Source organism: Cetorhinus maximus, unplaced genomic scaffold (genome assembly GCF_964194155.1).
Source record: "Cetorhinus maximus unplaced genomic scaffold, sCetMax3.hap1.1 HAP1_SCAFFOLD_1265, whole genome shotgun sequence".
In the NCBI taxonomy this organism is placed as follows: domain Eukaryota; kingdom Metazoa; phylum Chordata; class Chondrichthyes; order Lamniformes; family Cetorhinidae; genus Cetorhinus; species Cetorhinus maximus.
Window position 1 is genome coordinate 29,993 of NW_027597207.1, and position 64,398 is coordinate 94,390.

Consider the following 64,398-nt stretch of genomic DNA (forward strand, 5'->3'; position numbering starts at 1 on the left):
CTCTGTCTCCCTCTCTCTCAATCTCTCTCACCATCTCTCTCTCTGTCTCCCTCTCTCTCAATCTCTCTCACCATCTCTCTCTCTGTCTCCCTCTCTCACAATCTCTCTCACCATCTCTCTCTCTGTCTCCCTCTCTCAATCTCTCTCACCATCTCTCTCTCTCTCTCCCTCTCTCTCAATCTCTCTCACCATCTCTCTCTCTGTCTCCCTCTCTCAATCTCTCTCACCATCTCTCTCTCTCTCTCTCCCTCTCTCTCAATCTCTCTCACCATCTCTCTCTCTCTCTCCCTCTCAATCTCTCTCACCATCTCTCTCTCTGTCTCCCTTTCTCTCAATCTCTCTCACCATCTCTCTCTCTGTCTCTCTCTCTGTCAATCTCTCACCATCTCTCTCTCTGTCTCCCTCTCTCTCAATCTCTCTCACCATCTCTCTCTCTGTCTCCCTCTCTCTCAATCTCTCTCACCATCTCTCTCTCTGTCTTCCTCTCTCTCAATCTCTCTCACCATCTCTCTCTCTGTCTCCCTCTCTCTCAATCTCTCGCACCATCTCTCTCTCTGTCTCCCTCTCTCTCAATCTCTCTCACCATCTCTCTCTCTGTCTCTCTCAATCTCTCTCACCATCTCTCTCTCTGTCTCCCTCTCTCTCAATCTCTCTCACCATCTCTCTCTCTGTCTCCCTCTCTCTCAATCTCTCTCACCATCTCTCTCTCTGTCTCTCTCTCTCAATCTCTCACCATCTCTCTCTCTGTCTCCCTCTCTCTCAATCTCTCTCACCATCTCTCTCTCTGTCTCCCTCTCTCTCACCATCTCTCTCTCTGTCTCCCTCTCTCTCAATCTCTCTCACCATCTCTCTCTCTGTCTCCCTCTCTCTCAATCTCTCACACCATCTCTCTCTCTGTCTCCCTCTCTCTCAATCTCTCTCACCATCTCTCTCTCTGTCTCTCTCAATCTCTCTCACCATCTCTCTCTGTCTCCCTCTCTCTCAATCTCTCTCACCATCTCTCTCTCTGTCTCCCTCTCTCTCAATCTCTCTCACCATCTCTCTCTCTGTCTCTCTCTCTGTCAATCTCTCACCATCTCTCTCTCTGTCTCCCTCTCTCTCAATCTCTCTCACCATCTCTCTCTCTGTCTCCCTCTCTCTCAATCTCTCTCACCATCTCTCTCTCTGTCTCCCTCTCTCTCAATCTCTCTCACCATCTCTCTCTCTGTCTCCCTCTCTCTCAATCTCTCACACCATCTCTCTCTCTGTCTCCCTCTCTCTCAATCTCTCTCACCATCTCTCTCTCTGTCTCTCTCAATCTCTCTCACCATCTCTCTCTCTGTCTCCCTCTCTCTCAATCTCTCGCACCATCTCTCTCTCTGTCTCCCTCTCTCTCAATCTCTCTCACCATCTCTCTCTCTGTCTCCCTCTCTCTCAATCTCTCTCACCATCTCTCTCTCTGTCTCTCTCTCTCTCAATCTCTCTCACCATCTCTCTCTCTGTCTCTCTCTCAATCTCTCTCAATCTCTCTCACCATCTCTCTCTCTGTCTCTCAATCTCTCTCACCATCTCTCCCTCTGTCTCCCTCTCTCTCAATCTCTCTCACCATCTCTGTCTCTCTCACCGTCTCTCTCACCGTCTCTCTCTCTCACCATCTCTCTCTCTCACCGTCTCTCTCTCTCTCACCATGACTCCCACCGTCTCTCTGTCTCCCTCTCTCTCAATCATTCACACCAGCTCTCTCTCTGTCTGTCTCTCACAATCTCTCTCACCCTCTCTCCCTCTCTCTTAATCTCTCAATGTCTTTCTCACCATCTCTCTCACCATCTCTCCCTCTGTCTACCTCTCTCTCTGTCTGTCTCTCTCTCTCTCTCACTATCTCTCTCTCCGTCTCCCTCTCTCTCAATCTCTCTCACCATCTCTCTCTCTGTCTCCCTCTCTCAATCTCCCTCACCATCTCTCTCTGTCTCTCTCTCAATCTCACTGTCTCTCTCTCTCTCTATCAATATCTCACCATCTCTCTCTCTGTCTCCCTCTCTCAATCTCCCTCACCATCTCTCTCTGTCTCTCTCTCTCAATCTCACTGTCTCTCTATCAATATCTCACCATCTCTCTCTCGCTCTCTCTCTCTCCCTCTCTCTCTCTCTCCCTCTCTCATTTTCTCTCACCATCTTTCTCTCTCTCTCTCCCTCTCTCTCAATCTCTTTCAATCTCTTTCACCATCTCTCTCTCTCTCCCTCTCTCTCAATTTCTCTAACCATCTCTCTCTCTCTCTGTCTCTATGTCTCAATTTCTCTCTCTCGCTCTGCCTCTCTCTGTCTCTAGTTGAACACCTGACTGATGTCAGTGATACGCCATCATCTACATCATACATTGGCATATCCCACGTCTTAAACCATTTTACTACACTTCCCCCAATCAACTAACCCACTTTCAGTGACGACATGAACCTATGCCTTTAACTCTCAACATTGCGTTTCTGTGGCTCCCTTTTTACAGCCACAGGTTTGAGCCAAATCCAGCCCCTCCTGTACCCACACCACTCCCCCACCCCTCTCCCCCACAAGTCACAGCCCCAGGGGATTCAATCACCCACAGAATTCTGGGCCCTGAGGCACGGTGTCTCGGAGGCAGGTGTGGGTGTTCCTCCCACGTCTGGCAGGACATGATCCTTCGTGGAATGGGAGAGCACGTCAGCAGCCATTCCTGGAAGCAGAGTATAGCTCATGGGGTGTCCGAGCTGCAAGAGACTGGTGTAGGATCCCACCTCCGAGACCCAGGCTGTCTGTTGGCTGTCACTGGCTAATGAGCAATCGCAGAGGTTTAGATGTGCCTGAACAGTCACTGGTTATGAACGTCACTTCAGACAGACACACAAGGCAACAGGCTTTCCCCAGTCTAAGGCATGAGTTTCCCCTCCCCCACCCTTCACCAGGCGTATCTACCAATTAGGGGCAGGAGCAGGCCACTCAGCCCCTCCAGCCTGCTCCGCCATTCAATACAATCGTGGCTGACCCGACTGTGACCTCAGCCCCACATTCCCGCCCACCCCCCGATAACCTTTCACCACCCATTCTCCTCCCCTCCCTCTGAATCGGGCAACCCCTTATTTTTAAACAGTGACCCCAAATTCTAGATTCTCCCCCAAGAGGAAACATTCTCTCCACATCCACCCTCTCAAGACACCTCAGGACCTTATTTGTGTCAATCAAGTCACCTCTCACACTTCTAAACTCCAGTGGATATGAGTCCAACCTTTCCTCATAAGACAACCCACCTACTCCTGGTATTAGCCCAGTAAACATTCATGGAACTGCTCCCAATGCATTTACATCTTCCCTTAAATAAGCAGACCAATACCATACACAATACTCCAGATGTGGTCTCATCAGCGCCCTGTACAACTGAAGCATAACCTCCCTACTTTTGTATTCAATTCCCCCTCACAATAAACGATAATGTTCTATGAGCTTTCCTAATTACCTGCTGTACTTGCAGACTAACCTTTTGCAATTCATGGACTAGGACTCCCGGATCCCTCTGCATCTCAGAGCTCTTCAATCTCTCACCATTTATATAATGTGCTTCTCCTTTATACTTCCTGCCAAAATGGACAATTCCACACTTTCCCACATTATCCGTCATGTGCCTAGTCTTTGTCATGTGACTCTTACATCATCATGGGGTGGGCGGTACTGTCCCTCCCGTCCCACGTGTTAACCCTTTCAACCCCAAGCACCTTAACATGACAAAGACAATGAAGGCTCTGCAAGGGAAGACTCACCTCAGAGGGAAGACTGGAGAACATCGACCTTCGAGCGTGTGGTACTAGAAGGGGATGTGGTGGCGTAGTGCTATTTTCACCGGACTGTTAATCCAGCGACCCAGGATAATGCCCTGGAGACGCAGTTTCAAATCCCAACACGGCAGAGGGTGGAATTTGAATTCAATAAAAATCTGGAGATTAAGTGATCATGAAACTATTGGCGATTGTCCTAAGAAACCCATCTGGTTCACGAATGCCCTTGAGGGAAGGATATATGCCACCCTTACCTGGTCTGGCCTACACGTGACTCCAGACCCACAGCAATGGGGTTGACCCTTCAATGTCCTCTGAGCAAGGGCAATAAGGGATGGGCAATAAATGCTGACCAAGCCAGGGGTGTCCACAGCCCATGAACTAATAAATAAAATCTCATGGACACCGGCAAAGAGCTGTTATGGAAGTATAATCATTCCTCATAATATTATTGTGATTTATTGTAAAATTAAGTGTTTTCGTGGGGTTTGGATAGTTTCTCTGTGTTCAATTGGCTTGGAGACAGCTGGTCTGGAGGCTAAGATTCATGAAAAGAAGCTCGGTTTGAAATAGGTAAACATGGCTGAAGTTTTAGAATGTGCGGTGAGGAGAATTGGCATTTTTAGATCAATCAGAGTAGTTTGAATTTCAAAGAGACGGTGGGATGTTTACGCCTTGCCAGAGAAGCGAGGCCAAGCAGTGTGTTTATTTTTCCCAATGGTTACTGATAGTATTAGCACCATAAAGAGATTTATATTATGCGAAAGGTAAAGATCCAATGACTTATGGGAACAATGGGATTTACAATAAAAGGGAGAAACATGTATAAAGGAGAAGAAGCTGTGTGTCACAGAGAAAGGCATTGCAAGATCTCCCAGAAGTGTGAAAAGCCTCCAGCATTAAGCTGCTGTCTACAGAAACTGAAGCTGGGAAAAGCCACTTTGGATTCTACTGTCCAGCGTAATGTGGTGATTTGCCTGGATCTGTTTAAAATCAAATTGGTTTTTCCTGTTGCCTTAATGGGGGTGTAGCTGGAAGCTCGATTAATTAGGGGCTTTTTGGAGTTATTACAGTAGTAATTTGTCGACCTGTGTATGTGCTTGCAATCATTTCACTTGTTAATGAATGTTTAATTAAGGTTTGTAAAAAATCTTTCAAGTCTTGGTGAACTTATTGTTACTGAATTCAGGGCAGGCATCTCGAAATAAAATACAAATTGCAAAACAGTTGTGACCGCATGATCAGGATTCCCTCGTGGATTTGATCTGCCTGGCACACATCATCTGCTGTGTCATAACAGAGCGTCGGGAGAGGAATGGTTAAAGCAATAATGCGTAGGTTAGTGTATGAAGGAATTGAGAAGTTGGGAGCAGTATTGCAAAGTTGGAGATCTTGTACACGTGTCTGAGTTGGTAGGTTCCTCAGAACGAACTGTTCCGGACAGGAGAGAAACAGGCAAACTGTACTTCTGTCTCTCACCAACTGTCCGTACGCAGAAGGTGTTTTGAATTCTTTGTGAAGTGTGTTGTGGTGTGTTTTCCCAAACCCTCAGTGTGTCTGATCCACTTTACTAATCACTCACAGCAAACTCACATTATGATCAGCTCAGGTTAGTTTATTTACATTTAAAACCCGGGGAAGGAATGTTCACAACATCACACACACTCACGCAACTCACACCACATATATACACAACACATACACTCACACACACAGAGATACACACAAACACACACTCACACAAACAAATACTCACACAAAGAAACACACAAACATACACACACAAACACACACAACAAACACACAAAAAAAACATGCACCCACATGCACTCGCACACACACAGACGCACACATACACAGACACACATACGCACACACACATACACTCACACACAGACACAGTAATGGAGGATAGAAAAAGGAAACATTTACAACTATGGATAGTAACAGTACAAGAACCACGGAGATAAAAATGAGTTCACATGGTTTCCAGAGTCCGAGAAGAAAAAAGTCCAAAGGGTATTTCCGATGTGACCGAGTTTAATCCTGAGTCCAGTGGGAGCTTACTGCACGCAAATTGAATGCCTCGTTTCTGATATGACAACTATGGAAACACTGTAAGGAGTTGCTTCTTTGGCTGCAAAAGCAGGTTGGGGATCTCCTGAGTTAGTGAAAGTTGCTAGAGAAATGCAGGACATCTGTCCTGTTACATTTCGCTGGATTTATAATGGGGTTTTCCAATGTCAACTGTCATGCTGTCATTCCCGCCTCCCAACACTGGTGGCGCTGCAGTAGGCTCCTCCTGGGGGAGAAGGGGAACAGATGAACTTTCACCTTACGGACGTAGCCTCGGGCAGTCGGGGATTGTGGGGAAGGGAGGAGGGGCTGGGGATCTTTGGACAATCCTGAGACTCTCGTTCTGTGATAAAAACAAAAAACTACTGCGGATGCTGGAAATCCAAAACAAAAACAGAATTACCTGGAAAAACTCAGCAGGTCTGGCAGCATCGGTGGAGAAGAAAAGAGTTGACGTTTCGAGTCCACACGACCCTTCAACAGAACTGAAGGTTCTTTTGAAGGGTCATGTGGACTCTCGTTCTGTGTCCCAGTCTCTCTTCAGGAACAATATTTCTCAATATCAGCTGCCTCGACGCAGGGCAGTGCCCTTTCCTCACAGATGAAACGGAAGGGATTGGAACATCTGTAATCATTCCATCCACTGGTTCTGATAATGGCGCAGTTTTCATTACCATTCCAATTATTCGGTTCACCCTGACCCCATCGAGTAAGACTAGGAATTGGGGAAATAAAAAATACCGATTAAAAACCCGACACATTCCTGCACAGAATCAACAAGATGCCGAAAGCCCTGTACAAATCCCAAACTAATCCCACTGTCCCTGCTCTCTCCCCATAGCACTGTACAAATCCCCAACTAATCCCACTTTCCCTCTCTCTCCCCATAGCCCTGTACAAATCCCAAACTAATCCCACTGTCCCGCTCTCTCCCCATAGCCCTGTACAAATCCCAAACTAATCCCACTGCCCCGCTCTCTCCCCATAGCCCTGTATCAATCCCAAACTAATCCCACTGTCCCGCTCTTTCCCCATAGCCCTGTATCAATCCCCAACTAATCCCACTGCCCTGCTCTCTCCCTATAGCCCTGTATCAATCCCAAACTAATCCCACTGTCCTGCTCTCACCCCATAGCCCTGTATCAATCCCAAACTAATCCCACTGCCCCGCACTCTCCCCATAGCCCTGTATCAATCCCAAACTAATCCCACTATCCCGCTCTCTCCCCATAGCCCTGTACAAATCCCAAACTAATCCCACTGCCCCGCTCTCTCCCCATGTCCCTGTACAAATCACAAACTAATCCCACTTTCCCTGCTCTCTCCCCATAGCCCTGTACAAATCCCCAAACTAATCTCACTGTCCCGCTCTCTCCCCACTGCCCTGTATCAATCCCAAACTAATCCCACTGTCCCGCTCTCTCCCCATAGCCCTGTATCAATCCCCAACTAATCCCACTGTCCCGCTCTCTCCCCATAGCCCTGTATCAATCCCAAACTAATCCCACTGTCCCACTGTCTCCCCATAGCCCTGTACAAATCCCCAAACTAATCCCACTGTCCCGCTCTCTCCCCGTAGCCCTGTATCAATCCCAAACTAATCCCACTGTCCCGCTCTCTCCCCATAGCCCTGTATCAATCCCAAACTAATCCCACTGTCCCGCTGTCTCCCCATAACCCTGTATCAATCCCAAACTAATCCCACTGTCCCGCTCTCTCCCCATAGCCCTGTACAAATCCCAAACTAATCCCATTGCCCCGCTGTCTCCCCATAGCCCTGTATCAATCCCAAACTAATCCCACTGTCCCGCTCTCTCCCCATAGCCCTGTATCAATCCCAAACTAATTCCACTGTCCCGCTCTCTCCCCATAGCCCTGTACAAATCCCAAACTAATCCCATTGCCCCGCTGTCTCCCCATAGCCCTGTATCACTCCCAAACTAATCCCACTGTCCCGCTCTCTCCCCATAGCCCTGTACAAATCCCAAACTAATCCCACTGCCCCGCTCTCTCCCCATAGCCCTGTATCAATCCCCAAACTAATCCCACTGTCCCGCTCTCACCCCATAGTCCAGTACAAATCCCAAACTAATCCCACTGTCCTGCTCTCTCTCTCTCCATGCGACGCTGGGACTCACCTCACTGGGTTCCCATCCACCCATTTCCAGTATCCTTCAGTCTCTCGATCTGTTAGTCCGATCCAGTAAGTCTCAGGATTGATAGATTTCTTTATGACATTCTGTAGCACATATAATGATATAGTGTCACCAGTTAGTATTACTGCCTTAATTCACACACAGTCATTCATATCCTCACGGACACACACTCATATACACACACACACACACATATACACACACACAAACACGCTCACACACACAGAGACACAGACACTCACACACTTGCCCTCACACAGACACACTCTCTCTCACACACACTCTCTCACACACACGCACACCTGATACACAAAATGCCCCAAACCCTTTCTCAGGGAATTCTCCCTCATTCCCTCTGATTAAATATCGGGAAGACTGAAGCCGTTGTTTTCCGGCTCTGTTCCAAACTCCATCCCCGAGTTACTGACTCCATCCTGGGAACTCTCTGAGTTGTGTTTAATCTGGAGATGGGATTCCCACCTCATATCCACATCGTCACCAAGACGGCCTCTTCCCAGCTCCGTAACATCGCCCAGAACCACCCCGGGCTCAGCTCATCGACTGCTGAAACCCTCGTTCATGTAGTGTAGAGAGAGCTTTACTCTGTATCTAACCCCGTGCTGTACCTGTCCCCTGAGTGTTTGATGGGGACAGTGTAGAGGGAGCTTTACTCTGTATCTAACCCCGTGCTGTACCTGTCCTGGGAGTGTTTGATGGGGACAGTGTAGAGGGAGCTTTACTCTGTATCTAACCCTGTGCTATACCTGTCCCCTGAGTGTTTGATGGGGACAGTGTAGAGGGAGCTTTACTCTGTATCTAACCCCGTGCTGTACCTGTCCTGGGAGTGTTTGATGGGGACAGTGTAGAGGGAGCTTTACTCTGTATCTAACCCCATGCTGTCCCTGTCCTGGGAGAGTTTGATGGGGACGGTGTAGAGGGAGCTTTACTCTGTATCTAACCCCGTGCTGTACCTGTCCTGGGAGAGTTTGATGGGGACAGTGTTGAGGGAGCTTTACTCTGTATCTAACCCCGTACTGTACCTGTCCTGGGAGTGTTTGATGGGGACAGTGTTGAGGGAGCTTTACTCTGTATATATCCTCGTGCTGTACCTGTCCTGGGAGTGTTTGATGGGGACAGTGTAGAGGGAGCTTTACTCTGTATCTAACCCCGTGCTGTACCTGTCCTGGGAGTGTTTGATGGGGACAGTGTAGAGGGAGCTTTACTCTGTATCTAACCCCGTGCTGTACCTGTCCTGGGAGTGTTTGATTGGGACGGTGCAGAGGGATATTTTCTCTCTATCTCATTCTGACAGATGCGTCTGTCATTCTCATCTGTTCCTGTTCTGTATTTATGACGATGAGGTGTGAGTTTTTGGATTCACAATGTCGTTTTGCCGAGTCCCAGTTTACTTCATCTGTTGAGAATTTATAGCAAAACAAAAACAGAATTACCTGGAAAAACTCAGCAGGTCTGACAGCATCGGCGGAGAAGAAAAGAGTTGACGCTTTGAGTCCTCATGAGCCTTCAGCAGAACTTGAAGGGTCGTGAGGACTCGAAACGTCAACTCTTTTCTTCTGCGCCGATGCTGCCAGACCTGCTGAGTTTTTCCATGTAATTCTGTTTATGTTTTGGATTTCCAGCATCCGCAGTAGTTTTTTGTTTTTATCTATAGAATCTATAGCAATGTTGATTATGAAATTTCCAACCGCTCGGACAGGGAGACTCTGCAAAATTATAAAGGCTTAATTCAGAGAAATACCTGGTAACATTAGGAACAGGAGGAGGCCATTCAGCCCCTCTCGGGCATGTTACACAGGAACAGGAGGAGGCCATTCAGCCCCTCTCGGGCATGTTACATAGGAACAGGAGAAGACCATTCAGCCCCTCTCGAGCCTGTTGCACAGGAACAGGAGGAGGCCATTCAGCCCCTCTCGGGCATGTTACATAGGAACAGGAGAAGACCATTCAGCCCCTCTCGAGCCTGTTGCACAGGAACAGGAGGAGGCCATTCAGCCCCTCTCGAGCCTGTTACACAGGAACAGGAGGAGGCCATTCGGCCCCTCTCGAGCCTGTTACACAGGAACAGGAGGAGGCCATTCGGCCCCTCTCGAGCCTGTTACACAAGAACAGGAGGAGGCCATTCAGCCCCTCTCGAGCATTTTACACCATTCTATTGGATCTGCTCTGTATCTTAACTCCCTCGGTTCCATGTCCCTCCCTCCCCAACAACAATCTCTCAATCTCAGTTTTGACGTTTCCCTTTGACCTCCAGCCCCCACAGTTTATTTCGGGGGTGGGGGGAGAGTTCCTGATTTCCGCTCCCCTTTGTGTGAAGAGGTGTTTCCTGATGTCCCCCCTGAACGTCCTGGCTCGAATTTTAACCTTCTTCCCCCTTGTTCTCGACTCCCCCTCCCCGGCTCCCTCACAACCCACCGGATCAGAGGAAATAGTTTCTCCCCATCGACCCAATCAAATCTCTTTATTGCCTTCAACGCCTCGGGTCCGGTCGCCGTGGTTTCGCCTGTAGGCCTCAGGCTTCAAGTTTGGATCGACCGCCTGCACCTTATCCAATCCCTTCAATCTGTCGGACAGACCCCACCCCCCCGATCGATTCATCCCCTCGCCTGTCCCAAACTCCGGGAGGCAGAGGCCAGGATAGTGCGGCCTTCCCCCGCTTGGAGATTGAGGAGGGAAGGATGGGGAGGGTTAGGGTGGGGAGACAGGGGGTGGGGGTGGGGAGTCAGGGAGTAGGGGTGGTGAGACAGGGGGTGGGGGTGGGGAGTCAGGGAGTAGGGGTGGTGAGTCAGGGGGTGGGGGCGGTGAGTCAGGGGGTGGGGGCGGGGAGTCAGGGGGTGGGGGCGTGGAGTCAGGGGGTGGGGGCGTGGAGTCAGGGGGTGGGGGCGTGGAGTCAAGGGGTGGGGGCGTGGAGTCAGGGGGTGGGGGCGGGGAGTCAGGGGGTGGGGGCGGGGAGTCAGGGGGTGGGGGCGGGGAGTCAGGGGGTGGGGGTGGGGGTGGGGGCGGGGAGTCCGGGGGTGGGGGCGGGGAGACAGGGGGTGGGGGTGGGGGCGGGGTGACAGGAGGTGGGGGTGGGGGTGGGTAGACAGGGGGTGGGGGTGTGGAGACAGGGGGTGGGGGCGGGGGTGGGGGAGACAGGGGGTGGCGGGGGGAGACAGGGGGTGGGGATGGGGAGACAGGGGGTGGTGGTGGGGAGACAGGGGGTGGGGGTGGGGAGACAGGGGATAGGGAGACAGGGGGTGGGGGTGGGGAGACAAGAGGTGGGGATGGGGAGACAGGGGATGTGGGTGGGGAGACAGGGGGTGGGGGTGGGAAGACAGGGGGTGGGGGCGGGGAGACAGGAGGTGGTGGCAACCCCAAAGGGGCAGAGCGTGGGATGTTGGAGGAGGGGGCAGGAGTACGGCCGGCAGCTCCCACTCACCTGAACAGCTTTGGAGCATTGGGCAGAGCGATCGCGCTGTCTCGGACAATTTCTGGAACTTTCCATCCAGCTTTGTCAGGTTCTGCAGGGCAATGGCCAAGGTCCTGTTCAGGGGGTCAGCACCACCGCACTCCTTGTTCATCTGTAGAATTGAGAGACAGAGGCAGAGTGAGTGATAGTGTGGGATATATCAGAGTGCTACAGCGAGGGGTGCGGGATATATCAGAGTGCTACAGCGAGGGGTGCGGGATACATCAGAGTGTTATAGTGAGGGTTGTGGGATATATCTGAGTGTTACAGTGAGGGGTGTGGGATACATCAGAGTGTTACAGTGAGGGGTGTGGGATGTATCTGAGTGTTACAGTGAGGGGTGTGGGATATATCAGAGTGTTACAGTGAGGGGTGTGGGATGTATCAGGGTGTTACAGTGAGATGTTCCTCCCCGTACCGTGGACTGAGAGACCTGTAATAATTGCGAAGTTGCAGATTAAGTCAATGAGTCCGACCACGATGGGACATCTGGATTTTTTTGATCTTTTTTCTCCAGCTGTTTCCTGCCCAGTTTTACCTGGAATAGAGAAGTAAAGATTGACCCATGTTGAGCAGCCTGTGTTACTACACGGAACAGACAATGGTGACGTATCTACCCCCCTTATCGAGAGAAACAACAACCACGTTACTCGTTTATATCCCTCGTTTCACATCCCAGTGCACGGTACAGGAGGCTTATCAAAGAGAATCGAACACCGAGTCACACAGGGAGATATTAGGGACAGGAAACCAAAAGCTCAGACACAGAGATCAGTACAAGGAGCATCTTAAAGGAGGAGACAGAGAGACAGAGAGAGAGAGAGGGAAAGGAGCAGAGAGTGAGGCAGAGAGAGAGAGGATGGGAGAGCGAGACAGAGACAGTGATCGAGACAGAGAGGGAGAGGCGGAGAGGTTGTGGGAAGCAATTTCAGAGTTTAGGCCCCCAGGCAGCTGAAATCCCAGCTGCGAATGGCGGAGCGATGGTAATCGGGGAACGCACGAGAGGCCGGAATTGGAGGAACACCAAGAACTCAGAGGGTTGTAGGTGGTTGCAGAGATAGGGAGGGGTGTAGTGGCTGGAGGAGGTTACAGAGATAGGGAGAGGTGTAGTGGCAGGAGGAGGTTACAGAGATAGGGAGGGTTGTAGGGGCGGGAGGAGGTTACAGAGATAGGAAGGGGTGTAGGAGCTGCAAGAGGTTACAGAGATGGGGAGGTTTGTAGGTAATGGAGGAGGTCCAGAGATGGGGAGGGTTTTATGGGCTGGGGCAAGTTACAGAGATAGGGTGGGGTGTAGGGTCTGGAGGAGGTTGCAGAGATAGGGGGAGTTGTAGGTACTGGAGGAGGTTTACAGAGATACGGAGGGGTGTCGTGGCTGGAGGGGTTTACAGAGATAGGGAAGGTTGTAGGTAATGGAGGAGGTTACAGAGATAGGGTGCGTTATAAGCGCTGGAGGAGGTTACAGAGATAGGGTAGGTTGTAGGCGCTGGAGGAGGTTACAGAGATAGGGAGGGGTGTAGGGTCTGGAGGAGGTTAAAGAGATAGGGAGGGTTGTAGATAATGGAGGATGTTACAGAAATAGGTAGGGTTGAAGGGGCTGGAGGAGGTTACAGAGATAGGGAGGGTTGTAGGTACTGGAGGAGGGCTACAGAGATAGGGATGGGTGTAGGGTCTGGAGAAGGTTACAGAGATAGGGTGGTTTGAAAGGGATGGAGGAGGTTACAGAGTTTGGGAAGGTTGTCGGGGTTGGAGGGGGTTACAGTGATAGGGAGGGGTATAGGGGCTGGAGGAGGTTACAGAGATACGGAGAGTTGTAGGGGCTGGAGGAGGATACAGAGGTAGGGAGGGGTGTAGGGGCTGGAGGAAGTAACAGAGATAGGGAGGGGTGTAGGGGCTGGAGGAGGTTACAGAGATAGGGAGCATTGCAGGGGCTGGAGGACAATACAGAGCTAAGGAGGGATGTAGGGGCTAGAGGAGGTTACAGAGATAGGGAGGGCTGTAGGGGCTGGAGGAGGTTACAGAGATAGGGAGGGTTTTAGTGGCTGGAGGAGGTTACAGAGATGGTGAGGTGAATCCCTTCACCCTTCACCACGTCCCTCCCCTCGACTACCCTGAACCATTTTGACCTCTGACCACATACTCCCAGGTTGACTGACCTTTGCCCGGGGTCACCTCTGGGCCGTGGTTCTGCTGCGGACTCCACGGAGTGAAGTTGACTTGGGCGTAACTTGGACTCTCGTGGGTGAACAGGAACCTAGAGAGATGGAGCGAGGGAGTGAGAAGCAATGAAGTACGTGAGGACAGTTTGGTCAGTACGTATGACGTAGGTGGGAAGCAGAGGACAACGACAGAGCAACAACACGCACACCGACATGTCACTCAGCTCTGGAGAACGCCAAGACCTAACCAGAACGTAGCCAGGTGCTTCTTGAATTCTTGCTTTACCAGCTACAGGCAGTTGACACGTAAATGCGACTTAGCAAAGACTTAATTCACCAATAGAACAAGTGTAACACAAAACAAGCAGGCATGGAAACCGAGGAACAGCAGGCACATAGATATGGTGCGATCATCACGTGGCTGAGGTCTAACAGAAAAACAGCTAAGATACAACGGATGTGTGATGGACGTGTAAGCGAAGTGTAATTGAGACGTAACACACATGCAACTAAGAAGCAAGTGACACACTACAGGAGTACAACAGGGACAGGACTCATGCTTAACTGTGATGTTACTACGATGCAATGGAAACGTAACTGAGATGTAAATGACAGGGAAGAGGGGCGTCGCACAGTTGTGACAGTCAGAGGGTATTCGATTTCCAAACAGAGATTAGCAGACCCATAACTAAGGTCAAACAGATACGTAACTAACGTGTAACAGGCAGAGAGGAGATGGATCAGGTACGATATTGACTCAGGTGTAACTTAAGATGAAACTGAAAGAATCAGGGGCTATCTAATGCATCATGTAAAACACAATTGAGAAACGACTAAAGTGCAGCAGGTTTGACACAAATAAGTATCTTACGACTGACATACGATATCTGTAACTAACCTGTTGTACGGACCTTAGATGTCCCGGAAGCAGGAAGAAGATTCAGCTCCGCATACAAGATCTCCGGATCGTCTGGAAAACGGAAACAGAAACTATACAATGGATGAGAGTTAGATACAGAGTAAAGCTCCCTCTACACTGTCCCCATCAAACACTCCCAGGACAGGTACAGCACAGGGTTAGATACAGAGTAAAGCTCCCTCTACACCGTCCCCATCAAACAATCCCAGGACAGGTACAGCACGGGGTTAGATACAGAGTAAAGCTCCCTCTACACCTTCCACATCAAACACTCCCAGGACAGGTACAGCACGGGGTTAGATACAGAGTAAAGCTCCCTCTACACCGTCCACATCAAACAGTCCCAGGACAGGTACAGCACAGGGTTAGATACAGAGTAAAGCTCCCTCTACACCGTCCACATCAAACACTCCCAGGACAGGTACAGCACGGGGTTAGATACAGAGTAAAGCTCCCCCTACACTGCCCCCATCAACCACCCCCAGGACACGTACAGCACTGGGTTAGATAAAGCTAAAGCTCCCTCTACACCGTCCCCATCAAACACTCCCAGGACAGGTATAGCACGGGGTTAGATACAGAGTAAAGCTCCCTCTACACTGTCCCCATCAAACACTCCCAGGACAGGTACAGCATTGGGCTAGATACTGCATAAAGTTCCCCCTCTCTCTCAATCTCACTATGTTCCCCCCTCTCACTCTCTCCCTCTCACTCTCACCCTCAATCTCTGTCACCATCTCTCTGTCTCACTCACTCTCAACCTCTCCATTTGTCTGCCTCTCTCTTTCTGAATCTCTGCCTCTCTCTCTCCCGCTCCGTCTCTCTCTCTCCCTCCATTGAACAGTTTAACCTACGTTCACTGGGGGCTGTCGTGTTGTTTTTGATGTGTCTCATATTCATGTAGTCGGTGTCCTGCTCCATGGTTTGTATCTGAGGGGTCTCTCTCCTCCGTTCCTGTCCTGTCTGCTTCTCTCTCTCTCTCAGATGTGTCTCAGTCTTTCCTCAGACTCGATGTCAGGGCGAAAACTTCCTCAAAACTGTTTCTGCCTCTTGGTTCCATTTCACAATGACACTTCCCCTGAGATCAGAATGAGAGGCTGGTTGTACTGACTCCAGAGGCAGCAGTTCCTCTCCCTCAATCTCTCTCACCATCTCTCTCTCTGTCTCCCTCTCTCACATTCTCTCTCACCATCTCTCTCTCTGTCTCCCTCTCTCTCAATCTCTCTCACCATCTCTCTCTCTGTCTCCCTCTCTCACAATCTCTCTCACCATCTCTCTCTCTCTCTCCCTCTCTCTCAATCTCTCTCACCATCTCTCTCTCTGTCTCCCTCTCTCACAATCTCTGTCACCATCTCTCTCTTGGTCTCCCTCTCTCTCAATCTCTCTCACCATCTCTCTCTCTGTCTCCTTCTCTCTCAATCTCTCTCACCATCTCTCTCTCTCTCCCTGTCTCTCAATCTCTCTCACCATCTCTCTCTCTCTCCCTCTCTCTCAATCTCTCTCACCATCTCTCTCTCTGTCTCCTCTCTCAATCTCTCTCACCATCTCTCTCGCTGTCTCCCTCTCTCTCACAATCTCTCTCAACACTTCGCAATCTCCCTTTCTCTCCCTCCCTCTGTCTCTGTCTCTGTTTCTCTTTCACTCTCACTCTACCTCTCTCTCTCTGTCGCTTTCTCTCTCTGTCTCTCCCGTTCTCTGAATCTTTCTCTCTATTTGCCTCTCTCTGTCTATCTCTCTCCCTCTTTCTATGTCTGTCTCTTTCCCTCTTTCTCTCTCTGCCTGTCTCTTTCTCTCTCTGCCTCCCTCTCTTTGGCTCTCTCTCTCCGACAGGCGTGTGATTAGCTGCCATATCAAAGGTTACTGCAGAAGATAAGAGCACATGGTCTAGGGGGTAACATATTAACATGGATAGAGGATTGGTCAGCTAAGAGGGAGCAGCGAGTAGGGTTAAATGGGTGTTTTTCTGGTTGGCAAGATGTGACGAGCGGAGATCCTCAGGGGTCAGTGCTGGGACCTCAACGATTCACCATTTATATGAGTGACCTGGATGAGGGCAGCGAATGTGTGGACGCTAAATCTGCCGATGACACCAGGATAGGTGGGAAAGTCAGTCGTCAACAGGAGGTAGAGAATCTGCAAAGGGATATGGACAGGTCAAGCGGGTGGGCAAAAACTCGGCAGATGGAGTGTAACGCGGGAAAACATGAACCTGCCCAGGAGGCAGGAAGAACAGAAACGCAGTATTCTATTTAAACGGAGAGAGATTTCAGAACTTTGCAGTACAGAGGGATCTGGGTGTCCTGGTGCATGGATCACAAGAAGTTAGTCCGCAGATGCAGCAAGTGATTAGGAAGGCAAATGGAGCGTTGGTGTTTATTGTGAGGGGGATGGAATGTAAAAGTAGGGAAGTTTCACTGCTGCTGTACAGGGCCTTGGCGAGTCCGCAGCTGGAGTACTGCATAGAGTTGCGGTCTCCTTATTTTTAAACAGATACAACTGCTTTAGAGACAGTTCAGAGGAGGTTCACTGGGCTGATTCCTGGGATGATGGGGTTTGTCTTATGAGGAGAGGTTGAGCAGGTTGGGCCCGTACCCATTGGAGTTTAGAAGAATGAGAGGCCATCTTATTGAAACATATAAGATCCTGACGGGGTGCTCGACAGGGTGGATGCTGGGAGGGTGTTTCCCCCTCGTGGGGGAATCTAGAACGAGGAGTGGGAGGCACAGTTTCAGAATAAGGGGTTTCCCATTGAAGGCGGAGATGAGGAGGAATTTCTTCTCTCGGAGGGTGGTCAGTCTGTGGAATTCTCTCCCCCAGAGAGCGATGGAGGCCGGGTCATGAATATATTCGAGGTTGAGTTAGACGGGTTTCTGATTGACAAGGGAGTCGAGGGTTATGAGGAGAGGGTGGGGAAGGACCAGATCAGCCAAGATCTTACTGAATGGCAGAGCAGGCTCGAGAGGCTGAATGGCCTACTCCTGCTCCTAAGTCATATGTTCCTATGTTCCTCTCCCTCCCTGTCCCCCTCTTTCTCTGTCTCTGCCTCTCTCTCTTTGTGTGTGTATGTGTTTGTGTTTGTGTCTCTCTCTCTCTCTCTGTGTCTCTGTCTCTCTCCCTTGCTGTCTCTCTCTCTCTCTCTGTCTCCCTCCCTTGCTCTCTGTCTCCCTCCCCCTTCTCTGTCTGTCTGTCTCTCTCCCCCTCTCTCCCTCTGTCTCCCTCCCCTTCTCTCTGTCTGTGTGTGTGTGTGTTTCTCTCTCTGTGTCTCTGTCTCTCCCCCTTGCTGTCTCTCTCTCTCTCTCTGTGTCTGTCTCCCTCCCTCACTGTCTGTCTCCTTCCCACTCTGTCTGTCTGTCTCTCTCTCTCTCTCATTCTCTCTCTCTGTCTCTCTTCCCCTCTCTCTGTCTCTCTCTCTCTGATGTTTCACTCTCTCTCTCTACCTCTATCTCTCTTACCTCTCTCTCTCCCTCCCCTCCCCCTCTCTCTCTCAGGGCAAAAACTTCCTCAAAACTGTTTCTGCCTCTTCGTTCCATTTCACAATGACACTTCCCCTGAGATCAGAATGAGAGGCTGTTTGTACTGATTCCAGGGGCAACAGTCCCTCTCTCTCAATCTCTCTCAGCATCTCTCTCTCTGTCTCCCTCTCTCTCACAATCTCTCTCACCATCTATCTTTGTCTCTATCAGTCTCAATCTCTCTCATCATCTCTCTCTCAGTCTCCCTCTCTCTCAATCTCTCACCATCTCTCTCTCTCTGTCCCTCTCTCTCAATCTCTCTCACCACGCCTCAAACTCGGTTTCTCTCCCTCCGTCTTTCACTCTCATCCTGTCACTCTCTCTCTCTGTCACTCTTTCTCTCTGTCACTCTCTCTCTCTGTCACCCTCTCTCTGTGTCACCCTCTCTCTCTCTGTAACCCTCTCTCTCTCTGTCACCCTCTCGCTCTCTGTCACCCTCTCGCTCTCTGTCACCCTCTCGCTCTCTGTCACTTTCTCTCTCTGTCACTCTCTCTCTGTCTCTCCCGTTCTCTGAGTCGCTCTGTCTACCTGCCTCCTTCTCTCTCTCCCCCGTCTCTGTGTGTTTCTTTCCCTGGTTCTCTCTCTGCCTGTCCCTTTCTCTCTCTCTGTCTCTCTCTCTCTCTCTTTCTCCGATATCAGCGAGTAGGAGTAAATGGGTTTCTTCGGGATGGCAAGATGTGACGAGCAGAGAGCCTCATGGGTCAGTGCTGGGACCTCAACGATTCACCATTTATATGAGTGACTTGGTTGAGGGCAGCGAATGTGTGGTCGCTAAATCTGCCGATGACACCAGGATAGGTGGGAAAGCCAGTCGTCAACAGGAGGTAGAGAGTCTGCAAAGGGATATGGACAGGTCAAGCGGGTGGGAAGTTTCACTGCTGCTGTACAGGGCCTTGGCGAGTCCGCAGCTGGAGTACTGCGTAGAGTTGTGGTCTCCTTATTAGTAAATAGATATAACTGCTTTAGAGACAGTTCAGAGGAGGTTCACTGGGCTGATTCCAGGGATGATGGGGTTTGTCTTATGAGAAGAGGTTGAGCAGGTTGGGCCCGTACCCATTGGAGTTTAGAAGAACGAGAGGCCATCTTATTGAATAAGATCCTGACAGGGGCTCGACAGGGTGGATGCTGGGAGGATGTTTCCCCCTCGTGGGGGAATCTAGAACGAGGGGTGGGGGGCACAGTTTCAGAATAAGGCGTCTCCCATTGAAGACGGAGATGAGGAGGAATTTCTTCTCTCGGAGGGTGGTCAGTCTGTGGAATTCTCTCCCCCAGAGAGCGGTGGAGGCCGGGTCAGTGAATATATTCGAGGCTGAGTTAGACGGGTTTCTGATTGACAAGGGAGTCGAGGGTTATGGGGAGAGGGTGGGGGAAGGACAAGATCAGCCATGATCTTACTTAATGGCAGAGCAGGCTCGAGGGGCCGAATGGCCTATTCCTGCTCCTAAGTCACATGTGACCATTCACCCCACCCCCTGTCCGCTCTGTGACCCCGCCCCCTGCGCTCTCGGTGTGACCCCGCCCCCTGCGCTCCGTGTTACCCCGCCCCCTTCCCGTTCTGTCACCCCCCCCTGCCCCTTCAGTGTCACCCCGCCCCCTGCACGCTCTGTGTAACCCCGCCCCCTGCCCTTTCAGTGTCACCCCGCCCCCTGCTCCTTCTGTGTCACCCCGCCCCCTGCCCCTTCTGTCTCCCCGCCCCCTGCCCGCTCTGTGTCACCCCGCCCCCTGCCCCTTCAGTGTCACCCCGCCCCCTGCACGCTCTGTGTCACCCCGCCCCCTGCCCCTTCTGTGTCACCCCGCCCCCTGCCCGCTCTGAGTCTCCCCGCCCCCTTCCCGCTCTGTGTGGCCCCGCCCCCTGCCCGCTGTGTCACCGCGCCATTTGCGTTTTGTGTGGCCCCCCCCTGCGTTTTGTGTGGCCCCGCCCCCTGCCTTTTGTGTGGCCCCGCCCCTTGCGGTTTGTGACCCCCCCAGCGTTTTGTGTTTCCCCGCCCACTACGTTTTGTGTGACCCCGCCCCTTGCGTTTTGTGTGACCCCGCCCCTTGCGTTTCATGTGAGCCCGCCCCTTACGTTTCATGTGAGCCCGCCCCTTACGTTTTGTCTCAGCCCGCCCCTTGCGTTTTGTCTGAGCCCGCCCCTTGCGTTTTGTCTGAGCCCGCCCCTTGCGTTTTATCTGAGCCCGCCCCTTGCGTTTTGTCTGAGCCCGCCCCTTGCGTTTTATCTGAGCCCGCCCCTTGCGTTTTGTCTGAGCCCGCCCCTTGCGTTTTGTGTGAGCCCGCCCCTTGCGTTTTGTGTGATCCCGCCCCCTACCGTTTGTCTGAGCCCGCCCCCTGCATTTTGTGTGACCACGCCCCCGGTGCGCTCCGTGTCACCCTTCCCCCTGCTGGCTCTGTATCAACCCGCCCCCTGCGGTTTGTTTGACCTCGCCCCCTGCCCGCTCTGTGCAACCCCGCCCCCTCCCCGCTCTCTATCAACCCGCCCCCTGCCCGCTCTGAGTCTCCCCGCCCCCTGCCCGCTCTCAGTCTCCCCGCCCCCTGCCCGCTCTGTGTCCCCCCGCCCCCTGCCCGCTCTGAATCCCCCCGCCCCCTGCCCGCTCTGTGTCCCCCCGCCCCCTGCCCGCTCTGTGTCACCCCGCCCCCTCCCCGGTCTCTATCAACTCGCCCCCTGCGCGATTTCTATCAACTCGCCCCCTGCCGGCTCTGTGTCACCCCGCCCCCTCCGCGTTCTCTTTGACTCCGCACACTGACGGTTTCTAAAACCCCGCCCCTAACCGCTTCTTGTGACACCGCACCCTGCGCGCCAAGTGGCTCCCCGCCCCCGCCCGCTCCCTAAAACCCCGCCCACTGCTCGCTCTGTGTGACCCCACCCCCTGCCCGCTCTCTAAAACCCCGCCCACTGCTCGCTGTGTGTGACCCCACCCCCTGCCCGCTCTCTAAAACCCCGCCCACTGCTCGCTCTGTGTGACCCCACCACCCTGCCCGCTCTCTAAAACCCCGCCCACTGCTCGCTCTGTGTGACCCCGAACCTGCCCGCTCTGTGTCACCCCGCCCACTGCTCGCTCTGTGTGACCCCGCACCTGCCCGCCCTGTGTCACCCCGCACCTGCTCGCTCTCTAAAACCCCGCCCAATGCTCGCTCCGTGTCACCCCGCCCCCTGCCTGCCCTGTGTCACCCCGCCCCCTGCCTGCCCTGTGTCACCCCGCCCCCTGCCGGCTCAGTGTCACCCCGCCCCCTGCCGGCTCAGTGTCACCCCGCCCCCTGCCCGCTCTGTGTAACCCCGCCCCCTGTGCGCACACTGTAACCCCGCCCCCTGTCCGCTCGGTGTAACCCCGCCCCCTGCCCGCTCTGTATCACCCCGCCCCCTGCCCGCTCTGTATCACCCCGCCCCCTGCCCGCTCCGTGCGACCCCGCCCCCTGCCCGCTCCGTGCGACCCCGCCCCCTGTCCGCTCCGTGCGACCCCCCCCCTGCGCGCTCTGTGTCACACCGCCCCCTGCCCGCTCTGTGTCACCCCGCCCCCTGCCCGCTCTGTGTGATCCCGCCCCCTGCCCGCTCTGTGTCACCCCGCCCCCACGCGCTCTGTGTCACCCCGCCCCCTGCCCGCTCTGTGTGAGCCCGCCCCCACGCGCTCTGTATCACCCCACCCCCATGCCCACACTGTATGACCCCGCCCCCTGCCCGCTCTGCATCACCCCGCCCCCTGCGCACTGTTTGACCCCGCCCACTGGCTGCTCTTTGTGACAACGCCCCCTTCCTGCACTGTCACCCCACCCCCTCCGCCCCCTGTATAACCCCGCCCCTTTTCCGCTCTGTATCACCCCATCCCCTTCCCGCACAGTTTAACCCCGCCCCCTGCCCTCCCTGTGTGACCCCGCCCCCTGCGCGCTCCGTGTCTCCCCGCCCCCTGCGAGGTCTGTGTGACCCCGCCCCCTGCCGGCTCCGTGTGACCCCGCCCCCTGCCCGCTCTGTGTGACCCCCGGCCGCTGCCCCCCGCCCGCTCCGTGTGACCCCGCCCCCTGCCCGCTCAGTGTAACCCCGCCCCGTCTAACCCCGCCCCCTGCCCGCTCTGTGTCACCCCGCCCCCTGCCCGCTCTGTGTCACCCCGCCCCCTGCGCGCTCTGTGTCAGTTGAAGTGAAGCGCGAGAGGAGCCGGGAGTTGAGCGGGAGCAAAGGTCACTAAGGGAGTTCAGTGAGGCGGGAACGAGGTGATCCTTCGAGGACAATGAGTGCGGCCGGGGCAGCGTTTACTGCTTTTATTGCTGAGAGTGTTTAAGATCTTATTTTGTGGTTCATCGTTTGTAAGGGACTATATTCTGTAACAGCGAGGAGCAGGGAAGAAGGGCCCGAGAGTAATTGATATTATTTGATATTAAGTATCTTCCAAAAGGTTTAATTTAATTTAAAGGGGTCAGTCATGGCAGGAGAGCTCAAAGCCGTGGTGTGCTCATCCTGCTCTATGTGGGAAGCCGGGCACGTTTCCAGTACCCGGGACCAGCCTGTGTGCGGGAAGTGTCTCCAGTTGCAGCTCCTGGAAGCCGGGGATTTGGAGCTGGAGCGGCGGCTGGGGACACGGTGGAGCATCCGCCAGGTGGAGAGTATCGTGGATAGGGACGTATAGAGAGGTGGTCACACCGTAGGGTAAGAGCCCACAGGCAGGAAGGGAATGGGTGACCACAAGGCAAAGCAAAGGGACTAGGCAGGCAGTGCAGGAATCTCCTGTGGCTATTCCTCTGCAAAACAGGTATACCGCTTTGGATACTGTTGGGGGGGGAATGGCCTCTCAGGAGAAAGCAGCAACAGCCAAATTTGTTGCACCATGGTTGGCTCTGCTGCACTGGGGAGGAGTAAAATGTGTGGGAACACAACAGCTACAGGGGATTCAATTGTAAGGGGAATAGAGAGGCATTTCTGTGGCTGCAAACGAGACTCCAGGATGGTATGTTGCCTCCCTGGTGCTCGGGTCAAGGATGTCTCAGAGCGGCTAGAGGACATTCTGAAGGGGGAGGGTGAACACCCAGTGGTCGTAGTGCACATTGGTACAAACGACATAGGTGAGAAAAGGGATGAGATCCAAAAAGCAGAATATATGGAGTTAGGAAGTAAGTTGAAAAGTAGGACCCCAAAGGTAGTGATTTCAGGATTACTACCAGTGCCACGTACCAGTCAGTGTAGAAATAGCAGGATACATCAGATGAATATGTGGTTGAAGAGATGGTGTGAAGTGAAGGGTTTCAAATTCCTGGGACATTGGGACCGGTTCTGGGGGAGGTGGGACCAGTACAAACCGGACGGGTTACTCCTGGACAGGACTGGGACTGATGTCCTAGGGGGAACATTTGCTAGAGTGGTTGGGGAGGATTTAAACTAAAATGGCAGGGGGACGGGAACCTATGCAAGGAGTCAGAGAAAGGGGACTCAAAGACAAGAACAAAAGACAGAAAGCGGAATAAGAAAAGTGATAGTCAGAGAAATCAAGGGCAAGAATCAAACAGGGCCTCAGTGAAAAATAATGGGAACGGGACAAGTAATGTTAAAAAGACAATCCTTAAGGCTTGGAGCATTAATGCGAGGAGCATTCGCATAAAGTGGATAAACTAACCACGCAAATAGATGTAAACAGGTATGATATAGTCGGAATTACGGAGACATGGCTGCAAGAAGGGAACTCAACATCCAGCGGTATTCAGTATTTAGGAAGGACAGACAATAAGGAAAAGGTGGTGGAGTTGCATTGCTGGTTAAAGAGGAAATTAACGCAATAGTGAGGAAAGACATTAGCTCCGACGATGTGGAATCTGTATGGGTAGAGCTGAGAAACACTAAGGGGCAAAAAACGTTAGTGGGGGTTGTATATAGACCCCCAAACTGGAGTGGTGATGTTGGGAATGGCATTAAACAGGAAATTAGAGACGCATGTAATAAAGGAACATCTGTAATTATGGGTCACCTTAATCTGCATATAGATTGGGCAAATCAAATTAGTAACAATACCATAGAGGACCAATTCCTGGAGTGTATATGGGATGTTTTTCTGGACCAGTGCTTTGAGGAAGCAACGAGAGAACAGCCCATCCTCGACTGGGTATTGTGTAATGAGAAAGGAATAATTGGCAATCTAGTTGTGCGAGGCCCCTTGGGGATGAGCGACCATAATATGATAGAATTCTTCATCAAGATGGAGAGTGACGTGGTTGATTCTGAGACTTGGGTCCTGAAGCTTAATAAAGGAAACTACGATGGTATGAGGCGCGAGTTGGCTATGATGGATTGGGAAACGTTGCTCAAAGGGATGACGTTGGATAGGCAATGGCAAACATTCAAAGAGCGCATGGGTGAACTGCAACAATTGTTTATTCCTGTCTGGAGCAAAAGTAAAACAGGAAAGGTGGCCAAACCATGGCTTACGAGGGAAATTAGAGAGAGTATTAGATGCAAGGAAGAGGCATACAAATTGGCCAGAAAAAACAACAGACCTGAGGATTGGGAGCAGTTTAGAATTCAGCAAAGGAGGACTAAGGGATTGATTAAGAAGGGGAAAATAGAGCATGATAGTAAGCTTGCAGGGAACATAAAAACTGACTGTAAAGGTTTCTATAGGTATGTGAAGAGAAACAGATTGGTGAAGACAAATGTAGGTCCCTTACAGTCAGAAACAGGGGAATTTATAATGGGGAACAAAGAAATGGCTGACCAACTAAATACATACTTGTGTTCTGTCTCCACAAAGGAGGACACAAATAACATACCAGAAATGTTGGTGTGGAAGAATAAAATACATCTACAGGACAACTAAGGGTTAAACGGTTAAAACCATAGTGGAATACTACAGCACAGTTCCCTCTTTTGTTCTAGCAGGTACACCTGCAGCTGCCAGCTAGTTGAGCAGGAAAGGAGAAAAGGAGTATCATAAACAAGCTTCCTAGAATCCTTGAGACAAGGCTAGGATATCTGCCCCCAACACAAAGAGACAGGATCAAGCAATGGTCATCTGTTCTCTAGAGTGTACACCCCCTAGCACTAAAGATAAGGTCAAGTATGGTTATCTATTCTCTGTCTCACTTTTTTATTACCAGATGAGCTTCCCCCAATATCCTGTATAGTCATAAATTAGAATAGACTAATTGTGTGTTGCATGCCAAAGACAATGATTCTCAATGTAATTAATTAATGAAGGTTAGGCAGTCTTATCACCTTCAAGCTCTTTGATATGTACAACTTTTACTGTAAATATGTGTGTACTGTGATGCTTCCTCAGAGTGCCGGCTAACTCCGTTGTATGCTGCTGGGCTCTCTATGATATCATGATTCAATAAAGACTTCCAAGACAAACCTCCTGGGTCTGAGTATTCACTCCGTTTTCCGCGACAAATTGGCGACGAGGATGGGATCCGAATGAAGTCCAGTAACCTCTTAAATTGGAGAGGTGATTGAAATCCTGGGCTGTCGAATCTCTAAAAAAAAGAACCCTCACGGAGAAAGGGAGGATTAACTCTCCTAAGTTAGGGAGAGTACGAACTGCATCCTAGCTGAGAGGGGGATTGCAGTGAAAGCATCCTAGCTGAAAGGGGGAGTGCTAGAAAAAGGGTAGCTACCGACCAGACTCAAAAGACTCAAGGAACTGGAGGACTTGTTCAGGAACTCTTAAACACCGGTGAGCGCATAGGGTAAGAAACGCGCCGCGCTGTTAATTGTGTTTTCTTTTCAGAAAAATGGGAGATCGCAACAGCAGAGCGGGCTCTGCCACTCCCCCCGCTTCGCAAAGTACTAAGAACAAACTGAAACCGGAGCTTAAATCAGGAACTTTGAAGATGGGCAAGAAAACGGAATGAAAAATGGATGGAGGTTAAAAAAAAGTAGTAGTAGTATACCCAGGGGTTCGAGTCCCATGGAGGTGAAAAGTAAGTAATTTCTGTGTTTTCTTTTGTGTCCATTATGGTCCTGAAATTGTCCAATATGTTTCTGATTGGGTTAAATGGACTCAAAGTAAAGGAGAGAGCTTCCCACCAGCTGGAACTTTTAATCGGGACAGATTTGAGCCGCTTATAATATGTTTTAAGGGAGGTAGATAGTTCGCCACTGAATTTTCTGTAACTTAAAAAAAAAATTGAATTGATCTAAGTTACAAGAGCTGTTTGTGTTGAAGAGAGAGAGAGAGAGAGAGAGAAAGGGTACCCCTAGGGGGTTAATGAGTAACTCACAAGCAGCAGCAGAGAAAATGTGGAGCTTTCGTCAGTTTGAAGGTCCCTATAGGTGGAGCCTTCACGATCCCTTTATTCCCCCCACTGCTACTCGAAGCTTCGTTTAGAGTTAAGTTCAATATTACAGGAGTATCGATACATACCTTTATGTATGTGTTTGTTTGTGTGGAAGGAAGCATTTGTATGTGAGCTTTAATGTGTTTTCTTCCCTGAATTGTCTTTTGTGTGTGTAGTTGGGCACTTTAGAGTCGAAAGCCCCATATTAGATTAAAGGAAAAGTTTATTCAAATATTCCAAAGTCTTGAGTATAAGGTTTGAGTTGAGATTTCTGGCAAAAATCGTAATTTGAAGGGAGTGTAAAGATAAAACAGGGCTTGCCTTTATCTCATCCTTGAGATGAACCAACCTTTGTACCACCCCCTTGTAGACTAGTAGGGAATAACCCTCATCAGCAGCTTCCAAGCTGATTGGGATTAATACATACGTGTTCGTATTCTAAAATTCTGAGAAAAAGAAATTACTTGAAATTCAGAAGGATTCTAGGAAAATGAAAAGACGTAAACACAAGGTCTAGATGGTTCCAATGGATAAAAAGGGGTTTCTTAAGAAGAGATGAATTAAATATGAAAGGAAATCTGCTTTCCAACAGCACTGTAATTTGAATTTGGGACAATCTTGAGATGTAAAGTGCAGTGTAATTTAACAGGTTACTTTTGAATCACTAGGATGCTGTCTAAGATAAAGAATGTGTTGATAAACATACGGAAATTATAACTTGGATACAAATCGTTACACATGAAAAAGAAGTTGTTTTAATTCTGATAGTGTAAATTACAGTTCTTACAAAGTTTAAAAATTTGAGGTTTGGTTCTTGATAAAGTTCTCAAAAGGGAATTTTCATTTTAAAAGGTCTGACAACAATTGGCACTAATTCAAATGCTGCGAGCTTTTGTGTTTGTAAGTCTGTTCCCAAAATATGAAGCTAAGCTCAAGACCTTGGCAAAGTTTGGCAGAAATCCAATTTTTGGCCGAGTTAATGAATCTGGGATAATTCTAAAAGAAACGGGTCAGACACAATTTAGTGGGTTTCTTTTAAGACAATAAAATCTTTGAGAAGAAGAAAAGGAAGCAAAACTTGTCAATACCTGATTTCTGTTTTTAAAACTGTTATGAGAATATTTTAAAGTCTCTCCAGGCAACATGAACAGGATAAGATGGTAGCTGTTGCAAGTGTAATATGGTATGAGGCAAGTAGGAGAATGAGTCAGGGAAAGAGGACATAATGTACAAATTGTTTTAAGGGAAATGAATTTGATAATCTGGCCATCAACTGAAGCATTGGAACTGCACAGGGGGAGATAAGCAAAGATCTAGAGACAGAGATCCCCGTTGAAATGGAATAGTTAATATGGCCTAAAGAGTAAGGAAACATTTTAAACAATCCAAGACAATAGAGAAACTGAACTCCAGAGAACCTTAGGATGATCATGGCCAGGAAAGAAAACTTAGAGGTAAAGGGAAAGCTGGAAAAAGGCTAAACAGATGTATTACTGACTATATTAATGTGCCTGCAAGCTACAAAAAGTAAAACCACAGGATTAACACCTTGATGACAGGCAGAGTTAAGCGGTTCCCAGAGAGAACCATCACTGGAAGTGAAAATACTGAGCCATTGAAAGATAGGATAAGAAGGTGCATTGTAGAGTTGTTTAAGGAATTGAGGTCTGACATGAGACAGCAGCAGGAGGGAGTAAACTGGAAGGAGTTTACCCAGATGGATTCAGATCAGGGAACTCATTTCACAGGGAGAGACATTAAAGAAGTGTGTAATCTTATGAAGCTTAAACAGAAATTCCATATTCCTTACCACCCCCAGAGTCCAGGGATGGTGGAAAGGATGAACTGAACTTAAAAAAAAACATCAATCAAGAGACAGGGAACAGCCCAATATTCTAATGCGCCGTGGGCTACCCCAAGCAGGACCGACATGTTCACCCCATTTGAAATGATAACAGGAAGGGCCATGCTATTACCTGAAGGTATTATAGTAGGAGATGTAGGGCCACAGAAAGGAAAAATACAGGACAATGTAAGGGAATTAAGTAGGCAATTACATGAGTGGAGAGAGGAAGTCAGAGACCGACAGGTGATTAAGGATATGGAAACAGGCAAATCCAAAGAGCAACAATGGACCATACCAGGTAATTATGACAGGTGATACATGCACACTTGTAGATATGAGAACGGGAAGTAAATGGAGGCATTACACACAGTTAAAGATACATGACAATTGACCAAGCGGTAACCCAGAGAACGGGAGCCGATGTTAATGTCTCCACAGATCTACGATCCTGGTCGTGGGCCTATCAGTACTGGCAACAAGGTCGGGGATCATCACTGCCCATCCCGCACCGCAGGAGGAACTTTGGTACAGCACGGACAGTGCCGAATGCGACGCAACGGGGAATGATAAATGTGACAGTAGGAGAACAAGTGCTTTCAAATTGTAGTAAGGGTTTGCTTCAGATCCAGCATGGGAGGTTCGCCCAAAAGAGCCACTACCCAGCCACCGCCCACCTCTACTTTCACAGTCTGAGTAGAGATAATTGAAGCCCCTCAAACCACACTGACTGACCCATCTCGTCCGACTATGCATCCAGGACCGACGAATGATTTGGTACTGGTTAATCAGAAGTTTTGTATGATAATATACACCATGAGCTGGTACCCGTAGTCTTGAATGTATCCGGTGTCGTCCTGCCCCAATGGTGCTCAACCCATACCCAAGCACTCTATACGGCTCTGAGGCGCCAATTGATGACTGAAGCAGTTCAGTTCAGTGGCGAGATACGATCAGGCTTGGGAGGGAACCGTGTTAAGCGCAGCCTGATAAATGATGCCGCTATGATACTCAACATTGTTGGACATCATTGGTTAATCCAAAGCCTGGCTACCGTGCTTGAAAGTCATGTGGGGACTATCAATAAATTAATTGAAATAGGAAAAAATATTTCAGACAAAGCGAGCAGAAATGATGTTTGCAACACCTATGGATCTTGGGCACTGGAACAAGCCCGAGAAAATTTAAGACAGACTAAAGAAGGGGTAGTCCCTTTATGGGTAACTAATGAGCATCTATTGAATCTCTCATGACACAGGAATCATGACTTGACCGGTTGGCAGCTCAGGGGTTTAACACGTGTATATCGAATGAATGTTGAATGTATAGTGAATAGTAATATGCTAATAGGTATTGTATTAGTAATACCTGTCATACCTATGTCAGTGACATAACCCAGGCAAGACGCCCACAGTGACTGCTGGTACGGGACCCCAGCCATGGGGCCCGTTTGTACACTTACAAATGGACTTTATACAAATGCCTAAATGTATGGAATATAATTATGTTTTAGTTCTAGTATGTTTGTTCTCGCGATGGGTGGAGGCGTATCCCACCCGACGAAATGATGCTGTTATTGTTGTAAAATTGTTGTTCATTTTACTGCTAAAGTGAAAAAGGAACTGTCGAAGGCCTTACAATGCAACCATCACCTTTCCTGCCCATACCACCCCCAAGTCTACTGGAGCGATGGAAAGACAAAGTGGTATTCTGAAAAACAACCTAAATTATGTGAAGAAACTGGTTTGAAATGGCCTGAAGCTCTACCCTTGGCGCTCATGGCTATGCACTCTCACGCTAACCGTACCACCTCCCTCTCTCCTTATGAAGTTGTAATGGGATGTCCTATGCACCTCCCAGTGACCCCACCCTTGTCTGCTAGGGAAATGGACATCCACGCTATGGATGAGGGAATGATTACATATTGTATAGTGCTCACTAATTCTCTCAAGAGCTTACATATACAGGTAGTAGAAGCTCAGAAAAAGCCCATCATTGAAGATTGCCATCAATACCAGCCCGGGTACCTAGTCCTTGTAAAGACCTTCAGGAGAAAGAACTGTTTGGAACCTCGATGGGAAGGGCCTTTCCAAGTCCTGCTCACCACCCATATGGCCGTAAAGGTTGAAGGGCGCCCTTGTGGATCCACACATCGCACGTCAAGTGGACGCTGACCTTGGACGGAAGGGCTTGTGCAAGAAATTTAACTGAGCCGTCAGAATGCTGACTCTGATTTGGATCCTCTCCTGCGTGGTCCTTGCGGGGAGTGGAATACCAATTCTGCGGTTCAACGAATGCTGGCCGTAGCCTCGCAAGTTAATCGGACTAAATGTTGGATTTGTACTCATTTTCCTCTATGCAAAACAGCAGCTGAATTGCATGAGAGGGTGGAAAGGACCCTACCTTTTGTTGCTAACAACTCGAACGGCCCTGAAGGTTAAAGGGAAGGAAGACTGGGTCCACGCCACTCACTGTAAAAAAAGACATTGTCCGGCAACAATATAGCAGCTGTTACCAAGTGATCTAACTTGTATTATGTATTGAAACAGAAGGTTTGAGTAATTTTTATAAAAAAGATTCTTGGTGGTCTGTAATACTAGGTTGGTTCTCCGGTTGGGGAAGTTGGTTGCTATACGTTTTAATTGGGTTGGCCTGATAATCTACATCCCAGAGTACTTAAGGATGTGGCCCTAGAAATAGCGGCTGCATTGGTGGTCATCTTCCGAGATTCAATAGACTCTGGAACAGTTCCTACAGATTGGAGGATAGCTAATGTAACCCCACTATTTAAAAAGGGAGTCAGAGAGAAAACAGGGAATTATAGACCAGTCAGCCTGACATCGGTAGTGGGGAAAATTCTAGAGTCCATTATAAAAGACTTAATAGCTGAGCACGTGGAAAACAGTGGCAGAATCGGACAGAGTCAGCATGGATTTATGAAAGGTAAATCATGCTTGACAAATCTACTGGAATTTTTCGAGGATGTAACTAGCAGAGTTGATGAGGGGGAGCCAGTGGATGTGGTTCATTTGGACTTTCAGAAGGCTTTCGACAAAGTCCCACATAAGAGATTGGCGTGTAAAATTAAAGCACGTAGGATTAGGGGTAGTGTATTGAGATGGATAGAAAACTGGTTGGCAGACAGGAAACAAAGAGAAGGAAGAAACGGGTCTTTTTCCGAATGGCAGGCAGTGACTAGTGGGGTACCGCAGGGATCGGTGCTGGGATCCCAGTTATTCACATTATATATTAATGATTTAGATGAGGGAATTAATGTAATATCTCCAGGTTTGCAGATGACACAAAGCTGGGTGGGAGGGTGAGCTGTGAGGAGGATGCAGAGATGCTTCAGTGTGATTTGGACAAGCTGAGTGAGTGGGCAAATGCTTGGCAGATGCAGTATAATGTGGGTAAATGTGAGGTTATCCATTTTGGTAGCAAAAACAGGAAGGCAGATTATTATCTGAATGGCTATAAATTGAGAGAGGGGAATGTGCAACGAGACCTGGGTGTCCTTGTACACCAGTCGCTGAAGGTAAGCATGCAGGTGCAGCAGGCGGTAAAGAAGGCAAATGGTACGTTGGCCTTCATAGCCAGAGGATTTGAGTACAGGAACAGGGATGTCTTGCTACAATTGTGCAGGGCCTTGGTGAGACCACACCTGTAATATTGTGGTCAGTTTTGGTCTCCTTATCTGAGGAAGGATGTACTTGCTATAGAGGGAGTGCAGCGATGGTTTACCCGACTGATTCCTGGCATGGCGGGAGTGACATATGTTGATAGATTGATTCGATTAGGATTATATTCGCTGGAGTTCAGAAGAATGAGGGGGGGAATCTCATAGAAACCTATAAAATTCTAACAGGACTAGACAGGGTAGATGCAGGAAGGATGTTCCCAATGGTGGGGGAGTCCAGAACCAGGGGTCACAGTCTGATGATATGGGGTCGACCATTTAGGACTGAGATGAGGAGAAATTTCTTCACCCAGAGAGTGGTGAGCCTGTGGAATTCATTACCACAGAAAGTAGTTGAGACCAAAACATTGTATGTTTTCAAGGAGGAGTTAGATATAGTTCATGGGGCGAAAGGGATCAAAGGGTATGGGGAGAAAGCGGGAGCAGGCTATTGAGTTGGATGATCAGCCATGATCATAATGAATGGGGGAGCAGGCTCGAAGGGCCGAATGGCCTACTCCTGCTCCTAGTTTCTATGTTTCTATGAAAGGAATAGCAGCATCGTGGATAGATAGGGAGAAACTGTCTCGTTGGCGGAAGGAGCGAGGACGAGAGGGACACAGATTTCAGTTAATCGGTAAAAGAAGCAATTGTGTTTTCCTGCTCGTTGTGGTCACTTCCTGGGTAAACATCAGGACACCGAACATGCCTAAGCGATTGGTTAAAGCAAAAGTACGTAGGCTGGTGTATGAAGGAATTGAGAAGTTAGGAGCAGCATTACAAAGTTGGAGATCTTGTACACATGTCTGAGTTGGTAGGTTCCTCAGAAAGAACTGTTCCGGACAGGAGAGAGACAGGCAAACTGTACTTCTGTCTCTCACCAACTGTCCGAACGCAGAAGGTGTTTTGAATTCTTTGTGAAGAATGTTGTGGTGTGTTTTCCCAAACCCTCAGTGTGTCTGATCCACTATACTAATCACTCACAGCAAACTCACATTATGATCAACTCGGGTTAGTTTATTTACATTTAAAACCCGGGGCAGGAATGTTCACAATGTCAACCTCCACATTCACACCCACACACACTCGCACACACACTCGCACACACCCATCCACACTCTCACGCACACTCGCACAAACACACACACTCACACAAACATATTCTCACAAACACACATACACGCCTACTCTCTCACACACACACACACACAAACACATTCACGCTCACACACACATAATAACAGCTCTCACACTCACATTCAAACACTCACACACAAACACACCTACACACATAGACATTTACACACACACACGCACACACACGTACACAAATGCACAGACACAGTAATGGAGGATAGAAAAAGGAAACTTTTACAACTATGGATAGTAACAGTACAAGAACCAGGGAGATTGAAATGAGTTCACATGATTTACAGAGTCCGAGAAGAAAAAGTCCAAAGGGTATTTCTGATGTGACCGAGTTTAATCCTGAGTCCAGTGGGAGTTTACTGCACGCAAATTGAATGCCTCGTTTCTGACATGACAACGATGAAAACTCTGTAAGGACTTGCTTCATTGGCTGCAAAAGCAGGTTGGGGATCATCTGAATTAGTGAAAGTTGCTAGAGAAATGCAGGACTTCTGTCCTGTTACATGTCGCCAGATTCCTGCTTGGATTTAGAATGGGGTTTTCCAATGTCAACCGTCATGATGTCATTCCCGCCTCCCACCACCGGTGGCGCTGTAGGGGGCTCCTCCTGGGGGAGAAGGGGAACAGATGAACTTTCACCTTACGGACGTGGCCTCGGGCAGTCGGGGATTGTGGGGAAGGGAGGAGGGGCTGGGGATCTTTGGACAATCCTGACACTCTCGTTCTGTGTCCCAGTCTCTCTTCAGGAACAATATTTCTCAATATCAGCTGCCTCGACGCTGGGCAGTGCCCTTTTCTCACAGATAAAAGGGAAGTGATCGGAACAACTGACATCATTCCAGTCGGCACTTCTGATAATGGCGCAGTTTTCATTTCCTGCTGCATTATTCGGTTCACCCTTATACCATTTAGTAAAACTGGGAAATGGGGAAATAAAAAATACCGATAAAAATCCGACACATTCCTGCACAGAATCAGCAAGATTCCTACAGCCCGGAACAAATCCCAAACTAATCCCACTGCCCCGCTCTCTCCCCATAGCCCTGTACAAAACCCAAACTAATCCCACTGTCCCACTCTCTCCCCATAGCCCTGTACAAATCCCCAACTAATCCCACTGCCCCGCTCTCTCCCCATAGCCCTGTATCAATCCCAAACTAATCCCACTGTCCCACTCTCTCCCCATAGCCCTGTATCAATCCCAAACTAATCCCACTGTCCCGCTCTCTCCCCATAGCCCTGTATCAATCCCAAACTAATCCCACTGCCCCGCTCTCTCCCCATAGCCCTGTATCAATCCCAAACTAATCCCACTGTCCCGCTCTCTCCCCATAGCCCTGTACAAATCCCCAAACTAATCCCACTGTCCCGCTCTCTCCCCATAGCCCTGTATCAATCCCAAACTAATCCCAATTTCCCACTCTCTCCCCATAGCCCTGTACAAATCCCCAACAAATCCCACTGTCCCTGCTCTCTCCCCATATCCCTGTATCAATCCCCAAACTAATCCCACTGTTCCGCACTCTCCCCATTGCCCAGTATCAATCCCAAACTAATCCCACTGTCCCGCTCTTTCCCCATAGCCCTGTATCAATCCCAAACTAATCCCACTGCCCCGCACTCTCCCCATCGCCCTGTATCAATCCCCAAACTAATCCCACTGCCCCGCTCTCTCCCCATAGCCCTGTACAAATCCCCAAACTAATCCCACTGTCCCGCTCTTTCCCCATAGCCCTGTATCAATCCCAAACTAATCCCACTGTCCCGCTCTCTCCCCATAGCCCTGTACAAATCCCCAAACTAATCCCACTGCCCCGCACTCTCCCCATAGCCCTGTATCAATCCCCAAACTAATCCCACTGCCCCGCACTCTCCCCATAGCCCTGTATCAATCCCCAAACTAATCCCACTGCCCCACTCTCTCCCCATAGCCCTGTATCAACCCCAAACTAATCCCACTGCCCCACTCTCTCCCCATAGCCCTGCATCAACCCCAAACTAATCCCACTGCCCCGCACTCTCCCCATAGCCCTGTATCAATCCCCAAACTAATCCCACTGCCCCGCACTCTCCCCATAGCCCTGTATCAATCCCCAAACTAATCCCACTGCCCCACTCTCTCCCCATAGCCCTGCATCAACCCCAAACTAATCCCACTGCCCCGCACTCTCCCCATAGCCCTGTATCAATCCCCAAACTAATCCCACTGCCCCGCTCTCTCCCCATAGCCCTGTATCAATCACAAACTAATCCCACTGCCCCGCTCTCTCCCCATAGCCCTGTATCAATCCCAAACTAATCCCCCTGTCCTGCTCTCTCTCTCCATGCGACGCTGGGACTCACCTCACTGGGGTCCCATCCACCCATTTCCAGTTTCCTTCACTCTCTCGATCTGTTAGTCCGATCCAGTGATCCCCAGGATTATTCTCGATAGATTTCTTTATGAAATTCTGCAGCAGATACAATGATGGAATGTGTTCAGTTAGTATGACTGCCTTAACTCACACAAACACGCACACACACAACTGATACCCAAAATACACCAAACCCTTCCTCAGGAAATTCTCCCTCATTCCCTCTGATTAAATATCGGGAAGACTGAAGCTGTTTTTTTCCGTCTCTGTTCCAAACTCCATTCCTGAGTTACCGACTCCATCCTGGGAACTCTCTGAGTCTGAACCAGACTGTTCACAACCCTGGGGTTGTGTTTAACCTGGAGACGGGATTCCCACCTCATATCCACATCGTCACCAAGACGGCCTCTTCCCAACTCCGTAACATCGCCCAGAACCACACCGGGCTCAGCTCATCGACTACTGAAACCCTCGTTCATGTAGTGTAGAGGGAGCATTACTCTGTATCAAACCCTGTGCTGTACCTGTCCTGGGATTGTTTGATGGGGGCAGTGTAGAGGGAGCTTTACTCTGTATCTAACCCCGTGCTGTACCTGTCCTGGGAGTGTTTTATGGGCACAGTTTAGAGGGAGCTTTACTCTGTACCTAACCCCGTGCTGTACCTGTCCTGGGAGTGTTTGATGGGGACAGTGTAGAGGGAGCTTTACTCTGTATCTAACCCCGTGCTGTACCTGTCCTGGGAGTGTTTGATGGGGACGGTGCAGAGGGATATTTTCTCTCTATCTCATTCTGACAGATGCGTCTGTCATTCTCACCTGTTCCTGTTCTGTATTTATGATGATGAAGTGTGAATTTTGGGATTCACATTGTTGTTTTGCCGAGTCCCAGTTTACTTTATCCGTTGAGAATCTATAGCAATGATGATTATGAAATTTCCAGCCGTTCGGACAGGGAGACTCTGCAAAATTATACAGACTTAATTCAGAGAAATACATCGTAACATTAGGAACAGGAGGAGGCCATTCAGCCCCTCTCGAGCCTGTTACACAGGAACAGGAGGAGGCCATTCAGCCCCTCTCGAGCCTGTTACACAGGAACAGGAGGAGGCCATTCAGCCCCTCTCGAGCATTTTACACCATTCTATTGGATCTGCTCTGTACCTTAACTCCCTCGGTTCCGTGACCCTCCATCCCCAACAACAATCTCTCAATCTCAGTTTTGACGTTTCCCTTTGACCTCCGGCCCCCACAGTTTATTGCGGGGGTGGGGGGAGAGTTCCTGATTTCCGCTCCCCTTTGTGTGAAGAGGTGTTTCCTGATGTCCCCCCTGAACGTCCTGGCTCGAATTTTAACCTTCTTCCCCCTTGTTCTCGACTCCCCCTCCCCGGCTCCCTCACAACCCACCGGATCAGAGGAAATAGTTTCTCTCCATCGACCCAATCGAATCTCTTTATTGCTTTAAACGCCTCGGGTCCGGTCGCTGTGGTTTTGTTTGTCGGCCTCAGGTTTCGAGTTTGGCTCACCCGCCTGCACCTTATCCAATCTCCTCAATCTGTCGGACAGACCCCCAGACAGGGGGTGGGAGTGGGGAGACAGGGAGTAGGGGTGGGGAGACAGGGGGTAGGGGTGGGGAGACAGGGGGTGGGGGTGGGGAGACAGGGTATGGGGGTGGGGAGACAGGGCGTGGGGGTGGGGTGGGGAGGCTGGGGAGGGTGGGGGTGGGGAGACAGGGCGTGGGGTGGGGGTGGGGAGACAGGGGGCAGGGTGGGCAGACAGGGGGCGGGGATGGGGAGACAGGGAGACAGGGAGACAGGGGGCGGGGTGACGGGGCGGGGGCGGGAGACAGGGGGCGAGGGCGGAGAGACAGGGGATGGGGGCGGGGAGACAGGGGCGGGTAGACAGGGGGTGGGGGTGAGGGAGGGGAGACAGGGGATGAGTGAGGGGAGACAGGGGGTGAGGGAGGGGAGACAGGGGGTGGGGGTGGGGGTGGGTAGACAGGGGGTTGGAGTGGGTAGACAGGGGGTGGGGGAGGGGAGACAATGTGTGGGGTGGGTAGACAGGGTTGGGGTGGGGGTGGGGAGACAGGGGGTGGGGGTGGGGAGATAGGGGGTGGGGTGGGGGGACAGCGGGTGGGGAGGCAGGTGGGGGGAGACAGGGGGTCGGGGAGACGGGGTGTGGGGCCGGGGAGAAGGGGTGTGGGGCCGGGGAGACGGGGTGTGGGGGCGGGGAGACGGGGTGTGGGGGCGGGGAGACGGGGTGTGGGGGCGGGGAGACGGGGTGTGGGGGCGGGGAGACGGGGTGTGGGGGCGGGGAGACGGGGTGTGGGGGCGGGGAGACGGGGTGTGGGGGCGGGGAGACAGGGGGTGGGGGTGGGGTTGGGGAGACAGGGGGTGGGGGCGATCCCAATGGGACAGAGTGTGGGATGGTGGGAGAGTGGGGAAGGGGGTGGGGGCCGACAGCACCAACTCACCCGAGTAGTTCCGGAGGATGGCGCAGAAAGATCTTCGGTCCTGGAGCGTCTGTTCAAGGGTCTCGGACATATTCCGGATCTTTCCATTCAGCCCCGTCATGTTCTTGTCCATCTGTAGGACTGAGAGAATCACAGGGTCATAGAACTTACAGGGTCAAAGAACCACAGGGTCTGAAGTGCACAGAAGGAGGCCATTTGGCCCATCGTGTCCGCACCGGCTCTCCGAATGAGCGTTCGGACCCAGTGCCATTGCCCTGCCTTTTCCCCCCTGTACCCCTGCACATTGTATCTGTTCAAATAACCATCCAATGCCCCCTTGAATGCCTCAATTCAACCTGCCTCCCCCACATGACCAGGCAGCACATCCCAGACCCGAACCGCTCGGCCTGCGAAAACGTTTTCTCTCACATCGCGTTTGATTCCTTCGCAAATCGCTTAAAAATCTGTGTCCTCTGGGCCCAGTGTGAACAGCTTCTCCCCGTCTCCTCTCTCCAGCCCCCTCTTGACTCTGAACGTCTCCATCAAATCCCCTCTCAGCCTCCTTCTCTCCGAGGAGAATAATCCCAACCTCTCCCGTCTCTGCTCGGAACTGAAGCTTCTCATCCCCAGAAAATCCGTCTAAACCTCTTCTGCGCTTTCTCTCCAATGTGTTCAAATCCTTCCGATAATGTGGCTCTGAGCGGAAACACGCTGTGATGGGTGTGGGGTATATCAGAGTGTTACAGTGAGGGGTGTGGGGTATATCAGAGTGTTACAGTGAGGGGTGTGGGATATATCAGAGTGTTACAGTGAGGGGTGTGGGATATATCAGAGTGTTACAGTGAGGGGTGTGGGATATATCAGAGTGTTACAGTGAGGGGTGTGGGGTATGTCAGAGTGTTACAGTGAGGGGTGTGGAGTATGTCAGAGTGTTACAGTGAGGGGTGTGGGATATATCAGAGTGTTACAGTGAGCGGTGTGGGGTATATCAGAGTGCTACAGTGAGGGGTGTGGGGTATATCAGAGTGCTACAGTGAGGGGTGTGGGTTATATCAGAGTGCTACAGTGAGGGGTGTGGGGTATATCAGAGTGTTACAGTGAGGGGTGTGGGGTATATCAGAGTGTTACAGTGAGGGGTGTGGGATATATCAGAGTGTTACAGTGAGGGGTGTGGGATCTATCAGAGTGTTACAGTGAGGGGTGTGGGATATATCAGAGTGTTACAGTGAGGGGTGTGGGATATATCAGAGTGTTACAGTGAGGGGTGTGGGGTATATCAGAGTGTTACAGTGAGGGGTGTGGGATATATCAGAGTGTTACAGTGAGGGGTGTGGGGTATATCAGAGCGTTACAGTGAGGGGTGTGGGATATATCAGAGTGTTACAGTGAGGGGTGTGGGGTATATCAGAGTGTTACAGTGAGGGGTGTGGGATATATCAGAGTGTTACAGTGAGGGGTGTGGGATATATCAGAGTGTTACAGTGAGGGGTGTGGGGTATATCAGAGTGTTACAGTGAGGGGTGTGGGGTATATCAGAGTGTTACAGTGAGGGGTGTGGGATATATCAGAGTGTTACAGTGAGGGGTGTGGGACATATCAGTGTGTTACAGTGAGGGGTGTGGGATATATCCGAGTGTTACAGTGAAGCATGTGCAATATATGAGAGTATAACAGTGTGGATTGTGTGATATCAGTGTGTTAAAGTGAAGAATGTGTAATATTTCATAATGTTTCAGTGATGTGTGTAGGAACTATCAGACTGTTACAGTGAGGGGTGTGTGGTATATCAGGGAGTTACAGTGAGGGGTGTGGGATATATCAGAATGTTACAGTGAGGGGTGTGGGAACTATCAGAGTGTTACAGTGAGGGGTGTGTGATATATCAGAGTGTTACAGTGAGGGGTGTGGGATATATCAGAGTGTTACAGTGTGGGTTGTGGGAAATATCAGAGTGTTACAGTGTGGGTTGTGGGAAATATCAGAGTGTTACAGTGAGGGGAGTGGGATATAGCAGAGTGTTACAGTGAGGGGTGTGGGATATATCAGAGTGTTAAAGTGAGGGGTGTAGGATATATCAGAGTGTTACAGTGAGGGATGTGGGATATATAAATGTGTTGCAGTGAGGGGAGTGGGAACTATCAGAGTGTTACAGTGTGGTTTGTGGGATATATCAGTTCGTTACAGTGAGGGGTGTGGGATATATGAGAGTGTTACAGTGAGGGGTGTGGGATATATCAGAGTGTTACAGTGAGGGCTGTGGGATATATCATACTGTTACAGTGAGGGGTGTGGGATATATCAGGGTGTTACAGTGAGGGGTGTGGGATATATCAGAGTGTTACAGTGAGGGGTGTGGGATATATCAGAGTGTTACAGTGAGGGGTCTGGGATATATCAGAGTGTTCCAGTGAGGGGTGTGTGATATTTCAGCGTGTTACAGGGAGGGATGTGGGATATATCAGACTGTTAGAGTGAGGGGTGTGGGGTATGCCTGAGTGTTACAGTGAGGGGTGTGGGATATATCAGTTTGTTTCTGTGAGAGGTGTGGGATTTATCAACATTTTACACTGAGGTGCGTGGTGTAAATCAGTGTTTTACAGTGAGGGGTGTGAGATATATCAGAGTGTTACAGTGAGGGGTGTGGAGTATATTGGAATGTTACAGTGAAGGGTGTGGGATATATCAGAGTGTTACAGTGAGGGCTGCCTAATATATCAGGGTGTTATAGGGAGGTGTGTGGGATATATCAGATTGTTACGGTGAAGGGTGTGGGATATATCAGATTGTTACGGTGAAGGGTGTGGTATATATCAGATTGTTACGGTGAGGGGTGTGGGGAATATCAGTGTTCTAGTGAGTGGTGTGGAATATATCAGTGTTAGTGTGAGAGGGTTTGAATGTATGAATAAACTATGCTACTGATTTAAATCTAGAGAGATGTTGCTGCTTCTCCCTTTAAAGTCTGACCTCACAAACTGAGGGCTTTGGTAAACACACCACAGCCTATTTCCAACATGAAAACACCCCTGCTTACGGACAGAGGGTGAGAAAATAAAGGAGTTCAGTATTGCCTCCGTTCACTCTCTGTAACAGGTTCAGTGTCAGATTCAGTTTCCTACCTTGGACTCTCAGCCCTATCGCAATAACCAAACTGATGATTAGGACAATGAGGCAGGCGATGCCAAGATGTGTTGAAGTTATTGATCTTCTTCCTCCAACTGGTTCCTGCCCTGTTTTACCTGGAATAGAGAAGTAAAGATTGACCCATGTTGAGCAACCCGTGTTACTGCACGGAACAGACAATGGTGACGTATCTACCCCACTTATCAAGAGAAACAACAACCACGTTACTCGTTTATATCCCTCATTTCACATCCCAGTGCACGGTACAGGAGCGTTATCAAAGAGAATCGAACACCGAGTCACACAGGGAGATATTAGGGACAGGAAACCAAAAGCTCAGACACAGAGATCGGTACAAGGAGCGTCTTAAAGGAGGAGAGAGAAACAGAGAAATTGAGGCAGAGAGAGAGAGAGAGAGATAGATAGGCGGAGAGGTTCAGCGAGAGCTTTTTGCAGTTTAGGGTCCAGGCAGCTGAAGGCTTCGGGGAATTACCATAGGTACAGAGTAAAGCCCCTCTACAGTCCCTGTCAAACGCTCCCAAGACAGGGACAGCACGGGGTTAGAAAGAGAGTAAAGCTCCATCTACACTGTCCCCATCAACACTCCCAGGACAGGTACAGCTCAGGTTTAGATACAGAGTAAATATTCCTCTACACCGTCCCCATCAAACACTCTCAGGACAGGTAGAGCACAGGGTTAGATACAGAGTAAAGCTCCCTTTACACTGTCCCCATCAAACACTCAGGACAGGAACAGCATGGGGTTAGATACAGAGTAAAGCCCCCTCTACATCGTCCCCATCAAACACTCCCAGTACAGGTACAGCACGGGGTTAGGTACAGAGTGAAGCTCCCTCTACCCTGTCCCCATCAAACACTCCCAGGACAGGTACAGCACGGGGTTAGATACAGAGTAAAGCACCCTCTACACTGTATTTATCAAACTCTCTATCTCACTTTCTGTCTCTCTGCCTCTCTTTCTCTGTTTCTGTTTTTCCCTCTCTCTCAATGCATATTTGTCTCTCTCACTCTCCCTGTCTTTCTTTCTCTCTCTCACTCTTCTCATTCTCTCTCTCGTTCTTGCTCTATTTCTCTCTCTGTTTCTCCATCTCCACCTCTCTGTCTCTCTCCCTATCTCGCTGTCCCTCTCCTTGCATCTCTCTCTCTCTCCCTCTCTCTCTCTCCCTCTATTGAACAGTTTAACCTACGTTCACTGGGGGCTGTCGTGTTGTTTTTGATGTTTCTCGTATTCATGTAGTCGCTGTCCTGCTCCATGGTTTGTGTCTGAGGGGTCTCTCTCCTCCGTTCCTGTCCTGTCTGCTTCTCTCTCTCTCAGATGTGTCTCAGTCTTTCCTCAGACTCGATGTTAGGGTGAAAAGTTCCTCAAAACTGTTTCTGCCTCTTGGTTCCATTTCACAATGACACTTCCCCTGAGATGAGAATGAGAGGCTGGTTGTACTGACTCCAGGGGCAGCAGTCCCTCTCTCTCAATCTCCCTTTAGCTCCCTCCCTCTCCTTTACTTTCTCTCTGTCGCTCTCTCTCTACCTCTCTCACCATCTCTCTCTCTGTCTCCCTCTCTCTCAATCTCTCTCACCATCTCTCTCTCTGTCTCCCTCTCTCTCAATCTCTCTCACCATCTCTCTCTGTCTCCCTCTTTCTCAATCTCTCTCAATCTCTCTCTGTCTCCCTCTCTCTCAATCTCTCTCACCATCTCTCTCTCTGTTTCCCTCTCTCTCAATCTCTCTCACCATCTGTCTCTCTGTCTGCTTCTCTCTCAATCTCTCTCACCATCTCTCTCTCTGTCCCTCTCTCTCAATCTCTCTCACCATCTCTCTCTCTGTCCCTCTCTCTCAATCTCTCTCACCATCTCTCTCTCTGTCCCTCTCTCTCAATCTCTCTCACCATCTCTCTCTCTGTCCCTCTCTCTCAATCGCTCTCACCTTCTCTCTCTCTGTCTCCCTCTCTCTCTCAATCTCTCAACACTTCTCGATCTCCCTTTCTCTCCCTCCCTCTCTCTCCATCTCTGTCTCTGTTTCTCTTTCACTCTCACTCTACCTCTCTCTCTGTAGCACTCCCTCTGTCTCTCCCGTTCTCTGAATCTCTCTCTCTATTTTCCTCTCTCTCTGTCTATCTCTCTCCCTCTTTCTTTGTCTGTCTCTTTCCCTCTTTCTCTCTCTGCATGTCCCTTTCTCTCCCTGGCTCCCTCTCTTTGGCTCTCTCTCTCCGACAGGCGTGTGATTAGCCGCCACATCAAAGGTGACTCCGGAAGATAAGAGCACATGGTCTAGGGGGTAACATATTAACATGGATAGAGGATTGGTCAGCTAACAGGGAGCAGCGAGTAGGAGTAAATGGGTTTTTTTTGGGTTGGCAAGATGTGACGAGCGGAGAGCCTCAGGGGTCAGTGCTGGGACATCAACGATTCACCATTTATATGAGTGACTTGGATGAGGGCAGCGAATGTGTGGTCGCTAAATCTGCCGATGACACCAGGATAGGTGGGAAAGTAAGTCCAGGAGGCAGGAGGAACAGAAACGCAGTATTCTATTTAAACGGAGAGAGATTTCAGAACTCTGCGGTGCGGAGGGATCTGGGTGTCCTGGTGCATGGATCACAAGAAGTTAGTCCGCAGATGCAGCAAGTGATTAGGAAGGCAAATGGAGCGTTGGTGTTTATTGCGAGGGGGATGGAATGTAAAAGTAGGGAAGTTTCACTGCTGCTGTATAGGGCCTTGGCGAGTCCGCAGCTGGAGTACTGCGTAGAGATGTGGTCTCCCTATTTGTAAACAGATATAACTGCTTTAGAGACAGTTCAGAGGAGGTTCACTGGGCTGATTCCTGGGATGATGGGGTTTGTCTTATGAGGAGAGGTTGAGCGGGTTGAACCCGTACCCATTGGAGTTTAGAAGAATGAGAGGCCATCTTGTTGAAAGATATAAGATCCTGACGGGGGGGCTCGACAGGGTGGATGCTGGGAGGGTGTTTCCCCCTCGTAGGGGAATCTAGAATGAGGAGTGGGGGGAGGCACAGTTTCAGAATTAAGGGTCTCCCATTGAAGACGGAGTTGAGGAGGAATTTCTTCTCTCGGAGGGTGGTCAGTCTGTGGAATTCTCTCCCCCAGAGAGCGGTGGAGGCCGGGTCAGTGAATATATTCAAGGCTGAGTTAGACGGGTTTCTGATTGACAAGGGACTCGAGGGTTATGGCGGGTGGGGTGGGGCAGACAAGATCAGCCATGATCTTACTAAATGGCAGAGCAGGCTCGAGGGGCTGAATGGCCTACTCCTGCTCCTAAGTCATATGTTTCTATGGTCCACTCTCTCTCTGTCTCTGCCTCTCTCTCTCTGTGTTTTTCTGCTTATCTCTCTCTCTCAGATGTGTCTCAGTCTTTCCTCAGACTCGATGTCAGGGCATAAACTTCCTCAAAACTGTTTCTGCCTCTTGGTTCCATTTCACAAAGACACTTCCCCTGAGATCAGAATGAGAGGCTGGTTGTACTGACTCCAGGGGCAGCAGTGCCTCTCTCTCAATCTCTCTCACCATCTCTCTCTCTGTCTCCCTCTCTCACAATCTCTCTCACAATCTCTCTCTCTCTCTGTCTCCCTCTCTCTCACAATCTCTCTCACCACTTCTCAATCTCCCTTTCTCTCCCTCCCTCTCTCTCTGTCTCTCTTTCACTCTCACTCTGACACTCTCTCTCTGTCGCCCTCTCTTTGTCTCTCCCGTTCTCTGAATCTCTCTCTCTATTTGCCTCTCTCTCTCCACCTTTCTCTGTCTGTCTCTTTCCCTCTTTCTCTCTCTGCCTCACTTTCTTTGTCTCTCTCTCTCTCCGACAGGCATGCGATTAGCCGCTACATCAAAGGTTACTCCAGAAGATAATAGCACATGGTGTAGGGGGTAACATATTAGCATGGATAGATGATTGGTCAGCTAACAGGGAGCAGTGAGTAGGGGTAAATGGGTTTTGTTCGGGTTGGCAAGATGTGACGAGCGGAGAGCCTCAGGGGTCAGTGCTGGGACCTCAACGATTCACCATTTATATGAGTGACTTGGATGAGGGCAGCGAATGTGTGGTCGCTAAATCTGCCGATGACACCAGGATAGGTGGGAAAGTAAGTCTTCAACAGGAGGTAGAGAGTCTGCAAAGGGATATGGACAGGTCAAGCGGATGGGCAAATATTTGGCGGATGGAGTGTAACGTGTGAAAACATGAACCTGCCCAGGAGGCAGGAGGAACAGAAACGCAGTATTCTATTTAAACGGAGAGAGATTTCAGAACTCTGCGGTACGGAGGGATCTGGGTGTCCTGGTGCATGGATCACAAGAAGTTAGTCCGCAGATGCAGCAAGTGATTAGGAAGGCAAATGGAGCGTTGGTGTTTATTGTGAGGGGGATGGAATGTAAAAGTAGGGAAGTTTCACTGCTGCTGTACAGGGTCTTGGAGAGTCCACAGCTGGAGTACTGCGTAGAGATGTGGTCTCCTTATTTGTAAATAGATATAACTGCTTTAGAGACAGTTCAGAGGAGGTTCACTGGGCTGATTCCTGGGATGATGGGGTTTGTCTTATGAGGAGAGGTTAAGCAGGTTGGGCCTGTACCCATTGGGGTTTAGAAGAATGAGAGGCCGTCTTATTGAAACATATAAGATTCTGACAGGGGCTCGCCAGGGTGGATGCTGGGAGGATGTTTACCCCTCGTGGGGGAATCTAGAACGAGGAGTGGGAGGCACAGTTTCAGAATAAGGCGTCTCCCATTGAAGACGGAGATGAGGAGGAATTTCTTCTCTCAGAGGGTGGTCAATCTGTGGAATTCTCTCCCCCAGAGAGCGGTGGAGGCCGGGTCAGTGAATATATTCGAGGCTGAGTTAGACGGGTTTCTGATTGAAAAGGGAGTCGAGGGTTATGGGGAGGGGGTGGGGTGAGTCAAGATCAGCCATGATCTTACTGAATGGCAGAGCAGGCTCGAGGAGCCGAATGGCCTACTCCTGCTCCTAAGTCATATGTCCCCATATTCCTCTCTCTCTCTGTCTCTGCCTCTCTCTCCTTTTGTCTCTGTCTCTGTCCTTCTCGCAACCTCTCTCTCTCTCTCGCCCTCTCTCTCTCTCTCTATTGAACAGTTCAACCTACGTTCACTGGGGGCTGTCGTGTTGTTTTTGATGTGTCTCATGTTCATGTAGTCGCTGTCCTGCTGCATGTTTTGTGTCTGAGGGGTCTCTCTCCTCCGTTCCTGTCCTGTCTGCTTCTCTATCTCTCTCAGATGTATCTCAGTCTTTCCTCAGACTCGATGTCAGGGCGAAAACTTCCTCAAAACTGTTTCTGCCTCTTTGTTCCATTTCACAATGACACTTCCCCTGAGATCAGAATGAGAGGCTGGTTGTACTGACACCAGGGGCAGCAGTCCCTCTCTCTCAATCTCTCTCACCATCTCTCTCTCTGTCTCCCTCTCTCTCAATCTCTCTCACCATCTCTCTCTCTGTCTCCCTTTCTCTCAATCTCTCTCACCATCTCTCTCTCTGTCTCCCTCTCAATCTCTCTCACCATTTCTCTCTCTGTCCCTCTCTCTCTCTCTCTCAATCTCTCTCATCAAGTCTTTCTCACTGTGCCTCTCTCTCTCTCAATCTCTCACTATATATCTCTGTCTCTCTCTCTCTCTCACGATATCTCTCATCAAGTCTCTCTCAATGTGTCTCTCTCTCTCAATCTCTCTTTATCTCTCTCACTCTCAATGTCTCTCAACATCTCTCACTCTCTCTATCAGTCTCAATCTCTCTCTCCAGCTCTCTCTCTCTCTCTGTCTCAAGCTCTCTCACCATCTCTCTCTATCTCTCTCACTCTCAATCTCTCTCACCATCTCTCTCTCTGTCTGACTCTCTCTCTCTTTTTCATTCCTTTCCTCTCTCTTTGTCTCTCTGTTTCTTTATAATTTTCATACTCTTTCTGTCCATTTCTCTCTCTCGCCCAAACTCTCAGTCCCTCCATCAGTCCGCCAACCCCTCATTCTCTCTCTCCTTCTCTCTCCCTCTCCCTCTATCTCGCTGTCCTTCTCTTCACTTTTCTCTCTCTTTCCCTCTCGTGTAAATGTTAACCTACGTTCACTGGGCGCTGTCCTGTCGGTTTTGATGTGTCTCATATTCATGTAGTTGCTATCACAGAATCACACAGTGCAGAAGTGGTCTTTCGGCCCATCGAGTATGCACTCTGCAACATCTCTCTCGCTGTCTCTCTCACTCTCAGTCCCTCTCACCATCTCTCTCTCTGACCCTTTCAGCCTCAATGTCTGTCACGATCTCTCTCTCTGTCTCTCTCTCTCAACCACTCTCACCATCTCTCTCTCTGTGTCTCTCTTTCTCTCAATCTCTCTCACCATCTCTCTCTCTCTGTCTCTCTCAATCTCAATCTCTCTCACCATCTCTCTCTGTCTCTCTCAATCTCAATCTTTCACCATTACTGACTCTGTGTCTCAACCTCAATCTATCTGACCATCTCTCTCTCAGTATCTCTCACTCTCAATCTCCCTCATCATCTCGCTGTCCCTCAGTCTCAATCTCTCTCACCATCTCTCTTTCTCTCGCACTCTCAATATCTATCTCCATTTCTCTATCTCTCCCTTTCTCAATCTCACTCGCCCTCTCTCTCTCCCTGTCTCTCTCTCTGTCTGACTGTCTGTCTCTCTTTTTCATTCCTTTTCTCTCTCTCTTTGTCTTTCGGTATCTTTATAATTGTCATACTCCTTCTGTCTTTCTGTCTCTCTCCCTCTCTCTCTGTTGCCCTCACTCTCTGTCCCCAACCCCTCAGTCTCTCTCTCTCTCTCCCTCTATTGATTAGTTTAACCTATGTTCACTGGGCTCTGTTGTGTTGTTTTTGATGTGTCTCATATTCATGTAGTCGCTGTCCTGCTCCATGGTTTGTGTCTGAGGGGTCTCTCTCCTCCTTTCCTGTCCTGTCTGCTTCTCTCTCTCTCTCAGATGTGTCTCAGTCTTTCCTCAGACTCTATGTCATTGCGAAAACTTCCTCAAAACTGTTTCTGCCTCTTCATTCTATTTCACAATGTCACTTCCCCTGAGATCAGTATGAGGCGCTGGTTGTACTGACACCAGGGACAGCAGTCCCTCTCTCTCAATCTTTCTCTCCATCTCTCTCTCTGTCTCCCTCTCTCTCAATCTCTCTTATCATCTGTCTCTCTCTCTCCCCCTCTCTCTCAATCTCTCACCATCTCTCCCTCTGTCCCTTTCTCTCAACATATCTCTGTCTCTCTCTCTCTCAATATCTCTCACCAAGTCTATCTCACTGTCCCTCTCTCTCTCTGTTTCTCTCTTTCTCTCGCACCATCTCTCTCTCTGTCTCTCTCACTCTCAAACTCTCTTACCCTATCTCTCTCTGTCTCTCTCAGTCTCAATGTCTGTCAAAATCTCTCTGTATCTCTCTCTCTCAATCACTCTCACCATCTCTCTCTCTGTTTCTTTCTTTCCCTCACACCAACTCTCTCGCTCTCAAACCCTCTTACCCTATCTCTCTCTATCTCTCTCAGTCTCAATGTCTCTCTCTATCTCTCTCTCACTATCTCTCTATCTGTCCCTCTCAGTCTCAATCTCTCTCACCATCTCTCTCTCTTTCTCTCGCACTCTCAACATGTCTCTCCATTTCTCTGCATCTCCCTTTTTCAATCTGACTCACCATCTCTCTCTCTCCCTGTATCTCTCTCTCTCTCTCTGTCTGATTCTCTCTCTCTTTTTCATTCCTTATCTCTGTCTCTCTCTCTCTTTGTCCCTTGTTGTCTTTATAATTGTCATAATCCTCCTGTTTCTCTCCCTCTCTCTCTCTCACCCCCCTCTCTGTCCGAACATCTGACCCCCAACCCCTCAATCTCTCTCTCTCTCCCTCTCTCTCTCTCTCCCTCTCTTTCTCTCTCTCTCACCCTCTCTCTCCCTCTCTCCCTCTATTTAACAGTTTAACCTAAGTTCGCTGGGTGCTGTTGTGTTGTTTTTGATGCGTCTCATATTCATGTAGTTGATGTCCTGCTCCATGGTTTGTGTCTGAGGGGTTTCTCTCCTTCGTTCCTGTCCTGTCTGCTTCTCTCTCTCTCTCTCTCAGATGTGCCTCAGTCTATCCTCAGACTCAATGTCAGGGCGAAAACGTCTTCAAAACTGTTTCTGCTTCTTCGTTCCATTTCACAATGACTCTTCCCCTGAGATCAGAATGAGAGGCTGGTTGTACTGACTCCAAGGGCAGCAGTCCCTCTCTCTCAATCTCTCTCAGCATCTTTCTCTCTGTCTCCCTCTCTCTCAATCTCTCTCACCATCTCTCTCTCTGTCTCCCTCTCTCTGAATCTCTCTCACCATCTCTCTCTCTGTCTCCCTCTCTCTCAATCTCTCTCACCATCTCTCTCTCTGTCTCCCTCCCTCAATCTCTGTCACCATCTCTCTCTCTGTCTCCCTCTCTCTCAATATCTCTCACCACGTCTATCTCTCTGTCTCCCTCTCTCAATCTCTCTCACCATCTCTCTCTCTGTCTCCCTCTCTCAATCCCTGTCACCATCTCTCTCTCTGTCTCCTTCTCTCTCAATATCCCTCACCACGTCTCTCTCTCTGTCTCCCTCTCTCAATCTCTTTCACCAACTCTCTCTCTGTCTCCCTCTCTCAATCTCTGTCACCATCTCTCTCTGTCTCCCTCTCTCTCAATCTCTCTCACCATCTCTCTCTCTGTCTCCCTCTGTCTCAGTCTCTCTCACCATCTCTCTCTCTGTCTCCCTCTCTCAATCTCTGTCACCATCTCTCTCTCTGTCTCCCTCTCTCTCAATCTCTCTCATCATCTCTCCCTCTGTCTCTCTTTCTCAATCTCTCTCACCATCTTTGTCTCTCAACATCTCTCACCCTGTCTCTATCAGACTCAATCTCTCTCTCCAGCTCTCTCTCTCTATCTCCTGCTCTCTCAACCTCTCTCACCATCTATCTCTCTCACTCTCAATCTCTCTCACCATCTCTCTCTGTCTGACTCTCTCTATTTTTCATTACTTTCCTCTCTCGCTTTGTCTTGGTTTCTTTATAATTTTCATACTCTTTCTGTCTTTCTGTCTCTCTCTCGCCCTAACTCTTAGTCCCTCCATCTGTCCCCCAACCCCTCATTCTCTCTCTTTCCCTCTCCCTCTCTCTCCCTGTCCTTCTCTTTACTTCTCTCTCTCTCTCTCTCCCTCTAGTGTAAATTTTAACCTATGTTCACTGGGCGCTGTCCTGTCGGTTTTGATATGACTCATATTCATGTACTTGCTATCACAGAATCTCACAGTGCAGAAGAGTCCCTTCGGCCCATCGAGTATGCACTGTGCAACATCTCTCTCGCTGTCTCTCTCACTCTCAGCCCTTCTCACCATCTCTCTCTTTCTCACTCAGCCTCAATGTCTGTAACGATCTCGCTCTCAGTGCCTCTCTCTCGCACCATCTCTCTCTCTGTCTCTCTCTCTGTCACTCTCTCTCTCTATCTCTCTCACTTTTAATCTCTCTCACCATCTCTCTCTCTGTCTCTCTCAATCTCTCTCCCTGTCCCTCTCATCACCTCTCTCTGTCTCTCCCACTCTCAATATTTCTTTCCATTTCTCTGCCTCTCGCTTTCTCAATCCCTCTCACCATCTGTCTCTCCATCTTTCTCTCTCTGTCTGACTCTCTCTTTTTCATTCCTTTCCTCCCTCTCTCTGTCTCTCAGTATTTTTATAATTTTCATAATCTTTCTGTCTTTCTGTCTCTATCTCTCTCTCTCCCGCACTCTCAGTCCCTTCATCTGTCCCCCAACCCATAATTCTCTCTCTCTCCCTCTCTCTCACTCTCCCTCTCTCTCGTTGTCCTTCTCTCTCTCTCTCTCTCTCTCCCTCTAGTGTAAATTTTAACCTACATTCACTGGGCGCTGTCCTGTCGGTTCTGATGTGTCTCATATTCATGTAGTTGCTATCACAGAATCTCACAGTGCAGAAGAGGCCCTTCGACCCATCGAGTTTACACTGTTCACCATCTCTCTCGCTGTCTCTCTCGCTCTCAGACCCTCTCACCATCTCTCTCTCTGTTTCTCTTTTTCTCTCGCACCATCCCTCTCTCTCAGTCTCTCTCGCACTCAAACTCTCTAACCCTACCTCTCTCTGTCTTTCTCAGTCTCAATGTCTCTCACTATCTCTCTCTCTCTTTCTCTCACACTCTCAATATCTCTCTCCATTTCTCTTCCTCTCCCTTACTCAAACTCACTCACCATCTGTCGCTCCCCGTCTCTCTCTCTCTCTGTCTGTCAGTCTCTCTTTTTCATTCCTGATCTCTCTCGCTCTTTGTTTCTCGGTGTCTTTATAATTGTCATACTCTTTCTGTCTTTCTGTCTCTCGCTCTCTCTCTCACCCTCACTCTCTGCCCCTCCATCTGTCCCCCAACCCCTCAGTCTCTGTCTTTCTCCTTCTCTCCCCCTCTATCGAGCAGTTCAACCTACGTTCACTGGGGGCTGTCGTGTTGTTTTTGATGTGTCTCATATTCATGTAGTCGGTGTCCTGCTCCACGGTTTGTGTCTGAGGGGTCTCTCTCCACCATTCCTGTCCTGTCTGCTTCTCTATCTCTCTCAGATGTGTCTCAGTCTTTCCTCAGACTCGATGTTAGGGCGTAAACTTCCTCAAAACTGTTTCTGCCTCTTCATTCCATTTCACAAAGACACTTCCCCTGAGATCAGAATGAGAGGCTGGTTGTACTGACTCCAGGGGCAGCAGTCCATCTCTCTCAATCTCTCTCACCATCGCTCTCTCTGTCTCCCTCTGTCTCAGTCTCTCTCACCATCTCACTCGCTGTCTCCCTCTCTCTCAATCTCTCTCACAATCTCTCTCTCTGTCTCCCTCTCTCAATCTCTGTCACCATCTCTCTCTCGGTCTCCCTCTCTCTCAATCTCTCTCACCGTCTCTCTCTCTGTCTCTCTCTCTCAATATCTCTCACCACATCTCTCTCTCTGTCTCCCTCTGTCTCAGTCTCTCTCACCATCTCTCTCCCTGTCTCCCTCTCTCTCAATCTCTCTCACCATCTCTCTCTCTGTCTCCCTCTCTCTCAATCTCTCTCACCATCTCTCTCTCTGTCTCAGTCTCTCAATCTCTGTCACCATCTCTCTCTCTGTCTCTCAATATCTCTCACCACATCTCTCTCTCTGTCTCCCTCTCTCAATCTCTGTCACCATCTCTCTCTCTGTCTCCCTCTCTCTCAATATCTCTCACCACGTCTCTCTCTCTGTCTCCCTCTCTCAATCTCTGTCACCATCTCTCTCTCTGTCTCCCTCTCTCTCAATCTCTCTCACCATCTTTGTCTCTCAACATCTCTCACCCTGTCTCTATCAGTCTCAATCTCTCTCTCCAGCTCTCTCTCTCTCTATCTCTCTCACTCTCAATCTCTCTCACCATCTCTCTTTGTCTGGCTCTCTATTTTTCATTCCTTTCCTCTCTCGCTTTGTCTTGGTTTCTTTATAATTTTCATACTCTTTCTGACTTTCTGTCTCTCTCTCGCCCTAACTCTCAGTCCCTCCATCTGTCCCCCAACCCCTCATTCTCTCTCTTTCCCTCTCCCTCTCTCTCCCTGTCCCTCTCTTTACTTCTCTCTCTCTCTCCCTCTAAACTTCCTCAAAACTGTTTCTGCCTCTTCGTTCCATTTCACAATGACACTACCCCTGAGATCAGAATGAGAGGCTGGTTGTACTCACTCCAGGGGCAGCAGTCCCTCTCTCTCAATCTCTCTCACCATCTCTCTCTCTGTCTCCCTCTCTCTCAATATCTCTCACCACATCTCTCTCTCTGTCTCTCTCTCTCAATCTCTCTCACCATCTCTCTCTATGTCTCCCTCTCTCAATCTCTGTCACCATCTCTCTCTCTGTCTCCCTCTCTCTCAATATCTCTCACCACGTCTCTCTCTCTGTCTCCCTCTCTCAATCTCTGTCACCATCTCTCTCTCTGTCTCCCTCTCTCTCAATCTCTCTCACCATCTCTCTCTCTGTCTCCCTCTCTCAAGCTCTGTCACCATCTCTCTCTCTCTGTCTCCCTCTCTCTCAATCTCTCTCATCATCTCTCCCTCTGTCTCTCTTTCTCAATCTCTCTCACCATCTCTCTCTCTGTCTCTCTCTCTTAATATCTCTCACCAAGTCTCTCTCTCTGTCCCTCTTTCTCAATATCTCTCACCATCTTTGTCTCTCAACATCTCTCACCCTGTCTCTATCAGTCTCAATCTCTCTCTCCAGCACTCTCTCTCTATCTACCCCTCTCTCAAGCTCTCTCACCATCTATCTCTCTGACTCTCTCACTCTCAATCCCTCTCACCATCTCTCTCTGTCTGACTCTCTCTATTTTTCAGTCCTTTCCTCTCTCCCTTTGTCTCTCGGTTTCGTTATAATTTTCATACTCTTTCTGTCTTTCGCCCTAACTCTCAGTCCCTCCATCTGTCCCCCAACCCCTCATTCTCTCTCTTTCCCTCTCCCTCTCTCTCCCTGTCCTTCTCTTTACTTCTCTCTCTCTCTCCCTCTCTCCCTCTAGTGTAAATTTTAACCTACATTCACTGGGCGCTGTCCTGTCGGTTTTGATGTGACTCATATTCATGTAGTTGCTATCACAGAATCTCACAGTGCAGAAGAGACCCTTCGGCCCATCGAGTATGCACTCTGCAACATCTCTCTCGCTGTCTCTCACACTCTCAGCCCTTCTCACCATCTCTCGCTTTCTCACTCAGCCTCAATGTCTGCAACGATCTCTCTCTCAGTGCCTCTCTCTCTCAATCTCTCGCACCATCTCTCTCTCTGTCTCTCCCACTCTCAATATTTCTTTCCATTTCTCTGCCTCTCGCTTTCGCAATCTCTCTCACCATCTGTCTCTCCATCTTTCTCTCTCTGTCTGAATCTCTTTTTCATTCCTTTCCTCCCTCTCTCTGTCTCTCAGTATTTTTATAATTTTCATAACCTTTCTGTCTTTCTGTCTCTATCTCTCTCTCTCCCACACTCTCAGTCTCTTCATCTGTCCCCCAACCCATAATTCTCTCTCTCTTCCTCTCTCTCACTCTCCCTCTCTCTCGCTGTCCTTCTCTTTACTTCTCTCTCTCCCTCTAGTGTAAATTTTAACCTACATTCACTGGGCGCTGTCCTGTCGGTTCTGATGTGTCTCATATTCATGTAGTTGCTAACACAGAATCACACAGTGCAGAAGAAGCCCTTCGGCCCATCGAGTATGCACTGTGCACCATCTCTCTCGCTGTCTCTCTCGCTCTCAAACTCTCTAACCCTACCTCTCTCTGTCTTTCTCAGTCTCAATGTCTCTCACTATCTCTCTCTCTCTTTCTCTCGCACTCTCAATATCTCTCTCCATTTCTCTTCCTCTCCCTTACTCAATCTCACTCACCATCTGTCGCTCCCCGTCTCTCTCTCTCTCTGTCTGACAGTCTCTCTTTTTCATTCCTTATCTCTCTCTCTTTCTCTCTTTGTCTCTCGGTGTCTTTATAATTGTCATACTCTTTCTGTCTTTCTGTCTCTCTCTCTCTCTTTCCCTCTCTCACCCTCACTCTCTGTCCCACCATCTGTCCCCCAACCCCTCAGTCTCTCTCTTTCTCCCTCCCTCTCTCTCTGTCTCGCTCCCTCCGTCTCTCTCTTTCCCTCTATTGAACAGTTTAACCTACGTTCACTGGGGGCTGTCGTGTTGTTTTTGATGTGTCTCATATTCAAGCAGTCGGTGTCCTGCTCCATGGTTTGTGTCTGAGGGGGTCTCTCTCCTCCGTTCCTGTCCTGTCTGCTTCTCTCTCTCTCTCAGATGTGTCTCAGTCTTTCCTCAGACTCGATGTCAGGGCGTAAACTTCCTCAAAACTGTTTCTGTCTCTTGGTTCCATTTCACAATGACACTTCCCCTGAGATCAGAATGAGAGGCTGGTTGTACTGACTCCAGGGGCAGCAGTGCCTCTCTCTCAATCTCTCTCAGCATCTCTCTCTCTGTCTCCCCCTCTCTCAATCTCTCTCACCATCTCTCTCTCTGTCTCCCTCTCTTTCAGTCTCTCTCACCATCTCTCTCTGTCTCCCTCTCTCTCAATCTCTCTCTCTCTGTCTCCCTCTCTCTCAATCTCTCTCACCATCTCTCTCTCTGTCTCCTTCTCTCTCAATATCTGTCTCTCTGTCTCCCTCTCTCTCAATCTCTCTCACCATCTCTCTCTCTGTCTCCCTCTCTCTCAATCTCTCTCACCATCTCTCTCTGTCTCCCTCTCTTTCAATATCTCTCTCTGTCTACCTCTCTCTCAATCTCTCTCACCATCTCTCTCTCTGTCTCCCTCTCTCTCAATCTCTCTCACCATCTCTCGCTCTGTCTCCCTCTCTCTCAATCTCTCTCACCATCTCTCTCTCTGTCTCCCTCTCTCTCAATCTCTCTCACCAGTTCTCAATCTCTGTTCCTCTCCCTCCCCACCTCTCTCTCTCTCTTTCACTCTCACTCTGTCTGTCTCTCTCTGTCGCTCTCTCTCTGTCTCCTCCGTTCTCTGAATCCCTCTCTCCATCTGCGTCTCTCTCTCTCTCTATCTCCCCTTGTCCCTGTCTGTCTCTTTCCCTCTTTCTCTCTCTCTCTCGCTCTCTCTCTCCGACAGGCATGTGATCAGCCGCCACATCAAAGGTTACTCTGGAAGATAAGAGCAAATGGTGTAGGAGGTAACATATTAACATGGATAGAGGATTGGTCAGCTAACAGGGAGCAGCGAGTAGGGGTAAATGGGTTTTTTTCGGGTTGACAAGATGTGACGAGCGGAGAGCCTCAGGGGTCAGTGCTGGGACCTCAACGATTCACCATTTATATGAGTGACTGGGATGAGAGCAGCGAATGTGTGGACGCTAAATCTGCCGATGACACCAGGATAGGTGGGAAAGTCAGTCGTCAACAGGAGGTAGAGGGTCTGCAAAGGGATATGGACAGGTCAAGTGGGTGGGAAGTTTTACTGCTGCTGTACAGGGCCTTGGCGAGTCCGCAGCTGGAGTACTGCGTAGAGTTGTGGTCTCCTTATTTGTAAATAGATATAACTGCTTTAGAGACAGTTCAGAGGAGGTTCACTGGGCTGATTCCTGGGAAGAAGGGGTTTGTCTTATCAGGAGAGGTTGAGCAGGTTGGGCCTGTACCCATTGGGGTTTAGAAGAATGAGAGGCCGTCTTATTGAAACATATAAGATCCTGACAGGGGCTCGACAGGGTGGATGCTGGGAGGATGTTTCCCCCTCGTGGGGGAATCTAGAACGAGGAGTGGGAGGCACAGTTTCAGAATAAGGGGTCTCCCATTGAAGACGGAGATGAGGAGGAATTTCTTCTCTCGGAGGGTGGTCAGTCTGTGGAATTCTCTCCCCCAGAGAGCGGTGGAGGCCGGGTCAGTGAATATATTCAAGGCTGAGTTAGACGGGTTTCTGATTGACAAGGGAGTCGAGGGTTATGGGGAGGGGGTGGGGTGAGTCAAGATCAGCCATAATCCTACTGAATGGCAGAGCAGGCTCGAGGGGCCGAATGGCCTACTCCTGCTCCTAAGTCATATGTCCCCATGTTCCTCTCTCTCTCTCTGTCTCTGCCTCTCTCTCCCTTTGTCTCTGTCTCTGTCCATCTCTCTCCCTCTCTCTCTCATCCTCTCTCTCTCCCTCTATTGAACAGTTTAACCTACCTTCACTGGGGGCTGTTGTGTTGTTTTTGATGTGTCTCGTATTCCTGTCGTCGGTGTCCTGCTCCATGGTTTGTGTCTGAGCGGGTCTCTCTCCTCCGTTCCTGTCCTGTCTGCTTCTCTCTCTCTCTCAGATGTGTCTCAGTCTTTCCTCAGACTCTATGTCAGGGCGAAAACTTCCTCAAAACTGTTTCTGCCTCTTCGTTCCATTTCACAATGACACTTCCTCTGAGATCAGAATGAGAGGCTGGTTGTACTGACTCTAGGGGCAGCTGTCCCTCTCTCTCAATCTCTCTCTCTGTCCCTCTCTCTCTCTCTCTCAATCTCTAACCATATCTCTCTGTCTGTCTCTCTCTCTCTCAATATCTCTCATCAAGTCTCTCTCACTGTGCCCCTCTCTCTCTCTCAATCTCTCTTGCGATCTCACTCTTTATCTCTCTCACTCTCAATGTCTCTCAACATCTCTCTCTCTAACCCTCTCAGCCTCAATGTCTGTCACAATCTCTCTCTGTGTCTCTCTCTCTCAACCACTCTCACCATCTCTCTCTCTGTCTCCATCTCTCTCAATATCTCTCACCACGTCTCTCTCTGTCTCCATCTCTCAATCTCTGTCACCATCTCTCTCTCTGTCTCCCTCTCTCAATCTCTGTCACCATCTCTCTCTCTGTCTCTCTTTCTCAATATCTCTCACCACATCTCTCTCTCTGTCCCTCTCTCTCAATCTCTCTCACCATCTCTCTCTCTGTCTCCCTCTCTCAATCTCTGTCACCATCTCTCTGTCTCCCTCTCTCTGTCTCTCTCATCATCTCTCCCTCTGTCTCTCTTTCTCAATCTCTCTCACCATCTCTCTCTCTGTCTCTCTCTCTTAATATCTCTCACCACGTCTCTCTCTGTCCCTCTCTCTCAATCTCTCTCACCATCTCTCTCTCCCCATCTCTCTCTCTCTCTGTCTGAATGTCTGTATCTGTCTTTCATTCGTTATCTCTCTCTCTCTCTTTGTTTCTCGGTGTCTTTATAATTGTCATACTATTTCTGTCTTTCCATCTCTCTCTCTCTCTCTCTCTCCCTCTCACCCTCACTCTCTGCCCCTCCATCTGTCCCCCAACCCCTCAGTCTCTGTCCTTCTCCTTCTCTCTCCCTCTATCGAGCAGTTCAACCTACGTTCACTGGGGGCTGTTGTGTTGTTTTTGATGTGTCTCATATTCATGTAGTCGCTGTCCTGCTCCATGGTTTGTGTCTGAGGGGTCTCTCTCCACCGTTCCTGTCCTGTCCGCTTCTCTATCTCTCTCAGATGTGTCTCAGTCTTTCCTCAGACTCGATGTTAGGGCGTAAACTTCCTCAAAACTGTTTCTGCCTCTTCGTTCCATTTCATAATGACACTTCCCCTGAGATCAGAATGAGAGGCTGGTTGTACTGACTCCAGGGGCAGCAGTCCCTCTCTCTCAATCTCTCTCACCATCTCTCTCTGTCTCCCTCTGTCTCAGTCTCTCTCACCATCTCTCTCTCTGTCTCCCTCTCTCTGTCTCCCTCTCTCTGAATCTCTCTCACCATCTCTCTCTCTGTCTCCCTCTCTCTCAATCTCTCTCACCATCTCTCTCTCTGTGTCCCTCTCTCTGAATCTCTCTCACCATCTCTCTCTCTGTCTCCCTCTTTCTCAATCTCTCTCACCATCTCTCTCTCTGTCTCCCTCTGTCTCAGTCTCTCTCACCATCTCTCTCTCTGTCTCCCTCTCTCTGTCTCCCTCTCTCTGAATCTGTCTCACCATCTCTCTCTCTGTCTCCCTCTCTCTCAATCTCTCTCACCATCTCTCTCTCTGTCTCCCTCTCTCAACCTCTGTCACCATCTCTCTCTCGGTCTCCCTCTCTCTCAATCTCTCTCACCATCTCTCTCTCTGTCTCCCTCTCTCTCAATATCTCTCACCACATCTTTCTCTCTGTCTCCCTCTCTCAATCTCTCTCACCAACTCTCTTTGTCTCCCTCTCTCAATCTCTGTCAAAATCTCTCTCTGTCTCCCTCTCTCTCAATCTCTCTCACCATCTCTCTCTCTGTCACTCTCAATATCTCTCACCACATCTCTCTCTCTGTCCCTCTCTCTCAATATCTCTCACCACATCTCTCTATCTCCTCCTCTCTCAAGCTCTCTCAACATCTTTCTCTCTCACTCTCAATCTCTCTCACCATCTCTCTCTGTCTGACTCTCTCTCTCTCTATTTTTCATTCCTTTCCTCTCTCGCTTTGTCTCTCGGTTTCTTTATAATTTTCATACTCTTTCTGTCTTTCTGTCTCTCTCTCTCGCCCTTACTCTCAGTCCCTCCATCTGTCCCCCAACCCCTCATTCTCTCTCTTTCCCTCTCCCTCTCTCTCCCTGTCCTTCTCTTTACTTCTCTCTCTCTCTCTCTCTCTCTCCCTCTAGTGTAAATTTTAACCTACATTCACTGGGCGCTGTCCTGTCGGTTTTGATGTGACTCATATTCATGTAGTTGCTATCACAGAATCTCACGGTGCAGAAGAGGCCCTTTGGCCCATCGAGTATGCACTGTGCACCATCTCTCTCACTGTCTCTATCACTCTCAGCCCTTCTCACCATCTCTCTCTTTCTCACTCAGCCTCAATGTCTGCAACGATATCTCTCTCAGTGCCTCTCTCTGTCAATCTCTCGCACCATCTCTCTCTCTGTCTCTCTCAATCTCTCTCCCTGTCTCTCTCATCACCTCTCTCTCTGTCTCTCCCACTCTCAATATTTCTTTCCATTTCTCTGCCTCTCGCTTTCTCAATCTCTCTCACCATTTGGCTCTCCATCTTTCTCTCTCTGTCTGACTCTCTCTTTTTCATTCCTTTCCTCCCTCTCTCTGTCTCTCAGTATTTTTATAATTTTCATAATCTTTCTGTCTTTCTGTCTCTTTCTCTCCGTCTCCCGCACTCTCAGTCCCTTCATCTGTCCACCAACCCATAATTCTCTCTCTCTCTCCCTCTCTCTCACTCTCCCTCTCTCTCGCTGTCCTTCTCTTTACTTCTCTCTCTCCCTCTAGTGTAAATATTAACCTACATTCACTGGGCGCAGTCCTGTCGGTTCTGATGTGTCTCATATTCATGTAGTTGCTGTCACAGAATCACACAGTGCAGAAGAGGCCCTTTGGCCCATCGAGTATGCACTGTGCACCATCTCTCTCGCTCTCAGACCCTCTCACCATCTCTCTCTGTTTCTCTTTTTCTCTCGCACCATCTCTCTCGCTGTCTCTCTCGCTCTCAAACTCTCTAACCTTACCTCTCTCTGTCTTTCTCAGTCTCAATGTCTCTCACTATCTCTCTCTCTCTCTTTCTCTCGCACTCTCAATATCTCTCTCCATTTCTCTTCCTCTCCCTTACTCAATCTCACTCACCATCTGTCGCTCCCCGTCTCTCTTTTTCATTCCTTATCTCTCTCTCTCTTTGTCTCTCGGTGTCTTTATAATTGTCATACTCTTTCTGTCTCTCTCTCTCTCCTTCTCGCACCCTCACTCTCTGTCCCACCATCTGTCCCCCAACCCCTCAGTCTCTCTCTTTCTCCCTCCCTCTCTCTCTGTCTCTCTCCCTCCGTCTCTCTCTCTCCCTCTATTGAACAGTTTAACCTACGTTCACTGGGCGCTGTCGTGTTGTTTTTGATGTGTCTCATATTCAAGTAGTCGGTGTTATGCTCCATGGTTTGTGTCTGAGGGGGTCTCTCTCCTCCGTTCCTGTCCTGTCTGCTTCTCTCTCTCTCTCTCTCAGATGTGTCTCAGTCTTTCCTCAAACGCTATGTCAGGGCGTAAACTTCCTCAAAACTGTTTCTGCCTCTTCGTTCCATTTCATAATGACACTTCTCCTGAGATCAGAATGAGAAGCTGGTTGTACTGACTCCAGGGGCAGCAGTCCCTCTCTCTCAATCTCTCTCAGCATCTCTCTCTCTGTCTCCCTCTCTCTCAATCTCTCTCACCATCTCTCTCTCTGTCTCCCTCTCTCACAATCTCTGTCAGCATCTCTCTCTCGGTCTCCCTCTCTCTCAATCTCTCTCACCATCTCTCTCTCTGTCTCTCTCTCTCAATATCTCTCACCACATCTCTCTCTCTGTCCCTCTCTCTCAATCTCTCTCACCATCTCTCTCTCTGTCTCTCTCTCTCAATCTCTGTCACCATCTCGCTCTCTGTCTCCCTCTCTCTCAATATCTCTCACCACGTCTCTCTCTCTGTCTCCCTCTCTCAATCTCTCTCACCATCTCTCTCTCTGTCTCCCTCTATCAATCTCTGTCAACATCTCTCTCTGTCTCCCTCTCTCTCAATCTCTCTCACCATCTCTCTCTCTGTCTCTCTCTCTCAATATCTCTCACCACATCTCTCTCTCTGTCCCTCTCTCTCAATATCTCTCACCACATCTCTCTCTCTGTCCCTCTCTCTCAATTTCTCTCACCATCTCTCTCTCTGTCTCCCTCTCTCAATCTCTGTCACCATCTCTCTCTGTCTCCCTCTCTCAATCTCTCTCACCATCTTTGTCTCTCAACATCTCTCACCCTGTCTCTATCAGTCTCAATCTCTCTCTCCAGCTCTCTCTCTCTATCTCCCCCTCTCTCAAGCTCTCTCACCATCTTTCTCTCTCACTCTCAATCTCTCTCACCATCTCTCTCTGTCTGACTCTCTCTATTTTTCATTCCTTTCCTCTCTCGCTTTGTCTCTCGGTTTCTTTATAATTTTCATACTCTTTCTGTCTTTCTGTCTCTCTCTCGCCCTAACTCTCAATCCCTCCATCTGTCCCCCAATCCCTCATTCTCTCTCTTTCCCTCTCCCTCTCTCTCCCTGTCCTTCTCTTTACTTCTCTCGCTCTCTCTCTCCCTCTAGTGTAAATTTTAACCTACATTCACTGGGCGCTGTCCTGTCGGTTTTGATGTGACTCATATTCATGTAGTTGCTATCACAGAATCACACAGTGCAGAAGAGGCCCTTCGGCCCATCGAGTATGCACTGTGCACCATCTCTCTCGCTGTCTCTCTCACTCTCAGCCCTTCTCACCATCTCTCTCTTTCTCACTCAGCCTCAATGTCTGCAACGATCTCTCTCCCAGTGCCTCTCTCTCTCAATCTCTCGCACCATCTCTCTCTCTGTCTCTCTCTGTCACTCTCTCTCTCTATCTCTCTCACTTTTAATCTCTCTCACCATCTCTCGCTCTGTCTCTCTCAATCTCTCTCCCTGTCTCTCTCATCAGCTCTCTCTCTGTCTCTCCCACTCTCAATATTTCTTTCCATTTCTCTGCCTCTCGCTTTCTCAATCTCTCTCACCATCTGTCTCTCCATCTTTCTCTCACTGTCTGACTCTCTCTTTTCCTTTCCATTCCTCCCTCTCTCTGTCTCTCAGTTTTTTTATAATTTACATAATCTTTCTGTCTCTATCTCTCTCTCTCTCGCACACTCAGTCCCTTCATCTGTCCCCCAACCCATAAGTCTCTCTCTCTCCCTCTCTCTCACTCTCCCTCTCTCTCGCTGTCCTTCTCTTTACTTCTCTCTCTCCCTCTAGTGTAAATTTTAACCTACATTCACTGGGCGCTGTCCTGTCGGTTCTGATGTGTCTCATATTCATGTAGTTGCTAACACAGAATCTCACAGTGCAGAAGAGGCCCTTCGGCCCATCGAGTATGCACTGTGCACCATCTCTCTCGCTGTCTCTCTCGCTCTCAAACTCACTAACCCTACCTCTCTCTGTCTTTCTCAGTCTCAATGTCTCTCACTATCTCTCTCTCTCTTTCTCTCGCACTGTCAACATCTCTCTCCATTTCTCTTCCTCTCCCTTACTCAATCTCACTCACCACCTCTCTCTCCCCATCTCTCTCTCGCTCTGTCTGAATGTCTGTCCCTCTTTTTCATTCCTTATCTCTCTCTCTCTCTTTGTTTCTCTGTGTCTTTATAATTGTCATACTCTTTCTGTCTTTCTATCTCTCTCACTCTCTCTCTCGCTCTCCCTCTCACCCTCACTCTCTGCCCCTCCATCTGTCCCCCAACGCCTCAGTCTCTGTCTTTCTCCTTCTCTCTCCCTCTATCGAGCAGTTCAACCTACGTTCACTGGGGGCTGTTGTGTTGTTTTTGATGTGTCTCATATTCATGTAGTCGCTGTCCTGCTGCATGTTTTGTGTCTGAGGGGTCTCTCTCCTACGTTCCTGTCCTGTCTGCATCTCTATCTCTCCCAGATATATCTCAGTCTTTCCTGAGACTCGATGTTAGGGCGAAATCTTCCTCAAAACTGTTTCTGCCTCTTCGTTCCATTTCATAATGACACTTCCCCTGAGATCAGAATGAGAGGCTGGTTGTACTGACTCCAGGGGCAGCAGGCCCTCTCTCTCAATCTCTCTCACCATCTCTCTCTCTGTCTCCCTCTGTCTCAGTCTCTCTCACCATCTCTATCTCTGTCTCCCTCTCTCTGAATCTCTCTTACCATCTCTCTGTCTCCCTCTCTCTCAATCTCTCTCACCATCTCTCTCTCTGTCTCACTCTCTCTATCTCTGTCACCATCTCTCTCTCGGTCTCCCTCTCTCTCAATCTCTCTCACCATCTCTCTCTCTCTCTCTCTCTCTCAATGTCTCTCACCACATCTCTCTCTCTGTCCCTCTCTCTCAATCTCTCTCACCATCTCTCTCTCTGTCTCCCTCTCTCTGAATCTCTCTCACTATCTCTCTCTCTGTCTCCCTCTCTCTCAATCTCTCTCACCATCTCTCTCTCTGTCTCCCTCTCTCTCAATCTCTCTCACTGTCCCCCTCCCTCTCTCAATCTCTCTCACCATCTCTCTCTCTGTCTCCCTCTCTCAATCTCTCTCACCATCTCTCTCTCTGTCCCTCTCTCTCAATCTCTCTCACCATCTCTCTCTCTGTCTCTCTCTCTCTCAATCTCTCTCACCATCTCTCTCTCTCTCCCTCTCTCAATCTCTCTCACCATCTCTCTCTCTGTCTGCCTCTCTCTCTCAATCTCTCTCACCATCTCTCTCTCTGTCTCCCTCTCTCTCAATCTCTCTCACCATCTCTCTCTCTGTCTCCCTCTCTCAATCTCTGTCACCATCTCTCTCTCGGTCTCCCTCTCTCTCAATCTCTCTCACCATCTCTCCGTCTCTCTCTCTCAATATCTCTCACCACATCTCCCTCTCTGTCCCTCTCTCAATCTCTCTCACCATCTCTCTCTGTCTCCCTCTCTCAATCTCTTTCACCATCTCTCTCTCTGTCTCCCTCTCTCTCAATATCTCTCACCACGTCTCTCTCTCTGTCTCCCTCTCTCAATCTCTCTCACCATCTCTCTCTCTGTCTCCCTCTCTCAATCTCTGTCACCATCTCCCTCTGACTCCCTCTCTCTCAATCTCTCTCACCATCTCTCTCTCTGTCTCCCTCTCTCAATATCTCTCACCACATCTCTCTCTCTGTCCCTCTCTCTCAATCTCTGTCACCATCTCTCTCTGTCTCCCTCTCTCTCAATCTCTCTCATCATCTCTCCCTCTGTCTCTCTTTTTCAATCTCTCTCACCATCTCTCTCTCTGTCTCTCTCTCTCTCAATATCTCTCACCACGTCTCTCTCTCTGTCCCTCTCTCTCAATCTCTCTCACCATCTTTGTCTCTCAACATCTCTCACCCTGTCTCTATCAGTCTCAATCTCTCTCTCCAGCTCTCTCTCTCTATCTCCCCCTCTCTCAAGCTCTCTCACCATCTATCACTCTCACTCTCAATCTCTCTCACCATCTCTCTCTGTCTGACTCTCTCTATTTTTCAGTCCTTTCCTCTCTCGCTTTGTCTCTCGGTTTCTTTATAATTTTCATACTCTTTCTGTCTTTCTGTCTCTCTCTCTCGCCCTAACTCTCAGTCCCTCCATCTGTCC

The 64,398-nt window shown here is 49.6% G+C and overlaps 1 protein-coding gene across 5 annotated transcripts; it reads right to left on the reverse strand.

The window, feature by feature from the left end:
* Positions 1–33,177: 33,177 nt before the first annotated feature.
* Positions 33,178–60,296, reverse strand: LOC144675994 (CD209 antigen-like protein C). 5 transcript variants are annotated; one of them, XM_078536514.1, is made up of 6 exons: positions 60,159–60,296; positions 40,900–41,019; positions 37,802–37,921; positions 36,148–36,290; positions 35,322–35,428; positions 33,178–33,585 (listed from the first exon to the last, which is right to left on the reverse strand). In XM_078536514.1, exons 1-6 carry the CDS (start codon positions 60,223–60,225, stop codon positions 33,534–33,536), a joined length of 609 nt encoding a protein of 202 aa, XP_078392640.1. In that variant the 5' UTR covers positions 60,226–60,296; the 3' UTR covers positions 33,178–33,533. The 5 variants fall into 5 exon arrangements, with proteins under 5 accessions (XP_078392640.1, XP_078392637.1, XP_078392636.1 ...); XM_078536511.1 differs by having other exon boundaries at positions 33,178–33,895; XM_078536510.1 differs by lacking the exon at positions 60,159–60,296 and adding an exon at positions 56,550–57,831 and having other exon boundaries at positions 33,178–33,895.
* Positions 60,297–64,398: the final 4,102 nt, after the last annotated feature.

Coding starts and splice junctions, on each gene's coding strand:
- LOC144675994 (XM_078536511.1), bottom strand. CDS start 60,225: ATGGAGCATAACACCGACTACTTGAATATGAGACACATCAAAAACAAC. Junction 41,020..60,158: donor CACGACAGCGCCCAGTGAAC/GTAGGTTAAACT, acceptor TCTCTATTCCAG/GTAAAACAGGGCAGGAACCA. Junction 35,429..36,147: donor TAAATACAGAACAGGAACAG/GTGAGAATGACA, acceptor TATCTGCTGCAG/AATTTCATAAAGAAATCTAT.